Source organism: Peromyscus maniculatus, chromosome 12 (genome assembly GCF_049852395.1).
Source record: "Peromyscus maniculatus bairdii isolate BWxNUB_F1_BW_parent chromosome 12, HU_Pman_BW_mat_3.1, whole genome shotgun sequence".
In the NCBI taxonomy this organism is placed as follows: Eukaryota; Metazoa; Chordata; class Mammalia; order Rodentia; family Cricetidae; genus Peromyscus; species Peromyscus maniculatus.
Window position 1 is genome coordinate 23,443,917 of NC_134863.1, and position 61,337 is coordinate 23,505,253.

The window sequence follows — 61,337 nt, forward strand, 5'->3', positions numbered from 1 at the left end:
AAATATCCTCCCCCTCTCCCTTGTTCCCTTCCCTTCTCTCGCCTCCTGTCCCCTGTCTTTGTCTCTGTTCCCTGACCTCTGTCCCTGTGGGGCAAATAAATCTTTGTGCTGGGAACTTGGTCTTGGGGTGTCCTCATCGATACCATTCTTTTTCAATACACAAGTGCACATACGCTCATGAAGACACACACACACACACACACACACACACACACACCTTGTAGAAGATGTTTTGAAGCACTCCCATATATGTGAGACCCTCTCCCATCCTTACCTTACTCTAGTACCTCAATCACGTGAGGTGGTTGTGAAATGTGTCATTACTACGTGTTCACAGACCAGTCAGCAGGGGATCAGAAAGGACAAGTGACTCGCCTGAAATCCAGCAGGTAAAACTGGGCACGTGACTGACCTAGGCAATCAGTAGAGAGACAACGTTCTCCGCACTGCCTCCACTGTGACATCGCTGTGGAGAGGTTATTTAGGGTGCTGTGCCTGTGGGTTTTGGAGAAGAACCGAAGGGCCCAGGATCAGATTCTCTGGGGGATTTTTATAGAACTCTTCGTCGCCACTCGGTTTGGGCCCCTAATCACGCATGTCCGGTTCCCAGGCACCTTCCCGGTGCCGTCCATGTGTGTGCAAAGCTACATGCATGATTGTAGGCAGAGTCCAGGCCCTGCCCTGTCGACAGAAGAGCCAGCAATTGAGAGAGGAGCACGGACATGAGAAACTGGAGGAGCCCCTGCCTTCTGGATGACTGTAATCTTGGAGGTAAATGTGCTGGGTCAGGGCAAACAGCCTTCCAGTTCATGCTGTGTCTCTGAGTTCCACGGTGATTGCAAGGTCGCATGGATTGACCCACAGTCCTGACAGTGAGAGGAAAACGGGGGAAATGTCAGAAATGAAAGATGTCATGGTTAGTTTTGTCAACTTGACAGAACCCAGAATTCCCCTGGGAAATGGGCCTCTGGGCATGACTTTGGGAATTTATCTTGACTGAGTTAAGGGAAAGGGCATTCCTGCCCACTGTGGGCAGCGTCATTCCCCAGGAAGGGAATCCTGGACTGTATCAGGTGGAGACAGTGAGCGGGTCACCAGCTTGTGTGCATTCCTTGTCTCTGCCTCTTGACTGGGGGTGAATGTGACCGCTGCCCTCAGGCTCCCGAGGTGCTGAAATCCGTGCTGTGAACCCTCTCTCCCTTAGGTTCCTTTCGCCAGGTCATCCTGTAGCAAGAGGAAAAGAAACTACTGCAGAAGGGAAGAGGAGCAGAGAGAGAGAGAGACTAGAACTTTCTGGCTGAAGCAGATGATAGTGTATTAGGTAAAAACCGAAGCACAGAAAGCCAGGTCCTCAAAAGGGTCGAGCCAGTCCTTTCAGAAGAGTCCTCAGCTCTGCCGAAAACATGTGGGCAGAACTCACCACGGGGTGTGGGTCTGACTGGGAAGTGGAACTGAGGAACAATCAGCTTTCTCCAACTCATGGGTTTCCTCCTGCAAGCTCCTCCCTGCGGATTACCCCCTGGCACCCCAACCTACCCCATCCTGAAGTGTGTGGCTGCTGCCCCCTGCTGGACGAACCCTGCCGGACCCCCCCTTTGGAGGGCAGCCACTTTCCACATCCAGGCAGGAGCTGTAGGAGGCAGGCAGTAAAATAGTATTTAAATATAGCCAGAGACCGAAATAAATTTGTTCTGGAAACGTCTAAAACCTCTGGCTAGTGATCAATACAAGCTTGTGAAAAGGGAAGAGCAAGAGGGAATCGAGGGCAGGGAGCCTCCTGAGGTGGAAGGTTTAAAGGCTGTCTGCCTCCTGCCTTGGGTCCGTCCCAAGTATACTCCCCTCCCTGTAAATGCAGTGTTACAGTTCGCCAGGAAGGTTTGCAAGGACTCCATGGCTAAGAGACTGGCGTTCAGGTCCTCGGGAGATCCTTTCTTTTCTCTTATCCCAGAGACTCCAGACTTAGCCCCTCCCCGCCCCGTGTTAGCGTGTGCGGTCCTTGCTTCCCACTCGCCCTCCTGGCTTAGGCTGCGCTTCTAACTGAACTCTTCACAGTGCCCACGCTCTGCCTCCTCTCTTCCCACAGTCGCTCCAGTGTGTGTTCTCTCCTACCCACCCTCCAACACTTACAAATCTATTAATAGCATCATATCACACACACACACACACACACACACACACACACACACACACACACACACACACACACACACAAATGAAACAAAACTGAACAAAAAATGAAAAAAAAAACAGGAAAAAATATAAATATATATAGAGATAGATAGATAGATAGATAGATAGATAGATAGATAGATAGATAGATAGATAGATAGATAGATAGATAGTTTCACTGTGTAGCCCTGGTTGTCTTGGAACTCCCTTTGTAGACCAGGCTGGCCTCAAACTCATAGAGATCCCCCTCCCGAGTGCTGGGATTAAAAAAGCACACACCACTATGCCTGGCCAGAAGAGGTAAATTTTTGTGGTTTGGTTTGGTTTGGTTTTGGTGTGTGTTTTTTGTTTGTTTGTTTGGTTGGTTGGTTGGTTGGTTGGTTGGTTTGGTTTTTCGAGACAGAGTTTCTCTGTGTAGCCCTGGCTGTCCTGGAACTATCTTTGTAGACTAGGCTGGCCTCCATCTCATAGTAATCCACCTGCCTCTGCCTCCCGAGTGCTGGGATTAAAGGTGTGCCCCCCCCCCCCCCCCGCCTGAATTTGTTTTGTTTTTGGTCGTGTTCTTGTTAACTTTTTTCCTGGCTAGTTTTTTCTTTTTTTCCCCCACATATTACATCCCAATTGCAGTTTCCCCTCCCCTTCCCTTCCTCCAGACTCGCCTACCACCCCTCTCCTCAGATCCATCCCCACCTTTGCTTCCCCTCAGAAAAGAGCAGGCCTCCCTGGGACATCAACCAAACACAGCATAACAAGCTACAATAAGACCAGGCACCTACCATCACATCAAGGCTGGACAAGGGAACCCTGCACGAGGAAAAGGGTCCCACAAGCAGACCAGAGTCAGAGACAGCCCCTGCTCCCACTCTTAGGAGTCCCACAAGAACCCCAAGCTACATAACCATAACATATATGCAGAGGACCTAGGTCAGACCCATACAGGCTCCCTGATCTCTGCGAGCCCCCAGGAGTTCTGCTCAGTTGATTCTGTGAGCTGTGTTACCATGTTATCATGATGTCCCTGACCCCTCTGGTTCCTCCGTCCCTCCTCCCCCTCCTCTACAGAACTCCCCAAGCCCTGCCTAATGTGAGATTCCGCATCTGCTCCCACTGGTTGCTGGATGAAATCTCTTGGATAACAATTCTGCTAGGTCCAATCCCAGGACACTCTGCAGGCAGGACACACTGTAGGTCGAAGGTTTTGTGGCTTGATGGTGTCCAAACTCCACTTGAGGCCTTGCCTGGTTACAGAAGATGTCATGTTCAGGCTCCATGTCCCCCATTATTAGGAGTCTTTGCTAGGGTTACTCTTGTAGATTCCACAGGGTTTCCATTGCGCTAGGTTTCTACCTCACCCAGAAAATGCCCCCAATTCCAGTCATTTTTCTCAGTATTCCCCTGCTACACCTGACCCTCCTGTTTCCACTCCCTATCCCCCCCAAGGGAAAGCTATTTTATTTCTCCTTCCCAGGGAGTTTGGGTGCCCCCCCCCATGAACCCTCCTTATTACCTAGTCTCCCTGGGTCTGTGGATTGTAGCATAGTTACCCTTTATTTTACAGCTAATATCCACTTATAAGTGAGTACATACCATGTTTGTCTTTCTGGATCTGGGTTACTTCACTCAGGATGATTTTTTTTTTAAGTTCCATCCATTTGCATGCAAATTTAATGATGCCATTGGTTTTGTTTGTTTGGTTTTTGGTTTTTGGTTTTGTTTGTTTGTTTTTGAGACAGGGTTTCTCTGTGTAGTTTTGGTGCCTGTCCTGGATCTCGCTCTGTAGATTAGGTTGGCCTTGAACTCGCAGAGATCCACCTGGCTCTGCCTCCCAAGTGCTGGGATTAAAGGCACCACCACCCAGCAATGCTGTTGTTTTAACAGCTAAGTAATACTCCATTGTGTAAATAAATGTACCACTTTTTCTTAATCCATTCTTTGATTGAGGGGCATCTAGGTTGTTTTCAGTTTCTGGCTATTATGAATAAAGCTGCTATGAACATAGTTGAGCATGTGTCCTTATAGTATGACTGAGCATCCCTTGGGTATATGCCCAAGAGTGGTATAGCTGGGCCTTGAGGTAGATTGAATCCCAATTTTCTTAGAAACCGCCATACTGATTTCCAAAGTGGCTGTACAAGTTTGCATTCCCATCAGCAGTGGAGGAGTGTTCCCCTTACTCCACATCCTCACCAGCATGAGCTATCACTTGTGTTTTTATCTTAACCATTCTAACAGATGTAAGGTATAATCTCAGAGTCATTTTGATTTGCATTTCCCTGATGGTGAAGGATGTTGAACATGTGTTTTTCAGCCATTTGAGATTCTGCTATTGAGGATTCTCTATTTAGATCTGTACCCCATTTTTATTGGATTATTTAGTTTGTTGATATCTCATTTATCAAGTTCTTTATATATTTTGGATATTAGCCCTCTGTCAGATATGGAATTGGTAAAAACCTTTTCCCATTTGTAGGCTGCCATTTTTGTCTATTGATCATGTCCTTTGCCTTACAGGGGCTTTTCATGAAGTCCCATTTATTATTGGTTTTTTTTTTTTTTTTTTTTTTTTTTTTTTTGGTTTTTTGAGACAGGGTTTCTCTGTGTTGCTTTTGGAGCCTGTCCTGTATTATTGGTCTTAATATCTGCATTATTGGTGTTCTGTTCAGGAAGTTGTCTCCTGTGTCAATGTGTTCAAAGTTATTCCCCACTTTCTCTTTTATCGGGTTCAGTTATCTGGTTTTTTGTTTAAGTCTTTGATCTACTTGGAATTGAGTTTTGTGCAGGGTGATAAATATGGATCTATTTGCCTTCTTCGACATGCAGACATCCAGCTAGACTAGCAACATTTGTTGAAGATACTTGCTTTTTTTTTCTGTTGTGTATTCTGGCTTCTTTATCAAAATTCAGGTGTCCATAGGGGTTTGGATTTATGTCTGGGTCTTTGATTTGATTCCATTGATCAATATGTCTGTTTTTATTCCAATACCACAGGGTTTTTATTACTATAGTTCTGTAGTACAGCTTGAAATCAGGGATGGTGATACATCCAGAAGTTCTTTTACTATTCAGGATTGTTTTTTGTTTTTCCATGTGATGTTGAATATTGGTCTTTCAGGGTCTGTGAAGAATTGTGTTGGAATTTTGAAGGGGACTGCATTGAATCTGTAGATTGCTTTTGGTAAGATTGCCATTTTTACTATATTAATCTTACCAATCCATGAGCATGGGAGATCTTTACATTTTTTGATATCTTCTTCAGTTTCCTTCTTCAAAGACTTGAAGTTATTGCCATACAGGTCTTCCACTTGCTTGGTTAGAGCTACCCCAAGATACTTTATATTATTTATATATTATGTATTGCAGCGAGCCACAAGAATATATTATAGAGATTCAGCTGTATATAATAAGCTATACCTTGATCAACCAAGGTGTCCTTCAAGAGGAAGCCATTTATCAAGGAATATTTGGTGTTATTGAGCTTATTAATATATATCAGCTGTCTTCTGCTATGAAATTCTTGTGCACCCATAAACTACTAGGCCATTTTGCAAATAGTTTAGCTTCTCAGACCTACTGCTGATCCACTAGGTAACTAACACCCCTGCAGGGCCTAGGAGACAGGCGGGCTGTAGATGCACAGCTTTGTTTCTTGTGCAAATGAAGCTCAGACTATCCCTTGCCTTCAGGCCTAGTAGCATTGCAGAGCGATTGACTCGGGACAATAGGGCTTTTTGCATGACCAGGTGCAGTAAGGACTGGAGCAGATTCCATGGGCAGACAGGGAAAAGAGAACAAGGAGAGTTTCTGGTAGATTGTAGACAGAGCTGCGTGGCTGGACAGAAGAGAAGAAGGCAGAGTTTCTCAGGGCCGGGGGCAAGGAGCAAGGAAGGAAAGATGGAGGGTGAATGAACAGAGGACGAAGATGAGGTCAAAAACACAGGAACTTAGTTAGAACTATGAGAAAACAGAAAAAGTAGGTACGGAGAGGAATTGAGTGTCAGGACAGAACTGAAGCTGTATAGATAGAATTTGTCTTAGAGAAATAAACAGACAAAAGAGCATGGTGTACATAGATTCTCTTCCCTCAGATAACCCCATGACAGACATAGGATCTTCCCCAGGACTCTGGGAGGAATCTTCTCAAGGCAGGCCCCTGCGAAAATTCCATTATTATATTATATATTGAACCCAGGTCCTCTGGAACATGAGTCAGTGCTCTTAACCATGGAGCCACCTATCTCTCCCTTATATATTATATTATTGTGAAGACTGTTGTGTCCCTGATTTCTTTCTCAGCCTGCTTGCCGTTTGTATATAGGAAGGCTACTGATTGGTTTTAGTTAATCTTGTATCCAGCCACTTCCCTGAAGGTGCTTATCAGCTGTAGGAGTTCCCTGGTAGAATTTTTGGGGTTGATTATAGATATTATCATGTCATCTGCAAATAGCAATACTTTGACTTCTTCCTTTCCAATTTGTATCTTCTTTTTCTCCTTTAGTTGTCTTATTGCTCTAGTTAAAACTACATTGAGTAGCTATGAAAAGAGTGGACAGCCTTCTCTTGTTCCTAATTTTAGCAGAATTGCTTTGAGTTTCTCTCCATTTAGGTTGATGCTAGCTACAGATTTACTGTAAATTGCCTTTACTATGTTTAGGTATGTCCATTTGTATCCCTGATTTCTCCCAGACTTCTATCATGAAGGGATGTTGGATTTTGTCAAAGGCTTTTTCAGCATCTAATGAGATCATGTGTTTTTTTTCTTTCAGTTTGTTTATATGGTAGATTACATTGACAGATTTTTGCATATTGAACCATCCCTGCATCTCTGAAGCCTACTTTACCATGGTAGATTGGGTGATCTTTTGATGTGTTCTTGGATTCAGTTTGCTAGTATTTTATTGAGTATTTTTACATCAATGTTAATTAGGAAAATTGGTTTGTAATTCATTCTTTGTTGAATCTTTGTGTGGTTTGGGTATCAGAGTGACTATGGCCTGATATGGATTCACAACACACCCCCACGGTTGGGCATGGTTGTGCATGTCCAGCCGAACCTAGTCAATTCTACCTAGTCATTTCCGGGTCAAAATGTCTCGCGTGACTAGGACCCTGTGGCTTTGCGTGGTTGCGTGAAGTGTGCAGTGCAACCATGTGATCTATGCGCATGCGTGGAATAGCCACATGGGCCTGTGTGCGCAGGCACGGCCCAGTCTTTATAAGCCGGCGCCATGATTCCTGGCTCCATCTTTATTCACCTGTCTTTCCACAGGCCTGTGCACATCTGTCTCTCTTCCTTATCTTAATAAAACTCTTGTTAGTGGATTCTGTCGTGTTTTGTGATGTTTCCTCGCAGGGTAAGAGCTCCGCAAATAACCAACATGGCCTCATAAAATCAATTTGATAATGTTCCTTCTGTTTCTATTCTGTGGAAGAATTTGAGGAGTATTGGTATTAGCTCTTCTTTTGACAGTCTGGTAGAATTCTGCAGTAAAACCATTTGGCCCTGGACTTTTTTTGGTTGGGAGATTTGTTTTTGTTTTTGTTTTTTTTTCTCAAGACAAGGTTTCTCTGTGTAGTTTTGGTGTCTGTCCTGGATCTCACTCTGTAGATCAGGCTGGCCTCACCAAGATCTGCCTGCCTCTGCCTCCTGAGTGCTGGGATTAAAGGCGTGTGCCCCGGCCAGTGAGGTGTCAACGGGACGACCCACTTGCGGGAGAGAATGAAAGGGACGGGGAGACACAAGAGAAGACAGCAAGACAGGGTTCTGATCAAACTACAAATTTTATTCTCCTCAGCAAGGCTTATATAGCATGGGAGGGGAAGGGGGCAGGAAGGAGGGAAGGGGTCACGACGTGCCATACATGCAGGTGAAGGGAGATGTGCAAGTCGTGAGGGTGTTGTGCTAGGTGGTAAGGTCACTGGACAGGGCCCATTGTTCTTTGGCTATGCTACCTGACCTACCTGCCCCGTTCTTTATCTTTGGGGGCATCTGGTTTAGGGCAGGGGCTTGTTCTCTGGCCTAGCTAGTACTTTTCCATGGTCCATGTTTGGTCCCTGACAGACAAGTGCCACCACCACCTGGCGCTGGTTGGGAGATTTTAATAACTGCTTCTATTTCTTTGGTGTTATTGGACTATTTAAATTGTTTATCTGATCTTGATTTAACTTTGGTAAGTGGTATCTATTGGGAAGATTGTCCATATCTTTTAGATTTTCCAATTTTGTGGAGTACTGGTTTTTGAAGTATGACCTAGTGATTCTTTGGATTTCCTCAGTGTCTGTTGTCCCCTTTTTCATTTGGGATTTTGTTAATTTGGATGTTCTCTGTCTTTTAGTTTGGATAAGGGTTTGTCTATCTTGCTGCTTTTCTCAAAGAACCAACTCTTTGTTTCATTGATTATTTTTTTGTTTTTTTTTAAAGATTTATTTATTGTGTATACAGTGTTCTGTATGCATCTATGTCTTCAAACCAGAAGAGGGCACCAGATCACATTAGAGATGGTTGTGAGCCACCATGTGGTTGCTGGGGATTGAACTCAGGACCTCTGGAAGAACAGCCAGTGCTCTTAACCTCTGAGCCATCTCTCCAGCCCTCATTGATTCTTTGTATTGTTCTTTTTGTTTTTCTTTTATTGATTTCATCCCTCAGTTTGATTTTTTCCTGCCCATCTACTCCTCTTGGGTGTGTTTGCTTCTTTTTGTTACCGAGCTTTCAGGTGAGCTGTTAAGCTGCTAGTATGAGATCTCTCCAGTGTCTTTATGTAGGCACTTAGTGCTATGAACTTTCCTCTTAGCACCACTTTCATTGAGTCCCATAAATTTGAATATGTTGTGTGTTCATTTTCATTTAATTCTAGGAAGGCTTTTTTTTTTTTTTTTTTCAAGAAAGGGTTTCTTTTTGTAGCCCTGGTTGTTCTGGAATGCTCTTTGTACACCTGGCTGGCCTCAAACTCACAGATCTGCCTGCCTCTGCCTCCAAAGTGCTGGGATCAGAGGCATGCGCCACCACCGCTGGTGAATTCTAGGAAGTTTTTATTTCTCTATTTCTGCCTTGACCCAGAAGTCGTTCATTAGGGAGTTGTTTAGTTTCCATGAGTTTGTAGGCTTTCTGTTGTTTCTGTTAGTGTTGAAATTCCAGCTTTAATCCATGGTGGTCTGATAGGATGCTGAGTGTTATTTCAATTTTCTTTTATCTGTTGAGACTTGCTTTGTGACTGAGTATGTGGTCAGTTTTGAAGAATATTCCATGAGGTGCTGAGAAGAAGATATATTCTTTTGTGTTTCAGTGAAATGTTCTGTAGATATCTGTTAGGTTCATTTGATTCATAACTCCATTATTCATCAGCTTCATTATTTCTCTGTTTAGTTTTTGTCTGGATGACCTGTCCATTGGTGAGAGTGGTGTATTAAAGTTTTCCCCTATTAATGTGTGATTTAAGCTTTAGTAATGTTTCTTTTACAAATGTGGGTGCCCTTGTGTTTGGGGCATGTTAAGAACTGAAATGTGATCTTGCTGGATTTTTCCTTTCATGAGTATGAAATGTCCTTCTCCATCTCTTTTGATTAATTTTGGTTTGAAGTCTATTTTGTTAGATAATAGAATAGCTATACCATCTTGCTTCTTGGGCCCATTTGCTTAGAAAAAAATCTTTTTTTAATCCTTTACTCTGAAGTAATATCTATCTTTGATGCTGAGGTGTGTTTCTTGTATGAAGCAGAAGGATGGATCCTCTTTTCATATCCATTCTCTTAGCCTGTGTCTTTTTACTGGGGAATTGAGACCATTTATATTGTCCTAGAGTATAAAAAAAATGACTCCTCCAAGTAGAGACATACAGGTACAGCAGACTTTGGCATATTGAAGCAAAGTGTGTGACTATAGAATAATAATAATAATAACAATAATAATAATAATAATAATAATAATAATAATAATAAAACTGCCGAGTTCATTGGCTGTGCCTGCTGTAATCCCAGATTGAGACAGAAGGATGTCTATGAGTTCAAGGAGAAAGGAGAGAAGGAGGGAACAATTCATTCCAAGTGTGGGGCAGAAAATGAATGAGATGAATGTTAGGACAACTTGTTTTGTATCTGTAGTAAGAAAAGGCTGGAATAAACTAAATGCCCACAAATAGGAGTGGAGTAATAAAATCAGGCCCTGTTTACCATGGGTATCATGCATTGACTGAAAGAAATCCAAGCTATGTATGGGGCAGTGCCTGGAGCAGAGCAGAGCTCTGCATCTAGACCTGTGACTTTGCCCCCCTGTTGACCCAATTTCCTCATGTAAAATAGGAACAACGAAGGCTGGAGAGATAGCTCAGTGGTGAAGAGCACACACTGCTCTTGCAGAGGACCTGAGTTGAGATCCCACATCAGGCTGCTCATAACCACCTGTAACTCCAGTTCCAGGGGATCAGACACCCTTTTCTGGATTCCGAGGGCAACTGCATTTAATGTGATACACATAAACTCACACAGGCACATGCATATAAACATAAACTTAGAAAAAGAAAAAGAAAATTGAAAAATCTAAAATCGAAACAACAATAATACCCAACTTAACAGGTTGTTCTACAATATCTGAAAATGAGATAGATATGTTAGTAAAATTCCTCACACACCCACAATAACAGATAAGAAAATATAATAAGTATGGTTAACTAGTGGCTAGCTCTGCCCTCTGATCTCCAGGCAAGCTTTATTTGTCAGAACACAAACAAAATATCATACACTTCCCCCTTTTTTTCTACACTAAAAAGCAAAGGTTTTGACTAACAGAAAAACTATATACAATAAGTAAAAAACTATATATAAATATATACAGGCAATAATTACATTAACAATGTCTAGTCCATTAGTATTTGACAGAATCAGGGAAAATACTACATTACCCATTCTATCTTGGTGAGTTCAAAGTGTTATAATTCACTTTCTATCCTAATTTTTATTACCAACCCAAAACTATCTTTTTATGTCTCTCAACCTTATACACTTTACACCTCTTTTATGAATGTCTTTTCTGAATTTGTTAAAAAGGAAAACTATAACTATAAAGTCTTCAACTCTATCAGAGACCCGAGAAGGAAAAAATATTACCGAGTAAACAAAAAGTGTAGAGCAAACAACTTCCAAAAATAAGAAATGACAGAAGCAGCCAGCTTCCTGGACTGTCACCCAAGGTTCCTCTGCAATGTTGGGGCATCCATCTTCAGCCTACAGGTTTAGAATATCTGACAGACTTATCTGTGAAGCAGGATTTTTGAAGGACTGTCCCACCTTGTCTTGACAAAGTTCTGTAGTCATTGTCTTTTCTTTCCTGCTTGTCCATTTCGGACAGCATACTGTCAGTAGTTGAGGCAAGGGCACTTTCTTGCCCAGTGGCTAACTTTTGCCACAAAGAAAGTAAGCTCTATATGGAGTTTCTTTGATGCCCATTATCTTCTCTGACGTAGATCAGTGCTGCCAGGAGTAGACATGTCTCATTGTCATTTAAAAAAAAAAAAAAAGATCTTAAATGCCATATTCTGTAGATCTCTGAAGTGTTTGAAGACCACCTGTCTATCTATAATATATCTCTATTTGACCTTTAAAACATACCTAACATGACTACAAGTTTGATTGTAATAGGTGACTAACTACTAACCCGATTTCTTTATTATTCTAAATAGTTTATATTAATAACTTTCTAGGACTAGAAATTTACATTACATTGTTAAATGAGCTGTATAGGCACAATACCTTGAACAAGCATAGGAACGTATGTACAGTATGTTCAAACCAAAATAACCTTAAATTTGTATCAATATATAAAAATACATATCTATGTAAACTATTTAAAACTAGTAGTTGCAGCCGGGTGGTGGTGGCGGTGGTGGCGGCCCAGCACTCAGGAGGCAGAGCCAGGCGGATCGCTCTGAGTTTGAGGCCAGCCTGGGCTACCAAGTGAGTTCCAGGAAAGATGCAAAGCTACACAGAGAAACCCTGTCTCAAAAAACAAAACAAAATAAAACTAAACAAAAAACAAAAAAGAAAAAGAAAAAACAACCTAGTAGTTGCTTTTTTGTTTGTAAGTAGATTTAATAATCTACCTTTTTATCCTATCTTTTCTATAACATATATACAGTATAACAAAAATAACCTCAAATTTGTATCAATATACAAAAATCCAAGCCAATGTAAAATATTTAAAACTAGTAGTTGCTTTTTGCTTTTTTCGTTTTGTTTTGTTTTTCGAGACAGGGTTTCTCTGTGTAGCTTTGTACCTTTTCCGGGAACTCACTCTGTAGCCCAGGCTGGCCTCGAACTCACAGAGATCCTCCTGCCTCTGCCTCTCGAGTGCTGGAATTAAAGGTGTGTGCCGCCACCAGCCCGGCTAGTAGTTGCTTTTTTGATCTAAAAATAGATTCAATAATATACCTTTTTATCCTATGTGTATATCCCCCTTTTTCCTTTTTAGAACAAGATCCTGAATCTAATCTCCTTTGTTCAGCTTTTTTCCTGGCCATTACCAATAACAACTTGTAACCAACCCTCCTAAACAGAATTCCAGGCCAGTCTGAGATACATAGCAAGACCTTGATCCAAATTTGGCAAGTAGTGAAAGAGCGATTACCCATCAGTGGAGGGAAGCAGGAACTAGTGTATAAATCCGGTTGGGTTCGTGTGGTGGTTTGAAAAAGTCTATCACCACCACCACCACCACCACCACCACCACCAGGCTCATGTATTTGGTCACCAGGCGGTGGTGCTGCGTGGGAGGCTTATGGAATTTTCAGGCTCTGATCCTGGCTGGAGGAAGTGTGTCACTGGTGATGTGAGAGTTTATGGCAGTGGTGGTTTAAATGAGAATTCCGCCCCCAGTAGGCTCAGATGTTTGAGTACTTGGTCCCTGGTTGGGGGCACTGATGTGTAGGGTTAGGTGCAGCCTTACTGGAAGTACTTCACGGGGAGTGATCTTTGATCGCGCCGTTCCTGATGCTCCGTCTCTGTTTGGTATTTGTAGTTCTGGATGGGAGCTCTCTTCAGCCAGTTCCTGATGCCATGCCGGCTGTTTGCTACCATAGTTCTTTGCAACGACAGACTCTTCTCCCTCAGGAACCAATAAAAAGGCAAATAAACCCTTCCTTCTGTAAGTTGGCTTGGTCATGGTGTTGTAAAAACGGCAGGCTTTGGCAAGTTGGAGCCGAGGGCCCCACAGCGGGTGAGAAAGAGACAGCCACGCACACACGGCCAGTGGTGGTCATGGCAAGTGGGAGCCACGGGAAAGACATATCACAGAGGCAGCACTCGAGTGAAAAGTTTTATTATTAAAGGGGGAAGGGAGAGGGGGCTGGAGAGATGGCTCAGAGGTTAAGAGCACTGACTGCTCTTCCAGAGGTCCTGAGTTCAATTCCCAGCAACCACATGGTGGCTCACAACCATCTGTAATAAGGTCTGGTGCCCTCTTCTGGCCTGCAGGGACACGTGCAGGCAGAATACTGTATATGTAATAAATAAATCTTTTTTAAAAAAGGGGGGGGGAGAAGGAGGAAGGGAGACAGAGAGGGGAGGAAGAGATGGCAGAGGAGGGAGAAAGAGAGAGAAGATGAGAGAGAGAGAAGGTGAGCATCTTATGGGAATAAAGCATGGGGGAGGAGGATGCTGGGCAGGCCGGGGGTGGGTCTGAAATGCTAACACATGGTATTTTTTTTTTTTTTTCGAGACAGGGTTTCTCTATGTAGCTTTGCGCCTTTCCTGGAGCTCACTTGGTAACCCAGGCTGGCCTCGAACTCACAGAGATCCGCCTGGCTCTGCCTCCCGAGTGCTGGGATTAAAGGCGTGCGCCACCACCGCCCGGCTTTTTTATTTTTATTTTTTTTATTTTTTTTTATTTTTCGAACACATGGTATTTTTATTGTTGGGTTTTTTTTGTTGTTGTTTTTTGCTTTTTTGAGACAAGGTTTCTCCATAGTCTTGGCTGTCCTGGAACTTACTCTTACAGAGAAACCCTGTTTCAAAAAACCAAACCAAAGAAAAAAGGAAGAAAAAAAAAAGAAGAAAACTAACACAATAGCTTTTTCTCTTCCGGTCTACTCTCTGCTTCCTGCGTATGGTTGACATGTGACCTCTTATCATCTTGATCTGGCTTCCTGATGCCACCCACTCCTTCCTCACCACTGTGGACTCTCCCTCTGGAACCCTAAGCCAAAATGAACTTCCTTCTGTAAGCTGCTTCGGGTCATGGTGTTTCATCACAACAACAAAAAGCAAGTGATAGAGGTAGCAAATTAGAAACCTATATAAAAAAAGTTCAAACACTCTTTTTTCCTTTGTGTGACACGTAGGGACAAGACGCCACCAAGTCTGTTTTATGCATTTGGTGACCTGTGGTGTAAACGTGTCACAGTGCTGTCCACTGAAAACACACCCAGGGCTGGCCTATTTAATACATCCCCGGGCCAGAGGCTGACACGGACCTGTAAACCAGCTGTCAGCTGGGTGACGTTTGGGCGGCTGGCAGAGGGGATGGGGGTGGGGGGTGGGGTTGGCTCTTACCTGGCTGCAAAACTTCAATGTACACAATGCCCTCTGGATCACTGGGTTGTTTCTAGTTCAGAAAGATGGACACTTTCACCACAAAGCCCGGCCGGCGCTCTGATCCCTTCAAACCCTCTATAAATGTGCGGACTGACAGAGTAGCGCCCCCTCTCCTTGTACACAGCATGAGGATGGGCAGCTGTGCCCGGCCTAGGCACCTGTCCCCATAGAGTGCATCCTCCTGTGCATGCCTGTCCAGTGCATGCCTGCACTCCTGCACTGGCGGTGCTGACTTCATCAACTATTTATTGCTGCTGGGGGAGAGGGCACCTGCTCCGAGTACTATGATGAACAACTTTATTTTTATTATTTTTATGTGTGTGTGGGTTGGGATTCCTCCTTGGGATACCAGAAGAGGGTGCTGATGCCCTGGAGCTGGAGTTAGAGGTCATCGTGGGCCACCAGACTCGGGTGCTGGGAACTTATCTTGGGTGGGTCCTCTGTACCAGCCCCAAGTGTGTGTATCTGCTGAGCCATCTCCCCAGCCTTCCCCAGTCTTATTTATAACAGTGGTTCTCTGCCTGTGGGTTGAGACCCCTGAGGGGCGGGTGTCAAACTACCCTTTCACAGGGGTCGCCTAAGACCATCGGAAAACACAGATATTTACATTAAGACTCAAAACAGTAGCCTAATTATAATTATGAAGTAGCAACAAAAATAATTTTATGGTTCAGTCACCACACCCTGAGGAACTGTATTAAAGGGTCGCAGCGTTAGGAAGGTTGAGAAGCACTGGTTTATTATAACAAAACCTTGAGACAACTTCAATGGTGATCAGGGAAGAACAGATGGTAGTGTATTGGTATGACGGAGTAAATGATTTAACAGCTCTATGTGTCCTATGAGTAACTCACAAGACTGTGTATGTTACATAATGGCATCAGCAGCATTATGGCACATGCATACACATAGTCATGTCACTTACTGATGGGGACATGCTGATTTCATCATTGTGTGGCTGTTATAAGGTGTGACTGTACAAACCTAAATAGTATCACCTACTACAAACCATAGCTATATACTGTAGCTCATTACTCCTAAGCTACCAACTTATTCAGCCTGTTACAGTGTGGTACTTACCACTGGAGTACAGTGGTAAACATCCGTGCATCTAAATGTATCTAAACACAGGACAATAAAAATCCTAGTGAAGGGAGTGTCTCAACTCTCCTATAATCTTCGGGGCCACCATTACGTATGCAGTCATTTTGTGGCTCGTGGCTGTGTACACACGTGGCGGTTTGGTAATGCCCAAAACCAAACCCTTCTTTATGGGGTCATGCCTGTGTGGAAAATGCACAAAACCAGACACAATAATGACAAGTGTCACACTCTGGAGCGGGGAGGGAGGGACTGGGATTGCAAGCTGGGGGTAGGGCAGGCTGCAACTGTATCAGCAGTCCTTTGCTTCCGGTGATCACAGCTGAGCAGGGAGCAGACCGATGTGTGCTGTTACTCTTTTTACGCTTCTGCCTGTTTCAACAGTGTCGGGGATTTAAAAGGGCTGGGAGAGTGCTCGTCTGGCGTGTGTGCAGCCCTGGGTTCAGTCCCTGCAACACACACGCTTAAGTATTTACTTAAATTGTGTGTGCGTGTGTGCTTGTGTGTGTGCATCTGTGCAGCTGTAGGAGTGCCACAGCACGTGGCTGGAGGGCGGAGGGCAGCTCTCAGGAGTCACTCCTACTGCCCTGTGGGATCCGGGGATGAATGGAGGGTTGTGGGGTCTGAATGCAAGCTCGTCTCTCCACTCAGCCATCCTGCCAGCCCCTGTGCACTTAAAAGAACAGTCAACGACTAAATGTGACAGAGAAAAAACAAAACAAAAAAACAAGCAAGTATTTGCAGCGTGTGTTGAGGGAGGTGTCCCCGTGGGAACTAAGCCCGGAAGTGGCGGAGTAATCCCAAGGAGGCAACAAAATGGGTTGAAACTTGCCTAGAAGACAGAAAACAACCTGGTGGTATTTTGAACATTTGGGATATGAACATGACCTGCAATTAGAAAAATAGAAACCAGAGCTGGAGAGATGACTCAGTACTTAATAACACTGGTTCCTGCAGAGAAACCATGCTCGATTCTGAGCATACCCATAGTTGGCTCGCAACCACTCCCAGGGGATTTGACTCCCTTGTCTGATCTCCTTGGGAACCAGAAATGCACATAGTATACAAACATACATGCAGGTAAAATGCACACATAACATAAATATATATATATATATATACACATCTATTTATACATGTGTGTATATGTGTAAATATACACACACACACACATCTATTTGGATGCCTAGGTGAGAAATAAATTATTATAAATTTAATAGGTTGTTAAGAAGAATAAAACTTCACTGAGCAAAATTGGTCAATGGCTGTTAATAAATTTGCATTTCCAAATTCACTCTGCATGTTGACCCATATTTAAATCCTATTTTCCCTTGGAGTTTTTTTTTTATGACACCTCCTTCATGAGGTCACTGGGATTGAATCCCAGCCTTACTCCAACATCCCTGTCACACAGCATTCCTCCTGGAGTCCCCTGGGCCCCTCATTTTCTATCTATCCAATGTTACAACTGCTTAGATAGGCCTTGACTTCCTTGGTGGATTGCCAGATCCTGCAGACACTGGTTTCTTTTGCCTTTGCCTGCCTGAAGGTGTGGTGCTTGTGATGCTTGTTAAGAATATGAACGGAGAGACCTTCCTGAGGAGAGAAACAGATAACGAAGTGGATCCCTGGTCCAGCCTGAAGAGTGCAGGATGTTTGTCCTAACCAGCGGTTCCACTGTGCTGTCTGTGGCTGTGATGAACACCCTGAACAAACCCCTCGGGGCAGAAAGAGTTTATTTCAGCTTTCAGGTAAAGTCCATCCCTGGCAGAAGCCAGGGCAAGGAGCTCAAGGCAGGAACCTGGAAGCAGGAACTGAACCAGGGACCTGAGGAATGCTGCTTACTGGCTTGCTCTTTCTGGATTTCTCAGCTTGATTTCATATACCACTGAGGACCACTGGTTCAGGGGTGGCACCACCCAGAGCGAGCTGGGCCCTCCTGCATCAATTAGCAGTGAGGAAAATGCCCTACAGACACACCCATAGGCACATCTGATGGAAGCAACCTGAGGGCCCCTCTTCCCGGCTCTGTCAGGTTGACACCTGAAGCTAATTCTGGCAGCCATGTGCATTGTCTGGGTGTGCTGTGCAAATCTGCCATCTCAGATTCTCTCCTCTCCACTCGTGTGCTCTATCAGTTTCTGTCGCCAGGCTCAGCCACAACTCCAAGATGCCGATGCTGTTCCAAGGAGATGCTTTCAGAAGCATTGTGGGAAAATCATGCCTGCAGTTCCCCCAGCAGCTGGATGCATGCTCAGCTCCAGGTCCAGGGCATATGACTGGGTGGGGATCAGGAGCCCAGAATCAGGATTCCACACAAGAAGGCTAAGGGTACAAAGAGTCAGGCTGCTGAGGGTTGGTCTGGACCAGCAGGAAGTCTGGCTGGAATTTAAGGTAGTTACATCAGTGAGTAAAAATAAAATGAAAATGGAATGCCTTGTCACCCCACTTTCATCGGTGTGGCTGTTACAAACAAAAACAAACCACAGAAAATAGCAAGCGTCCTCCAGGATGCAGAGAAATTTGAATCTCTTGAGCACTGCTGAAGAATTGGGCAGCCACCTTAGAAAACCTTATGGCAGTTCTTCAAAAAGTTAAATATAGATTTCCATACAGTACAGCCACTCCACTTCTGGGAAACATCAGGAAGAGTCAAAAGCAGAGTCTTAAAGTAGCATCTGCACCCCAGCACAGTAGGATCTGCACCTCCCGGCACAGTGGGATCTGCCCCCCAGCACAGTAGCATCTGCACCCCAGCACAGTAGGATCTGCACCCCAGCACAGTGGGATCCGCACCCCGGCACAGTGGGATCTGCACCCCAGTAGTGTTATCTACGATGAGCAAAAGGGGAAGCACCCCATGTCCAACGGGGTGCATGAAGATGAAAACGTGATAAGCATAATGGAGTATTATTCAGTCTTAACGGAAGCAAGGCTGGGGGCCTCTGTCAGTCAAGCGTTGGTCTCCAGAACCCACACAGAAATGCCAGGCATGGTGGCCCGTCTGTAATCCTGGTGCTGGGGTCAGAGACAGCAGGAGCCCTAGGGCTTGCTAGCCGGCTAATTGTAGGTTCCAGGCCAGTGAGAGACCCTGTCTCAGGAGCTGGACAGGCTCCCTCAGAATGATACCTGGGGTGGTCCTCTGGCCAACACACACACAAGCACGCACACACACGTGGTAGTCCTCTGGCCTACACACATACACACATAAACACACACACACCTGGGGTAGTCCTCTGGCCAACACACACACACACCTGGGGTAGTCCTCTGGTCTACACATGCACACACACACACACACACACACACACACACACACACACCTGGGTTAGCCCTTTGGCCTACACACACACACACACACACACACACACACACACACACACACACATTTATTTACAGAGAAGGAAATTCTAACACATCCCACAAGAAGATAAACCTTGGGGGACTTTATGCTATATGGAATAAGCCAGTCACCAAAGGACAGAGGTTTAATGATTCCATTTATATAAAGCATTTTAGATGAATCAAAAATCATAAAGTAGAATGCCAGAGATCATAGGCTGGGAGAAGTGAAGAGTTTCCTTTAATTTCTCTATTTTTTTTTCTTTCAATTCTGCAAGATGAAAGAGTTCAGGAGATGGAGTCAGGGTGGTGGTGACTATACACATTATGAACATACTTAATGTCACTGACCTGTATGGCCAAAAGGGATTAAGACACTAAATCGCATGTTTCATGTACTTTATCACAAGGAGAAAAATGAAAAAAAAATACAGGATAATAAGGCTAGAGAGATGGCTCACTGGTTAAGAGTATTGGCTTCTCTTTCTTAGGACCTGGGTTGGATTCTCAGCAGGACATGGTGGGTCACAATCACCTCTAATTCCAGTTCAGGAGATCCTACGCCCTCTTCTGGCCTCAGAGGGCACTGCACACAAGTGGTGCACAGACACATGGAGACAAAATACCAGTACACATTTTAAAAAGTAATAATCTTCTTTTTGAGACAGGTTATATACATATATATGTTTACATACATATATGTATGTAAAATTTACTTATTTCTTATTTTATGTGCGTTGGTGTTTTGCCTGCATGTATGTGTGTGAGGGTATTAGATCTTAGAGCTACAGACAGTTGTCAGCTGTTATGTGGGTGCTGGGAGTTGAACCCAGATGCTCTTACTGGCTGAGCTACCACTCCAGCCCCTTGAGGCAGGTTTTACAGGTTGTCCTGGAACTCGCTCTGTAGATCAGGCTGGCCTTGTACTCAGAGATCTCTCTGCCCAGAGTGCTGGGATTAAAGGCACCAGGCTAAAAAGTAATGTCTTTTTTAAAAGAAATCATACAAGCGCCGGGCGGTGGTGGCGCACGCCTTTAATCCCAGCACTCGGGAGGCAGAGCCAGGCGGATCTCTGTGAGTTCGAGGCCAGCCTGGGCTACCAAGTGAGTTCCAGGAAAGGCGCAAAGCTACGCAGAGAAACCCTGTCTCAAAAAACCAAAAAAAAAAAAAAGAAAAAGAAATCATACAAGATGACCAATGCAGTTTGAATTTCAGACAAATAACAAAATTCTTCAGCATCATTTTATCTCATGCAACACTGGGGACATACTTGTATTAAAATATTACTCACATATCTGGAATTTCCTTGGGCATTGCCTAATTGTCTGGCAGCCCAGACATAGGTCAAGGATTTTGTTTTGTTTTGTTTTGTTTTGTTTTGTTTTGTTTTTACACAGACCACAGCATGCCTCCTGGGTGGGGGGTATATTCCATTCCCATTTGCTTCTCCAGCCTGGTGTCACCTCCACGTGGGTTGGTCACCTCGCCACCACTGGGTGTTCTAACAGCACTTGCCTCCTAAGACATTCACTGACTGACATGCCTGCCTGTACCTTGGATGGAAAGTGGCTAAGCTTCCAAGTCAGAGAATCTGGTATCAAACACAGCCTGTGGAATTTAAAGCTGGGTGGCTTTAGTAACTCAGCCTCTGTAAGCCTGTTTCCCCCTATAAAATGTGAATGCCACTAAGAGGCTGTGATAAATGAGAACATGTATGTAAAGCACACAGTAGGTGCCCAGAAATATGACGTGCAGTGGCTTTGCAGAGCCAGGATGCAGGGACCTGGTGCAAAAACCAGCCATGCCTTCTGTGCTCCAGGGAGGTGCTATTGGGTGGATGAAGGAGCCAAGTAAGGACATGCACTCTGTAGTGACTCTCTGGCTCCTAGTGGTCCATCCTTGCTGTTAGCCATGGTTCTAGTGGAGACAGAAGACGTTTCCCAGTGCCAGCCTCTGACGGTCTGAAAGAGGAATGTAAGGGAAACAAGGTCTTAAATACTTTTGTGCTTTGCCATAGCCAGTGTATCGGTCCTCACGAGCAGGATGGCACAGAAAAGCCTTTCAACTCATGGGGCTCCCTGAGTCACAGACGTAGCAGTAAGAGTGACAGCCAAGGCTGGCCAGGAAATCAGAGAACACATATAGACTCTTGAGACCCCCCACACCCAGCTCCCTCTCCCCTTAAGAGCATCTTTCGACCTCTAAATTTGTGGCTCAAACTCAAGGCAGCCTTCTTGCCTCAGTGTCCTTTGTGCTGGCATAAGCCACCACACCTAGCCAATTGATGTGTTTCAGATTTTCAAATACACTATTGTTTATATAGCCAGATTTTGAAGGGAGGAGCCTGTTTTAGTGTCTCTCACCTACCAATCCCACCCCCAACCCATCTCCTCCCCAGTCTTAGGTCACAGTGGCCTCCTAGATGCTATGAATCTGCTCCCACTCCCATGACCATAGCTGTTTGGACTAACTGGGGACAGGTTCCCTGTCTTGGACACTGAGCCTATCATACTCCAATCTCACCCTGGGTTGAATTATTTCATAGGGAAATAATTATTTAGTGTGCGTGTGGTGGGGGCTGGATGTAGGGAGAGGGAGAGAGCTCACTCAACATGTTGTATGTTTGGAGATCAGAGGACAGCAAGCGGGAGTTGTTTCTCTCCCTTCCATTGTGAGGATTCTGGGGATTGAACTCGGGTCTTTGAGCTTGGCAGCAAGCACCTTTATTCATGGACCCATCTTGCTTCCTTGGCCTGCTGATTTCTTGAATGGAGGAGAGAGGTCTGTAAGTATTATGTCCATAAGAAAGGGAGCAAGGTATTAACAACAGTTACCCTCAGGGGTAACTGATAGCCCAGTGGTAGCTTCCCATTGCTGCCTTCAAGACTCATAGGAAGTCCAAATGCATTCCTGGCACTGGTTTTGTTTTAAGGCATGTGCCCCAGGCTGGCCCCAAACTTGCTATATAGCTGAGGATAACCCTGAACTCCGGATCCTGCTGCCACCATACCCAGTTTTGTGGTGCTTGGATTGAGCCCAGAATTTCATGTATGCTAGGTAAGCACTCTGCCTGCCCATTGACCTACATTCCTACCTGTCAGGCCTTTAATTTTGAAAGCAGGTTAAAATTAGACCCAATGCAGCCACAGATGAACACTGACCTTGGGCAACGTCATGTTAGCCTCTGGATCCCAGTTTATTCTTCTCCAAAGCAATGGTTTGAGCTCTGACTTCTATGGTCCTAATGAGTAAAATGTATGACTTTTCCTGTTCTATCTCTGTAATTTTTTAAATTACTTCCAATTCAATTGCTTAAATTTGCTTAAATTACTTCCAATTCAATTGTTCTTTAAAAATATTTTTAAGCCGGGCGGTGGTGGTGCATGCCTTTAATCCCAGCACTTGGGAGGCAGAGGCAGGTGGATCTTCTGTGAGTTTGAGGCCAGCCTGAGAAAGGCACAAAGTTACAACAGAGAAATCCTGTCTTGAAAAACCAAAAAGAAAAAAGAAAAAAGAAAAACCAAACCAAAGCAACCACCACCACCACCACCAATAAAAATTCCTATTCTTAACTATTCTTAATTTTAGAAACAAATAAGCTGCATTTTGTATTTAAAAACAACTACAATTTGCTCACTTCATTCCCATGGTTGGCTTCTAGTATTGACTACTTAGAATAGGTCAGAATCACTAAGGAGAAGTTCAGTAAATGCTCTCTCTGCCTGACACTATCCTAAACAGATCAGTGTCCATGAACCCGAACACCGTCTTTTAAAGTGCTCAGCTTGAGCTGGCAGGATGGCTCAACCTGTCAAGTCATGTGCCACCAAGCCTGATGACCTGAGCTTGATCCCCAGAAGCCACCTAGAGGAAAAGACACAATGGACTCCTAAAAGTTGTCTCCTGACCTCCACATGTGTGTGTGGCACTTGCATGTATGTACTCGCACACATAATAAATAAACGTAAAAGAACCCAGCACTCTCTCCCATCTCACTGTGTCCATCAGGGGAATGGGCACAGAGCCATCAAATACCCTGTCCAAGTAGTAACTAGTTTGCTCCGGGGTTTGGATACTAACGGCCTTCATTTCAGAACCCACACCCTTAACCACTACACCATGTATTTTTCAAACACTGGGCTACAGTACTGCAACCCAGCAAGAGACCTCCCACCAACTCTATGTCACCCCTAAAACCATCGGTGGTCTTTGTTTTAGTAAATCTCCAAATCTGGCATCAAAGTTCCCTCCAGAGAACAAGCAAAATTGATTTAAAACAAAACAAAACAAAAACTTACCTCTGGGCTGTCACAGCAAAGTGTCACAAACTGGATAACAACAATGCCATTGCCTCACTATTCTGAAAGATAAAATCCCAGATCAGGTGCCAGCTGGGCTGACACCTCCTGAGGGCTAGGAAAAGGAGCCTGTTCTAGGTTCTCCCCCTAGTTTCTGGGGGTGTCTTGGTTTGTCGGGTGTCACCCAGCCCATGTCTTCATCTTCCTAAGGCATTCATCTGTGCTCACGTCTTGCCTAAGTGTCTCCATTTCTAAGGACATTAGCTGTGAGCTCCTCGAGGCACATGGGTGGCCAGCGCCTCTCCCCACCCCCTCCGTCCCCCCCACCCCCTCCACCCCTCCCCACCCCTGTGCCAGGACCTCCAACTGCCAAGTTCCACCCACAGAACACTAACTGCCCTAATGGCTGACCATGCCCCCCACCCTTCAGAGTAAAAAGCCCACACTCTGGACTTGAAATCCCACCAATCCCCATCCTGGGAAGCTTCACCCTGAAAAGGTCCACCCCCACCCCCAAGACACTCTATACAAACCTGCCCCTTCTGCTCAGTTCCCTGCTGTTTCTCGCTTGAGCAAAAAACCTTCTTGGTTTTTTCCCTCCCAATAAATGTGTGAGGTTTGTTGTGTGGTGTGACTTTGTGGTAGTCCTTGGCTCCCGACTGCCAGGATACCTTTCCATCTGAGCTGTAATGCTTACATCAGCCATTGTGGATTAGGGACCTCTTCTAACCCGGGATTGCCTCATCTAAATTAATTGCATCAGAAATGACCCTGTTTTCGAAAGGATACACTCAGAAGTACCTGAGAGTTAAGAATTTAACATATGATCTTTGAGTTTGAGGCCAGCCTGGTCTACAGAGTGAGTTCCAGGACAGCCAGGGCTACACAGAGAAACATTGTCTCGAAAAACAAAACCAAAATAAACAACAAAAGCAAAAAGAATTTAGCAGGTGAGCTGGAGAGAGAGCTCAGCAGTTAAGAGTACTTGCTGCTCTTACAGAGGCTTCCTAGTACCACATGGCCATTCACAGAAACCTGTGATAAGATCCAGTGCTCTCTACTGACATCTGTGGGCTCCTGCACACATGTGGTACACACACATACATACACACACACAAAATGAAATATTTTAAAATTTTAACATATGACATAATTCAATCTATACCATTAGGTTTATTGCTTTCCTATAGCAATTTTCTTTCTTTCCTTTTTTTTTTTTTCCTTTGAGACAGGGTTTCTCTGTGTAGCTTTGGTGCCTGTCCTGGATCTCACTCTGTAGACCAGGCTGGCCTCGAACTCACAGAGATCAGCCTGGCTCTGCCTCCCGAGCCCTGGGATTAAAGGCGTGCGCCACCACTGCCAAACTCCAATAGCAATTTTCAATAAGTAATTCCTCTTCCATCAAACAAGTGGAATCTTGCTTCTAAGATAGACCAACAACAGCCACAGCTGTTTAGCACCCAAATTTTATTGCCACCACTTCAAGAAGGACCAACTACAAGGTCTCTGGAAAAAAAAAAAAATCAGATCAGGGCCGGGTGGTGGTGGTGGTGGTGGTGGTGGTGGTGGTGGTGGTGGTGGTGGTGCACACCTTTAATCCCAGCGCTCAGGAGGCAGAGCCAGGCAGATCTCTGTGAGTTCGAGACCATCCTGGTCTACAGAGTGAGTTCCGGGACAGGAACCAAAACTACCTGTCTTGAAAAAAAATCAGAATACTGACATCTAGGCTAGTCAAGGTGGCACATGACTTTAACCCCACAGTTGAGAGGCAGAGGCAAGCAGACCTCCGTAAGTTCCAGGACAGCCAGGGCTATGTAGAGAAAATATTGACATCTAAATGATACATGAGATGCAGTGGTGGTTACTCATGTGGACTCTGCCAGCCACTTGCTCTCAGGAAGGCAAGGCCTTTTCTTTTTCTGCTTTCTCTTTTTGGTTTCTGAGTGTCCTGGGACTCACTCTGTTGACTGGGTTGGCCTTGAACTCAGAGATCCACCTGCTATCTGAGTGCTGGGATAAAGGGTGTATGACACCACAGCCAAGCAAGGCTTTTTCTTTTTTAAATTATTTATTTATTTTTATTTTATGTACACTGGTGTTTTGCCTGCATGTATGTCTGTGTGAGGGTGTCAGAAGTCCTGGAACAGGAGGTAAAGACAGTTGTGAACAACCATGTGGATGCTGGGAATTTAACCCAGATCCTCTGGAAGAGCAGCCAGTGCTCTCTCTCTCTTTTTTTTTTTTTTTTTTGGTTTTTCGAGACAGGGTTTCTCTGTGTAGCTTTGCTCCTTTCCTGGAACTCACTTGGTAGCCCAGGCTGGCCTACCCAGTGCTCTTAATCACTGAGCCATCAATCCATCCCCAGCTTTTTTTTTTTTAATTTTTCTGCATTTATGTGTCTGTGTGTATGTGACTGAGCCGTGGGGATCCTGCGGAGGTCAGAGGACAACTTGTATGACTGGTTCTCTCTCCTTACCGTGCGGGCCCCAAGGTTCACACTCAGGTAGTCAGGCTTGCCAGTAAGTACCTTCACCCCTGAGCCATCTCAACAACCTCTTTTTTATTTATTTTAAAGGTTGAACAAGAAATGTTTAAATGGCCAGGCAGTGGTGGTGCACACCTTTAATCCCAGCACTTGGGAGGCAGAGGCAGGTGGATGTCTGTGAGTTCCAAGGCCAGCCTGGTCTACAGAGTGAGTTCCAGGACAGGCACCAAAACTACACAGAGAAACCCTGTCTTCGAAACCACCCCTATATAGTGATATTTTATTTGTACTGAAATGTGATTTGTATGTTAATAAATAAAGTTGCCTGGGGGTCAGAGCTATTAACTTACTTGAATCAGTCTGACTGTCTGTCTAGTCCAGGACGACCTCACATGTGTTATGCAGCTGAAGATGACCATGAATCTGGTCCTCCTGGGTCCCGCTCTAAGTGCTGGCTCACAGGTCTACTAGATTGTAGATCTGGTAAAGTCAACGAGGAGAGCAAGACCAACAGCTCTTTTTTTAAAACTTTCTCTTTTGAATCAGGGTCTCACAATGTAGCCGGTGGCCAGCCCGGACTCAGAGATCCTCCTGCCTCTGCCTCTTGAGTTCTGCCATTAAAGGCTTGTGCCACCAGAGCCGGCCCTTTTACATTTATTGAGTGTGTATGTGCGTGCATGTTCATGCCACGGTGCACATGTGGAGGTCAGAGAATAACGTGTAGGAGTCAGTTCTCTCCTTCCATCATATGGATTCTGGGCATCTCACTCAAGTCCTCAGGCTTGATGCCAAGAGCTCTTAGCCACTGAGCCACCTCACTGACCCCATCAGCAGCTCTTTTAATGGACCACCATTCACTGTCTACCTCAGCTACAAATTAGTTCCAACTGACTTTGAACATTTTCACTTCAGACATGTTTGAAACTGAGATCACTACCACCCAGCCAGTTCCTCCTTTTCAGCTCCCTGTTTTAATGAAGAGCGGGCCCTATTATCAGCTGATCACAGCAAGAATGTTTTGCTCTTCATGTACAAATAGTGTCCACTGACCTTCCTATTCTTTTTTCTGGCGGGGGGTGGAGGGTAAGGTGTATAGGTGGATGTTCATGTGTGCATGCATGTATGTTTGTCTTGGCTAGATTTTGTCAACGTGACATAAGCTAGTCGCCTGGGGAAACGGATTCAGAGTTGAGCAAATGCCTCCATTAGATTTGCCTAGAGATGCTTGTGATGGATTTTATTGACTAGTGATTGACATGGTGGTGCCATCCCTTGGTCCTGGATGATATAAATAAGCAAGCTAAGCAGCCTATAATGGGGCAAGGCAGCCAGCAGAGTTCCTCCAAGGCCTCTGCTTCACTTCCTGCCCCCAGGTTGCTGCCCTGGCTTCTCCTCAGCTGGGACTATATACTTTTAGTGGAAATAAAGCCTTTCCTCTCCAAGTTGTTTTTGGTCACGGTGCTTACCACAGCAACAGAAAGAGTAAGACAGTGTAGGCCAGAGGTCAGTGTTGGGTGTTGTCTTGTGTTGTTTTCCACCTTCTTTTCTGAGACAGGGACTCCCACTGGACCTGGACCCCAAAGATTCAGCTAAACTGGCTGGCCAGTAAGCCAAGGGATTCCCCCCTCCCCCCCTGCCCGGCAGCACTGGGGTAACAGGTATGTGCCGCCGAGCCCAGCTTGTGGTGCTCAGGACTGCGTCCACAGCAAACTACAACGGAGCCATCTCCCCATCCCCTCAGAAATCTCAACACATCTCTCCTTCACATCCTTAGTTGCCTTGGTTAGGTCCGTCATTTCCCGTTCGGATCGCCGGTTACTTTTTGCAGATGGAACTCACAGGTCATGGGTCATGTCCGGACCCTGTGCAAACCTTTGAATGAGACAAGATAAACCCAAAGCTCTCTTGGTTTGGGAGCTGTGACCTGGCCTCAATATCCTGGACCTAAACTGCCTGACCACTTGTCCAGCATGCAGTTCCCAGATACTACTCACCTCCCCTCACAGCAGACTGCCATCTGCCTAGAACAGTGGGCTACACTTTCATCTCCTGAGACTACTACACCACTCCAGGGTTGGAGCATTGATTCTCCTCCGCCACACGGGACCCATGCTTCTGTCCATCAAGGCCATGATTCTTTTGGTATTGCGGCCACCTTCACACCTACCATCGGGAGCAAGGGCGGACCAGCGTTGCTGCTGCTAGTTCTGTTCTTCTCCTCTTTCTATTTATATCCACAGCAGCTGGCGAGAGCCCGGCGTGTGGTGGCTGCTACAAAATATTTAATCAATTCTGAGTTGACTTTTCTGATTTTTCCATTCTTTCTAAGTTTGAGGAGGTGGCTAACAGCAGGGTGGTTGGGGAGACCTTTCACGACACCAGAAGCCACAGCTCAACTACAGCCACGTAAAACACGCAAAAAGTGTGGCCTAGGGAATCACCAACACTTCCATCTGGTGAATGCACAGTGCCGAAGCTCGCTGGAGTCTGTGCTTGAATGGGTGGGCGGGCAGCACTCAGCTGCCTCTGAACATCCTGTGCAGCCAGCCTGTCGCCTTTCAGTGAGTGATCATGAGTGCACACCACTCAGGTTTCCTTGGCTAGAAAGGATTATCACCTTTGGCTTCTGAAGAGAACTGTCACTAACAATTTTCATTCCCATCTTTTTTGTTTGCTTTTTGAGACAGGGTTTCCTCTGTGTAACAGCTCTGGCAGCCCTGGCTGTCCTGGAACTCGCTCTGTAGACCAGGCTGGCCTTGAACTCACAGAGATCCGCCTGCCTCTGCCTCCCGAGTGCTGGGATTAAAGGTGTGCGCCACCACCGCCCGGCTTTCATTCCAATCTTAAAGCCTTCTTTCCTTCAAAAGTGAAGATGTGCCACAACTATAGTTTTTATAGTAATTAATAAGTAATTATAGGCACATCTGTAATCCCATTACTCTGGAGACACAGGCAGAAGGATACAATTCCCAGACCAGCCTGCTCCATTCCCTAGTGAATCCCTATCTCGAAAACAGAAACAGTGACTCAGACAAATGCTGCATCTCCATCATGTGCTGAGTCCAGACTTCAATGCACACACAGGACATCAAAGCGGAAGGGCTGGAGGGAGCATGGAGGTAATGGGAAGGATGTGACCACAGTGCATGGTATACAGATGAAAGCAGCGTAACAACCCAGCATGCTTACAATGAACACATGCCAACAGAGGAGCACAGAAAACAATCTCCTTAAATACAGATTGGGGAAGGAAGCGAGTCAGCCACGTTAAAATGAAGATGTCTAGCCTACTCCCATTATAACAGGCTTAGAATTAAACTTTGGACATTGGCATTTTGTTATTTGTGGTAGTAGGGATTGAACCCAGGGCCTTCTGCATACTAGACATGCACTCTACCACTGAGCTATATCCCTAGGCAGACATTAGCTTTTTTAAAAAAAATATTTACTTTTACATTTTGTCTGCAATACGCATGCCCTTGTGTGCCACAGCCTGTATGTGAAGGGTAATTTTTGGGAGTCGGCTCTCTCCTTCCAGTTACGTGGGCCCCAGAGATCACACACAGGCCACAGGGTTTGGTGGCCAGTGCCTTTACCTGCTGAGCCATCTTGACCGCCCAAGTTTAAACACTTTATTAGGAAGCTAAGGCAAAGCAGCCATCCCAGCCGGGCGGTGGTGGCACATTCCTCTAATCCCAGCACTCGGGAGGCAGAGCCGGGTGGATCTCTGTGAGTTCGAGGCCAGCCTGGTCTACAGAGTGAGTTCCAGGACAGACACCAAAACTACACAGAGAAACCCTGTCTCGGGGGGGGGGGGGGGGACCTGCAAAACAGCCATCCCTGTACCCCAAATGAGAACACAATATTCTATTTTCTATTCTAAACAAGTCTGAAATCTACACCAAGAACTAGAAAGTCATTTTATCAGTTTCTGAATAAGGGGGAGTGGCCCAAAAGCCCTGGCAAAAACTGCTTCATTTGCTCAGACTTGCATCCTGCGCCTCCCTGCTCCACCTGGATTACACACAGAATTTCTCTCATCTGTTATTCTTGTACTTTGGTCTGCGTATTTAGAAGTGCTTTAGTTTTTCTTCCAAATTCTTCTTTCTCACAGGAAATACATGAGCCCCTGTTTACCAGGCTTAGAGACTGGACACAAAGACAATGAGCTCATTTGAGATGCTGTATTAGTGCAGGGAGCTAACACAGTAAATGAGCAAGCTGTAAAGCCACAAAGCTTGAGTCAAGTATGCATTAAAAACAAAACCAGGGAGACTGCAAGGAAGGAGAGACGCCTTGAGGGAGGAGAGGAAAATGTTATAAGGGCAGCATCTGGGTTGGGCAGCTCTAACAGTCGTCAGAGCGACTGTTCATGCCTTAAAATGATTAAAAGGCACAGAAGTGATGAGGTCAGCTGTAATTTCTGTGCCGCTTATCAAACTTCCCAATCAGATCAGACCCAAGAGGCAGGAGATACCTGAGCCCCGAGCCGTTCAGATGCTCAGCTGCACCCAGCAGGCTTGCTTCAGACGCACTGTCAAATCTGTATTTAAGCTCATTTGAGTAAAAATGAGAGATGAAATAAATGGCTTGACATTCAAAAGTCAACAATGAAAAAATAATGCAACTATGAAATGACATCTACTACCACAGAATTCCTTGTATGAATTTTTAATGAATTATGAGCCAATGAACATTACAGAATTAAGTCTTAATATTTCTTCTTTCCTATGAAAAACCAGACAATTGTAACAGCCTATCTCAAGTAGGACAGGAGACCATAGTGAATCCGAGGAGGAGTAATTAACTTCAGTTCCACCCATGCATGCTTCCTCAAAGAACGACACGAGAGCTCCCGCGGCAGCAACAAATTCAATTACACGTTTTCCTGGTCGCAGCTGCAGTGGAAACAGAACAGCGGCTCGCCTCTCAGCAGCCTTCCACCCACACCACCAGGACTCAGTGTTTTCTCTTGGACCCTCTGTATCCCTGTGAGGTAGTGAGGGGAGCAAGGACTTCCTACTTTGTAGATGAGAAAAGTCTAGGTGAAGTTCGGCACAACTGCTCTCAACCCTTGGCAGCATTCTGAAACCAGCAGGACACTGTTAAATCCTTATGGTCAGAACATATCCCAACAACACCAGCATCAGGGTTATGGGCCCCAAGCTTAAATATTTTTTTAAGCTACTCCAAAATCCAGCCAAGCTGGAGCAGCACTGATTTAGGTGATATGCTCAGTCTTCAGGTGCAAATGTTTCTTCTACATGCTTTCTAAGCACCAATGGAAACAGGACCTCCTTCAACATGGAGCAGTTTGCCCTAAAGATCTCGACAGCCACTACAGGGCTCTAGTAACAAACAGACCCAGCTATAAATGAAGGCTCTCCATTCTCCTGACGCTCATCCTTACTAGGAACACTTGATCTTTGACCTAAGAATGGCGGCATACACCTGTATTCCCAGTATTGGGAAGGCTGAGGCAGGGAGATCACTGTGAGTTCAAGGAGGCTTGAGCTACATATCGAGAATCAGTCTTAAAAAATCAAAAACAAAACACAGAAATAGCTTGGCGTTCAACAGTTAGGCAATTATCTGATTTTAGGTTCAATAAGGAACGAATAACCATGGGATTCTGTTTTCCAGTGAGCACCGTCAGAATGTTGTTACAAATTAACATTTATGACAAGACAGAAACAAAGTTATAAGCCAAACTCATGGGCAGCTCAACAACTGTCACAACCTGTAGATGCAGCAAGTACTTAAGGACCGCCACCACCTCTCCACTAGTCCTCTCCATCCTTAACCAGGTCTTTAACCAAACTTCACTACCACCAAACTGAGTTGTTCTAGACCAGAAAACAAAACAAAAACAAAACAAAACAAAAACCAAAAGCCACAACATTCCCTGGGCCACTATCTTCCCCAATACGTTTAACATTTAATTCCACTTTGTACAAAGTTTCTTCTCGATACAGATTATAAAAAAAGAATCTTTAACAAATTTCTCTTTTTCAAGCAACACAGCAAATACACAATAAATACCTGTAACCCTTTCAAGAGGCGACTACAGGCCTGTCTATGGCTGAAGCCTCCTGCTTCCTAGCAATATTGATAAGTTTAATTCTCAAGGACTCCAAGAACCCCAGCAAGCTGCTCGCTGTCCCTAATTTTATTAGATTTAAAACAAAATATACATACAGCAGTCATGTAAAAAGTACAAAGATTTTACTTGCCTTCATCAATTCTTATGTATCTGAGCCATATTAATTATACTTTCATACAGAAAGGTGTTTCTGTTGTAACAAAAGAAAAAAACAAACCCTCAGCTCATGTGTGTCGAATTATTATTCCAGAGTATCAGTGAGAAGGTTTAAGGGTCAAAAGAGGAAATAATGTCCAACTCTTTCCAATGACTTTCTAATTGTTGCCAACCTAGGTTTCCAGCATTCAGTCCCAGGGGGCAATACCTAGGTGATTAAGAACACTCTTAACCAGGGTTTGGGATGGCACTGTTTCAGATGGGTGAGTAAACATTTTGTTGACAGCCCCAGTGGAGACTTTGAGGCTCCAATTGTTGTATAATGTAAACAATATGAAATTAAAAATTATTCATAACATCTACAGCATTATAAAGTTAGGAAATAAAAGAACCGTTGACTATGTGTTCCCCTGGGGTTTATACTAACAGCGCTCATACTGAGTACTGTAAGAGCAGCTGGGACTGTTCGGTGTGGAGACCAGTTTTCCCAGAAGACCAAAAACTAAAGCCAGATGCCAAGAGACGCACATTCCTATTACGTCTGCAACAGCCCTTGCTGGCAATGCATAATTATAAGTAGATCTACTTCCCCAGTCTTTAGCCAACCGAGGAACCTTTGCCATAATCCTGTTACAGCCATGGACTATAAGCCCCAAACACAAATGAGCTAGTACAACGTGTCTCCTCTTTCTGTTTGTGTTACCCTACTGTCCCCAAATGTCACTCTAATTTTGTACCATGTAGTGATATTTAACAAACTGAATTAGAACAAAGCAATCCCTTTGTCCTTTTTTTTTCAACAGTTTTTACACACATTATATATACAACTTTTAAAATAGCTGCACAATTTTATTTCTCATTGCTAGAGAAGTGCAGTCCAGGCAGACCATGCTTCTCAATATATTAAAAATATTAAATAAAACCCAGCCAGTTTCATACTTTCTAAGTCAAGCTGGCTAGAAGTAAAGGGACTGGAGGAAGAACAGGCAGTTGTAAGATGGGATTGAACCTTCTTCATAAAAGCACATCCGATCCTGCGGTTCCCTTCTACGGCATCTCTGAACCTCACCTTTAAGCTGGAAGTAACTCACTGCTAACTTAGAGAAGAGTCTGTGGCAACATGCATGTGTCAACTACCCACTCAACCAACTGCAACCCTGAGGATTTTTCTGGCCCAGTGGAAAGAGGAAACACTAAGATCATCTCTGTTGTACAGCTGCTTCTCCGGTTCTGGACTTCATGTGTTTTCAGGATGTTTCTTGGGCATGCACACATGACACTATCACTTCATGGTTCTACTTTCCACAAGTAGATCTCTTCTCCACTGTCCTTCTTCCCAGAAAGCCACTGTCATCCATCCAAAGGTTTCCCAAGGTAAACCAAAGTCACTTCTGTGTTGCCATATACAGCAGACACTGCTGGGTATAAGCAGGCCTTCGGAAGTCCTCGGAAGGCAACTCCCAGGAACTCATACCCACGCTCAAAAGCTAAAGTCTTATCTTCCATGTCCAAGATGACCCGGATTCTCTCTCCTATCTGCAAACAGACATCACAAGGTTAGCAGGGTATCCACAGAAGCACGGCCAGAAGAAAGAGGATACAGATGACAAAGTGGAAAAAGCACAAAGGCTCTGTATCTTCTAACTTATCTCTGCAAATGACAGGGGACTTTCTGGTGGCAGGTAAGCACCAGAAGAAGGAACACACATCATTTTCAACACAAGTGCTTATTTAGATCATTTTTTAAAAAGATTCACATGGGATCTACACTAATTACTTTAAATTACTCTTTGCTCAAAGCCTTTTCTTAAGGAAGTTAACACTACTATATAACTTGGCACATTTTACCCAAAGGATCTATCTAAATAACCTCTTCATATTGCTACAACATATACTAAATAAAACATTAAATAGCCAGAAAAATAAATGATATTTTTGTTTGATTGTTTTGGTTTTTCAGGACAGGGTTTCTCTTTGTAATAGCCCTGGCCATCTTGGAATTTGCTCTGTAAACCAGGCTGGCCTCGAACTCAGAGATGTGCCTGCCTCTGCCTCCCGAGTGCTGGGATTAAAGGTGTGCATCATCACTGCCTGACAAGAAATGAAATTTTGATACATGCTACAAGCTTGAATGAAACATGACCAACATTAAGTAGAACAAGGCAGCCAGAGAAAGCTAAGTTTGTGACTCCATTAAGTATCTAGAATGATTCCAGAGACAGGTAGATCAGAGGTTAATGGGGCTGGGGAGCAGGGGTGTGGAGGCTGTTTAGGGACGAGAGCTTATGTTCAGGACCAAGAAAAACTTCTGGGGGCTACAGAAATGGCCCAGCAGTTCAGAGCACAGGCTGCTCTTGCAAAAATCCCAGATTTGGTTCCCAGCACCCACTCCGGTAGCTCACTACCCTCTGTTATGCCAGTTTCAGAGATCTAACACGCTCTTCTGAACTCTGCAGCACCGGTTACACACAGGATGAACTTCCATATATTCAGGCAAAACACTCATATGAAATACAGTTGTGAAAATCTAACCCCTCCCCAGACAGGGTTTCTCCGTGTAACAGCCCTGACTGTCCTGGAACTCAGAGATCCCCCGGCTTCTCCCTCTGGAGTGCTGGGACTAAAGGTGTGCACCTGCGCCACCATGCCTGGCTTTAAGAAGGAACAGCAACACTGACTGTTTAAAGTGCAAACTCAATACATTCAGCTCTTCACTCATTCTGAAAAGTAAAACAGTAAGACTGTGTCATCTTTATAGCTTGCATCCATGAAAGAATGCTGCACTTGTGTGCTGAAAGCGGAGAGGACTGGCCACAGAGCTCCCGACAGAATGCTTGCCTAGCACACAGGAACCCCTGGGTCGATCCCCAGCACTACATACCTGCCAGCACCTGGGAGGTGGAAGTCACCATTGGCTACACAGTGAGACCACAGCCAGCCTAGTTATATCAGCTCCTGTCTCCAAAGTGGGTAAAGGTGTATAAAGTCCTGAGATTCATAACCGAGACTCAATCCTCCCTGAGTATGGTAACTCTGCTGTTGTTACTGACTTTCCATCATTTTTCTCCTGTCATGAGGGACTGTCACCATCTGCTATGACCCACTCTTTGCTCAATTCAACCACTGGCATGCCCTGTGCTGCAGTCCTCTAGATCTTCTTCACAAGCCTGCCAACCAAGTACCAACGGCCACTCCTGTTCTGTCGAGCGACACCGTCTGCTGTCCTGGGCGTCCTCCCGTCACCCTCAGGAATTAACCCTGTTTTGCAGCAGATGAAGAAGACACAACTCATCCTGCTGAAATTCACAAGTCTGCTTCACCTTGAAACATGCCACAGGTGTGTTCACAGTCAAGGGACTGAAAAGCGCACGCCTCGCTAGTGCTGGTGTCAGTGGGTAAAACGTGGGTGCAGGCCAGGTGGTACTGGCATGCACCTTTGATCCCAGCACTTGGGAGGCCGAGGCAGGTGGATCTCTGAGTTCAAAGCCAACCTGGTCTACAGGGTGAGTTCTAGCACAGCCAGAACAAAACTGTGCTGTGGGATGTTCTGTATGTTAAATGTGTTGCTCTGATTGGTTAATAAATAAAAGACTGATTGGCCAGTAGACGGGCAGGAAGTATAGGCAGGACAAGGAGAGAGGAGAATTCTGGGAAGTGGAAGGCTGAGGCAGGGAGATGCTGACAGCTGCCGCCGTGATGAGAAGCAACATGTGAAGATACTGGTAAGCCATGAGCCACGTGGCAACTTACAGATTTATAGAAATGGGTTGATTTAAGATAAAAGAACAGTTAGCAAGAAGCCTGCCATGGCCATACAGTTTATAAGCAATATTAAGTCTCTGTGTGTTTACTTGGTTGGGTCTGAGTGGCTGTGGGACTGGCGGGTGAGAGAGATTTGTCCTGACTGTGGGCAAGGCAGGACCAGAAAAACTCCAGCTACAACACTGTCTCTAAAAACAAACAAAAATGTGGATGGCAGAACAACCAGACACCATGGAAAGGAGCAAAAGACGGGAGCATCCAGATCTGAACATGAGTTCCACCACGTGAGCTCCACATGCGGTCCATGTGAGACCACAGAGACAACATGGGCACAAAAAGCTCTCAGTGAAGTGGACTGAGAAAGCAGAGAGGCCGAGAAGACCAGAGCCAAAAACTGCTGCTACATATCACAGGGGCATGAAGTTTGCAGACCTGAGTTCTGGCAAATTAACTGTCTGCCATTTCGAGAAAACCTATGCACACCAAAGAATAAAGCAGTTTCTACAAAAAGACAACATTCTAGGGTTGATAGTCCATCTTACCCACACGTGCAAGTTTCAATTAAAAAAAAAATCACTAGGATAAAATAGGAAAAGTATGATGCTCGAAGTGATGGGAAATCAAAAGAAACTGACTTGCTGGGCGGTGGAGGCGCATGCCTTTAATCCCAGCACTCAAGAGGCAGAGCCAGGTGGATCTCTGTGAGTTTGAGGCCAGCCTGGTCTACAAAGTGAGTTCCAGGACAGCCAGGGCTATACAGAAAAATCCTGTCTTGAAAAATCAAACAAACAAACAAACAAAATTGACTCTTACCTAGACATAGATTTTCTAATTCGACAAAGAATTCAAAGTATTTACAGTTATTATGTGTGTATACATATATGTATATGTAACTGTGAAATGCAATTAAATAATATATATGCACTAAAATATTACAGCCATTCTAAATATGTCCAAAGAATGAACGAAACAGGAAATCCCAATACAGAAATGGATACAGAAAAAGCAACCAAATGAAATCTAAATCTAAAGCATACAATAACCAGAACTCATTAGCCTGGTTCAACAAGTTGAGATGGTAGAATAAATTGGCAGTGGACACGAAGCTAGAGCAAGAGAAATTATGCAATCAAAGAAGACAGGGTGCCAAGCATGGTGACGTACACCTTTAATTCCAGCAACACGGAGGCAGAGGCTGGTGGCTATCTGTGAGTTCCAGGCCAGCTAGGGATATATAGTGAGATCCTGTCTCAAAAACAATAAAAAAAGAGAAACAAAGGTTGTGGATGAAGAATAAAAGGATCATAAATTAAGGGACAAAAAGACACTACTAAGCAGTCAAACAACTATAATGTGTGTAAACAGACTAAACTCTTAAAAGACAGACTGTAAAAATGCTTTTAAATAAAGACGACTCGCCGGGCGTTGGTGGCGCACGCCTTTAATCCCAGCACTCGGGAGGCAGAGGCAGGCGGATCTCTGTGAGTTCGAGGCCAGCCTGGGCTACCAAGTGAGTTCCAGGAAAGGCGCAAAGCTACATAGAGAAACCCTGTCTCGAAAAACAAAAAAAAAAAAAAAAAAAAAAAAAAAGACGACTCAACCACATACTATTTAGGGATCCCTCTTTAATAACAAGATGAATCAAAAGCAAAAGGCAGGACGATGCTTTGTAATAGTGCTCCACACAAACCTGGAGTGGCTATGTTAACATCAGATAATGCAGACTCAAACACAGGAATATTGGTAGAGTCAAAGGTCACTTGTAATGATAAACAGGGAAATTTAATAATTAGAGCCCTTAAGTGTCCGAAGCAAAAACTGATAGACCCAAAAGAAAAATAGACAAGCTAGAGAGCACAGCTGGAGACTTCAGTAGTCTTCTCAGTAAAAGAACAAAAAGAAGAACCAGTAACAATATAGACGACTTAAATCCTATCCGTCCATTTGACCTATGATTTCCAGAAGAGTCCATCTAAGAACTGGCTAAACTAGTAAAAGCCAGGCAGTGGTGGTGCACACCTTTAATCTCAGAAGTGCACGGGAGGCAGAGGCAGGTGGATCTCTGAGTTCAGGGCCAGCCTGGTCTACAGAGCAAGTTCCAGGACAGTTAGAGCTATGTAGAAAAACTGTCTCAAAAACCAAAAAAAACAACAACAAAACAGACAAGGAAATGATGTTATGAAGGTAAATCCTTCCAGCTTTTGCATTTCAAGAAATGGATATATATTTTACCTTTTACATTAGTGTGCCATAGCTGATAGTTTTATTATCATATTTTTTATGTGTATAGTTCTTTTACCTGAACGTGTGTACGTCTGGGCATCATTTGCATGGCAGTGCCTGTGGAGGCCAGAAGAGGGCATCAGATCCTTGGGAACTGGAGTTCTATAGAGTTGTGAGCAGCCATGGATGCTGGGAATTGGACCTGGGTCCTCTGGAAGAGCAGCTAGTGCTCTTAATCGCTGAAGCATCTTGCCAGCCTCTGAAAGCATTACTGAAGCTAGAGATTTCAAACTACATGTGGCTCCAAAATATGAAATCTACAATCCATCAAGACTTCTGCTTTGGAAATTTTTTAAAATGCTATTTTTTAAAATTGTGTGGTTATGTGTGTGCACAAATGTTTGCAGTTCTGACAGAGATCAGATAAGGGAATTGAAGCCCTTGGAGCTGGAGTTACCAGCAGTTGTGAGCTGCCCAAGGTAGGTGATGGAAACTGAACTCTGGAAAAACAGCAGATACTCTTAAATACTAAGACAACTCTCCAGTACAATTTTTGGAATCTTGTAGTTGTTTTATCCTCGGTGGAATCTATAATAATATGGCTTTAAGACACAAGCATTTTAATTTTAATTCTAGAATCAATGAATGCAATACATTAAGATGGAAGGATATGGGTGGAGAGGTGGCTCAATAGTTAAGAACACTGCCTACTCTTCCAGAGGACCCAGCTTCAATTCCTAGCACCCACATGGTGGCTTACAATGTCTGTAACTAAATTCTAGGGGATCTGACATCCTCTTCTGGCTTCTGGGGCACCAGGTACACACATGTACACAGACACAGATGTAGACAAAACACTCACACCCATAAAATAATGTTTAAAAACAAATTTAAGATATGAAAAATAAAAAAGTGGAGCAGTTTGCCTGAACTTGTCTGTCTCTACAGAAAAAACCAGTAACTCTAAGGGCTTTCAATCCATGTATCAGTTAGAAGCAGAGGGTAAATATGCATGCATATGCACATGCATTTGTTGTGATGAGGTAACAAGAAAAAACAACTGGATGTTTCACGACACAGGGAAGATGACGATCTTGAACATGAACCAACACACTGTAGCCCCTGAGTCAAACTGGTCCTGTAGCTCATAAATGAGGTCTTCTGAAGCACAGCTATGCTTCCTTATTCACATTATGTATGTGAGGTGATGCTTTACCAATAGAGCTGAAGGTGTTCCTGAGACAACATGGACAGCAAAGCCTAAAATGTTTACTCTTTGGCCCTGTACAGAAAAAGTTTGGCAACCTCTGACCCAGGACAAAGATGGATTGCTCAAATATGTATTAGGAAACACTGACATATAACCTTCTACCATCTATTTTAAAAATTACTAAAACAAAGACGGAATCCTCTAGTGGCTATATAAAAATGTCTGTTTTGAACAAATTACGGTGTGATTTGAAGTGGCCCACACGGAGAAGCATCATTCCTCACCTGATACTTTGGTGCATTGTTGCACTGTGGAAAACTGCCATTGACTTCCCCATTATGTAGTAGATTATTGTCCACCAGATTCCAGCCCCAGCTCTGGTCGTCACTCCCCAGCAATGCCACGTAGCCTTGGCACTGCATAGGGGCCCGCTTCGTAGCGATTCCTATCACTGCTACAGTGCCCAAAGGGCCCTCCCACCACACTTCCCAGGCGTGGCGGCCCTCACTGAACCCAATCTTGGTCCTTGCACCATCGGTGCTCTGGGCGATGGGGTTCCGATGTAATGTAAAGCCATTCTTCTTGATATAGACGTTCCTGGAGCAGTCATTTGTGCTGAAGGCATGTTGGAAAGCACGTACCTAAAAACGTGAAAAAACAAACCGAAAGAATACACTTGATTTCTTTCTTAAATATTAAAATTAAAATGTAGCAAGCTAAATGCAGTGGCTCACACCTGTGATCTCAGCTCTCTGGGATGCTAAAGCAGGACTGAAAGTTCAAGGCCAGCCTGGACTACTTAGCAAAACCCCATCTCCCTCCCCTCCCCCCAAAACCAAAAAAACCAAAAAATTTGAGGCTTTGTGTTTACAAATAATAAGATTATAAACTTTTAAATAACACACTATTTCCAAATAATGAATAAAGCTTCTGGATGGGAAACCAACATTAAATATTGTATCTCATTAAAAACAACTCCCAGCTAGAGTTAGGCTGGTAACACACGCCTACAGTCCTAGCTACTCTAGATCCCTTGACCAGTTTAAGATGAATACAGGAAACAGAGAAACCCTATCTAAAGAAAGGGAGGGAGCAATCCAACTGTCTTACTGACCAAACTCCAAACTGTAGTATAATTTCCACAAGTAAATTTGAAACATCAAAACACACACACAACTATCCTTGTACTTTTTTTAGAGATAGTACTGAAATGTTTATGCATAAAATAATGATGCATGGTAATTGCTCTGAAACAGCCAGAGGCAGAGTAAACATGAAACTAGACGTCATGAGTCACTGGTAAAGCTTGGTGTAGATGGCATATGGAAATTCAGCAAACCACGTTCTTTACTTTTATTTACACTTGATTAAGTGATGCAGTTTCCATGTTATCAATGCTGTGATCAAAAAGAATTACAGCCTAGTTTGACTCTTGCTGTGATCACTGCTAGGAAAGAGGAGGCAAAAGGATCCAAAGTTCAAGGTTATCCACAGCTACATATTAAATATGAGGCCAACCTAGTCTGCATCAGGGCCAACTCATTGGCAGAGTGCTGGCCCAACATATATAAGGGGAAGTGTGTGTGTGTGTGTGTGTGTGTGTGTGTGTGTGTGTGTGCGCGCGCGCGCGCACTACATGTATTACATAAAATATCTTAGTCATAGCAGCTCTTAAGCTTATGGAAGATTTTAGTGGCCACAAACAACTTTAGATCCTCAGTTTACCTGCTAGGTATTACACACTGACACATCACCACTCTCATACACATCTCCTAGATAGTACACAAATTCAACTGGAAGGACTTAGCAAAGTCAGCCACCAATGGGATAGGTTAGTTGGCCTTTTATAAGTTTTTTAATGCTCCTAACATGAAAAGAGTATAAAAATAGCTCCTTTGTACAAATAATGACAAATTCTCAGGTTTTAAAAAGATAAAACTTTCTGGGCATGTTGGCGCATACTTTTAATCCCAGCACTCAGGAGGCAGAGGCAGGCGGATCTCTGTGTTGGAGACCAGCCTGGTTTACAGAGTTCCAGAACAGCCAGGGCTGTTACACAGAGAAACCCTGTCATGGAAAAAACAAACAAACTTGGAGCTAGGTGTGGTGGTGCACCCCTTTAATCCCTGCACTTGGGTGTTAGAGACAGACAGATCTCAGTTCTAGGCCAGCCAGGTCTACAGAGCAAGTTCCAGGACAACCATGGCTTCAGAGAGAAATCTTGTCTGAAAAAACCAACATACATACGCACACACGCAATGTTTTTGTTTCTATTTTACTTTAAAAATCCCTTCTTCGTGGCTGGAGAGATGGCTCAGCAGGCAAGAACACTTGCTGCTCCTGCAGAAGATCTAAGACCAACTCCTAGCACCCACATGCTCTAGTTCCAGAGAACCTAACACACCCTTCTGGTCTCTGTGGGCACTGAACGCATGTGGTGCATAGACACACATGCAGGCAAAACACCCAGACACATAAAATAAAAACACATACATCTTTTTTTCTTGGTCTTTCTGTGAAAACAAACAGATCTGAGACAAAGAATGAGGTGACAGACCTAAAGGACAACAGCCAGTTCGTGTAGGAGACCCAGAAAAGAGCCAGGGCCCCAGGCCCCAGGCCCCAGGCTCCTCTGCCTGTAGATGTAACCAACCGTCTTATTAAATAAGAAACACAGAAACAATGTAAAAGAGAAAGCCGAGAAGTCAGAGCTCAGAGCTAAAATCTCACCCTTCTTCCTGCTGTCCCAGCTTCGCGAAAAGAGACCTACTTCCTGTCGGTTCGTTTTTTTATAGTATGTTGTTCTGCCTTCTCATTGGTTGTAAACCCAAACACATGACTGCCTCGTCACTGTCTGAATGTACAGCCCCCTAGGTCTTAAAGGCATATGTCTCCAATGCTGACTGTATCCCTGAACACACAGAGATCTTATGGGATTAAAGGCGTGTGCCACCACCGCCACACTCTTGCTATGGCTCTAATAGCTCTGACCCCCAGACAACTTTATTTATTAACATACAATCAAAATAATATTTCAGTACAATTAGATTACCACCACATCTGCCAACACCGCCATTCTCCTGTTTCACTGCTGCCCTGCACACTCACAGTAACTGTTTACCTATCCTGGCTCCATAGGGAAAATGGACAAATGAATTTTTTCCACCTGTTTCTGTATCACTTTAGTTGTGGTGTGCTGTGGTGTGGTGTGTGTATGTGGTGTATGTGACTGCACACACATGAGATCAGTGCCTGTGGAGGCCAGATGAGCGAATCAGATTCTATGAAACCAGCATTCAAGGAGTTAGTTGCTAGCCGTCTGACAAGGAGGCAGTATGTGTGTGCCCTTAAGCGGAGCTTTTTCTCTAACCCTTCGATACATGCTTTTATCCACCTAAAGAATCAGAACTTAAGAGTAAACAAGGGAGAAAAATATGCACAAGCAAATTTTCTAAATCAAAAGAAGAATAACACGGAAAGAATTAAGTCCCCATGATAATGTTAAATTACTATTTCCTCACAGCTTATTCCACAATTCTTACAAACTCTAGTTGCTTTTTCTCTAAGTTTTCCCTCTGTCACAGTGATATTGACAGCCTCTTCCTCAGCCTATCACAGCTTCCCATTTTGCTGACCTGATTCTACTGCATTCATTTTTAATGACTCCCTTCCTCTGCCCCATAGAAGCCTACAAACTCAGTCCTTAACCTTCAATTCTTTCCAGAGCTCTTTCTCAAACAGTGTCTTCTCTGACCCTCACGCCAGCTAATAACTTCGGAGAGCCCCCCACATAGCAGCACATCAACTATAAATTCTTTCTGGCTTCAGTGCCTTCCAGAGCAGGCTGATGCACTGCCTACCCCACCTGCCTCGCCCGGCTCCTAGTGCCCTCCATGCTGTCCTCTAACATCACCTCCATGAAGGTATTCTTAGCCAGGGCCACCAATCCCATCATCCCCCTCTCCCGAATTCCCATTCACTATCGTCTGTACCACACAACACTTAATTATAAGGATCTTGCTTTCTAACATACCTCTGAGCACATGATTCTACTAAATAGTATTTTGCAGAAACAAAAAACAAAAACTAATGTCACCTATATTGGTCAGTGCTCTACATTGTAGAGCATGCAAGAAATGAGAAAGATAGAAGAGCACATTGAGTAACACCATGAGAATGAAATCAGAAACCTAGGACAGTAACAATTACAGGGCAAGAGGTGCAGATGGAATCAATCTGCAGACCCGGATAGCTTAAAAAGACAGCAACTTCTTATCATGAGAACGTATACAGATACTGATTAAATAAACTATAAATTAAACTACAATATTTCACATTTGAGGCAAAACTGCAATGTTGTATTAAATTACTGTCAGTTTCTTTTTAGAGATGACAGTAGTATCATGATTATGTGTCTTTTTTTTAAGAATACTGAAAAATTCGTATGAAATGGAAAAATACCCAATTAATAAAGTTTAAGGCCGGATGTGCCTTTAAACCCAGCACTAGGGAGGCAGAGGCAGGCTGATCTCTGAGTTTGAGGCAAGCATGGTCTACAGAGTGAGTTCCAGGATAGCCTGGGCTACACATAGAAACAAATCCTATCTTGAAAAACAAAAATAAAACAAAATCAAAGTCAAGTTTCTGTCTCAGTTTCTGACCAACCTAGATTTTCTATTTCAACAGCATTAGTAGAGACCTAGCTTTGGGCTTTTGAGCACAGTTTCCCCTCAGCTCACCAGCGCACCCTCACTCTTCAGAGTGCTCTCCATTTCTCAACAAACTGTCTCTAATTCTGTTTCTAAAATAAAAACAAAGATAAAGACCTCGCTTAGGATATAAGTCTGAAATTTAGAGAAGTACAGCTGGACAAAGTATTTGGGATAACCAGTGCTACTTGGAGACATGTAAAACATGAGCTATAAAAAAGAACGTGTCTGGAAATGGGGTGCAGCTCAGTGGCAGGTGAGTGCTGACCATGCATCCCATGAGGTCCCGGGTTTGAGGCACAGCATGGAAGGAGAGATGAAAGGTAGGGAAGGGAGGGAGGAAGAAAAGGAGGAACCAACTACAGGCTTTTGGTGCCACGCTATCCTCACCCCGTCCTTCTGTTGCCCAGGTCCCTGTCAGCGGTCACCTGTGTGGAGCTGCTCTCCGTGACAGCTTTCCCAGCGTGTCCTCCTCTCCTCTCCGTGCCCTCTGCATCTCACACCTGGTCCTCCTAAAGCACAGCTTTCACTTCATCATCCTCCTGTCAGTCTTGTGTGGTTTTTCCAATTGCAGAATAAAGGCCAAACAATATCTCAAACCCCGTGTCTCAAAAGGCCTTCCAGGATATATCCAGTTCCAGGTACCTTTACAATCGTATTTCCCTATCTTTAGCCTAGAGCTTTCCTCTGATCCTGGGCCACCAAGAGCTGCCTATCTGAAATCTGCTGACTATCTCACAGACAATGAACTTGCTGTCACTCCTCTCCACTCTAGCTCAGTGATAGATTATGTAAGCCCAATACCTAGGAGTCATTCTTTGCTCCTCCTCCTTCCTCGTTTCTATTTCAAAACTACTGCCAAATTCTGTAGATTCTTTTTAAGAAATTGTTTGATCCCGCAAATTTCAGAGAATACACAGATAATCCCAATATCTTAATATTCTCTGAGTGAAAAAAATCAATTTTAATGTCTGATGACCTAAAATCCTAGTGCCATACCTAAGGCAATAGGAGGAACAGTCATCAAATTCTGTGGCTTCTATTTCCTGTCCATTCTTTCCATCTCCTTCACTACCTTCTTTCTGATAGAACTAAAGGATGTCTCAAGTCCTCTTCCAACCTGTTCTCCTCCATCCTGAAGTCAAAAATAACCTCTTTAAAATACAAACCAGTCAAATCACCACCCCCATGTCCATTTTCCCTGCTTACAACTGGAAGCGGCTTCACTATAGTGTGCCCCAGTCCTTTTCATCTTAGTCAAAGCAGCATCACCTGCCCTACGAGCAAGCACGGACATTCTTTTTGCTTCTCGTACCAGTCAGATTCCCTGTAGGCTCTCTGTGCTTCTCTCGGCCTTCTATCCTCACCCTTTAGGTCTCACTGAGTTCATGCACCATGTCTTTTAAGAAAGCCTTCCTGACCTTCCGTACCTAATTAAATCCTCTGTTACTGACACTCAGAACACCATGTAACCCTCATTCACGGTACTTACCAGATGAAGTTTTACAACTGCAATGATCAGATTAACACCTATTCCCCCAGGCTGGAGATGTAGCTAGCATGTCTTCAATCCCCAGTACTGAAAGAGAAACACAGGCAGGCACGCAACATGCATATGCACATGCCTTCCATAGACTAGAATCACCATAAGGCGAAGTGTTGGTAAGACTGCATTGTTGCTTTTCCTTTATGTTCTTCATAAACTTTTCAAATCCACCTCATCCTAAAGTTCAGCTTAGTATCATCTGAAAGTCAAACCTTTTCTAGTTCTCCACTCAACTCTTAAGTTTTCCCTTTCAGTGAACTTCTAGTATTCCCACACTAAACTAAGGAGCAAGGTGTGCCGTGTGTTAGTTACTTCTATACATTTCCCTCCTTGACCACTCTAAGGACTTCTAGACTCTGAGTCTTCCCTCCTAAATTAACCTTCCATCTTCAAAAGATTCACCTAAAACCAGGATAAGTACAAGTCCACCTTGTAGCTGAAGTACAGACAGCAGAAAGAAAGTATTAGAAACTTAAGAAAACTAAAATCTCTCTGGGAAGATACAAAACTAATATCAATTTAGGTTGCTTCCAAGAGTGAGAAATGGGTAACAGGGGGACAGCAGGCAAAGGACGAGCATTACTTCTACTGATGCTCAGCTCACATGGAGACACTGTTTACTGCACGCTATGTGAATCTCTGTGTATGTGTGTGGTGTATGAGTGTGTGTGTAGTGTACTTACCCATGTGTATCAGCCAGATGTGAACATTGGATGGCTTCCTCTTTCACTCACCACCTTATTTTTTGAGATAGAGTCTCTCACTAACCCTGAAGCTTGCAATTTTGGCTAATCTAGCCTGTCAGGGGCAACCCAAGATCCACTTGTCTCTGGCCTCCAGTGCTGGGTTGCAGATGCGTGCCAGCCTGGCTTTTACAGCCAACTCGGGAATCTGAACTCAGTTGGTACTCATGCTTACCCAGCAAGCCATTTACCTACTAAGTCGTTTTCCCAGTCCTTTTATCTAAATCTTGACTCAAGTAAATGTAACTATCACAAGTAAATACAAAAAAGTATTAATTTATTTTGTTTTGTTTTTTGAAACAAGGTTTCACTTTGTAGTTCAGGCTAGCCTGGAACTCGCCAAGCTGGCTTCACAATCATTTTGATTCTCCTGCCTCAGCCTCCCAGTGCACCATTATATCAGGTTTAGAAACCTTAAGCTAGACAAAAATAATATATCTTAAGGGAAATATTTTAGATTTTTTTTTTTGAGGAAGGGTCTTACTATGTAGCTTTGGCTAGCTTTGAACTCACAGAGGCCCAATTTTTTAATTTTAAAGTTAAAAACACTGAATATAAAAGCAAAGGATATAGTGCAGTAGGAAGTCTTCTGCACTCTCCTATAAATTACTGTGCAATTAGTATCCACTGGCCATCTACGCTACACAAATACAATCCCGGCAAATGATGTTTTTACTTAACAAGAAAAACAAGGACCTAATACTCTCTAGCTAGTGGCACATGGCTTTAATCCCAGCACTTGGGAGGTAGAGGCTGGCTGATCTCTGAGTTCAAGGCCAGCTTGGTCTACAAAACAAGTTCCAGGACAGCTGGGACTACACAGAGAAACCCTGTCTTGAAAAACCAAACCAAACCAAACCTCCCTGATCTTCCAGAGTTCCAAAGTTCAGTTCCCAGTGTATGTGTGTGTGTGTGTGTGTGTGTGTGTGTGTGTGTTTGGGGGAGCTCATATCTGCCTGTAACTCCAGTTCCAGGGGATAACACTTTCTTCTGGACTCTGTGGGTACCAGTATTCATATGTTCATGAGTGCATAAGTGTGCATGCACTAGCGTGCACAAATACAAAAAATATTTTGCCAAGAGTGGTCACACTTTCGTCTCAGGAATTGGAGGACAGAGTCAGGTGGGTTTCTGTTAAGTTCCAGGCCAGCCTGGGCTGCTAGTGAGACTCTGTCTCAGGAAAAAAAGAAAGACTATTTGATAATTGACATATTCAACAGCAGTGTTCCTTCTCTTATCACATCAAAACTTGTTTTAATATAGAAGAATAAACCAGTAGCAGTGAGTGGCCCATACTATAACCACAGCACTCTCAAAGAGACAGAAAGATGCCAAGTTGGAGACCACCCTGAACTACACAGTGAGGTCTTGTCTCCAAAAAGGGAAACATAATATATGTGTACATAATATTTATAATACATGTATATTAAAAGAAATAGTGTATCTATTTCACATGAAAAATTACTTTGATGATTACTAGCAATATAGCATTAAAAAGGGATATGTTTACCATATTCCAGATTAAATTTTATCATTTCTCATATATGTTCCTTGTTTTGAGACAGAGTTTCTTATTTTGTGTAGCTCTGACTGTCCTAGAACTCGATCTGTAGACCAGGCTAGCCTCAAACTCACAGAGATGCACCTGCCTCTGCCTCTGCCTCTGTAGTGCTGGGATTAAAGGTATGCAGCACTACACCCAAATTCATATATGCTCTTGATGACTGCTATTCTAAAGAGCTATTATTATCTGTCTAATGAACCTTAACCCAAGGCCCTTTGTCTGGGCTGGAGAATCCTTGGTCCTGCCACAACCTGTTACTTAGCATTTTAATTTTGTTATGAAAACACAAGAATCAAGAAAAAAAATACCAAAGCAAAACAGGAACCAACATATTAGGTGATAAATACGACAGAAGAGACATCAACTGGGTAGAACTATTAAAAAGATATTAAGGAAGTAATCAATAATAGTAGCACAAGGCAGCTTTATGAGTTATATGGCACCAATGGGAAGATGTTCTATTAAAGTCTCTTTCTTGCAAATTAGTTAGCAGGATGCGTAACCCCAAACTTACAAGGAAGCGTTAAATATTGTAGCCGTATGAGAACGTGGGCGAAAATAATGAAAACGTGCTTATTAATCAGAGCTTGGAAAAGATGAGGTGAAGGCAAAGATCCCAGAACTAAACCCATTTTAAACCAACCAGGATGAACTGATGTCATAAGTCTACTTGGAGGCCAGGGAAAACATAAAACCAAGGGTATTGGCTGGTGGTAAGAGCAAAGACTGTCCAAAGTAGAACGAGTGATGAAAATCAGTGACGGGAAACCACCTAATAATTTCAAAAGTGAGGTGGGTTACGAGGCAGAACTTCAATCCAAAGAAAAGATCTTTGCGGAGAGGAGGTGTGAGAGAGGTACTGACTGGCTGAAGCCGTGGAAAGGCGGGATGATGAGGTGAAAACATGACTCAAGCTTAGAAGGTAAACCCCGAGAGCGGCGGGCAGGATGGGAGCCGGGCTTCGACGTGGCCCGGGATCCCCTCACCTTGGCCTTGTAGCTGGGCAGGTTGCAGAGGATGTCCGTGCGCAGAGCCTCTTCTGCCAGGCTGCGGGCGCACAGGCTCCGCCACACCTCGCTGTTCTCGTCGCCGTGAAGGCAGCGGTACCAATGCTTGCACACCAGGGCGCAGCTCCGCAGCTCGGACAGCTCCAGGTAAGAGAACACCAACTCCAGCACCCGGCTGGGCAGTCGGCCGCCGGCCCCGGAGGACCCCGCGCCCGCGCCCGCGCCACCGCAGCCAGCGCCGCCCGAGGCTGCCCCAGCCCCCGGGCCCGGCGCCGCCATCGCCTCACCAGCCGGCCCGGGGGCCGCTGCTGCCGCCGCCGCTTCGCCCCGTCTCGGCACCGGAGGCCAAGCCTCGCCTAAGAGATCCGAGCAGGCTCGCTCACCACCCCTTTCAGCTCCAGCCACCAGCGCCTCCACCGCTCCCGCCCCTGCCCGGGGGCGTCCGCCGCGTGCCCCGCCTCACTGAGGGCAGACGCGCGGGCCACCCGGGTCCCCGCCCCTCGTAGCCGCTCAGCGCGGGCGCCGGAACCACCCGCCTCGCCCGGCCTCCTCGCGACGCACCCCGGGATCCGCCATGCGGGTTGAGGGCAAGAAGCGAGGGCGCACGCCCAGCTCGCTCGCCGCGCCGCTCAGTCCGGAAGTGACTGCGCCGCGAAGGCGCCTCGCTCCCTAAGCTTGATGGGATTGGAGGCTGCGGGTGAGGTCATCACTAGGCGCCGACCGGGGACGGGGAGCCCAGGTATGAGGCTGTTGCTAGTGGGTACGGTCTACTCTCTAGTGTTTTTCTTTTTCTCTTTTTCAACTAATGGCCTTCAGTCGGCTGTCCTTGGCCTCTCTTCCTACGGAGTTTCCTGTTTCATTTGCTTCCTGCTCAATCGACAGCTTGCGTATGACACTTCCCCTTTTTTGCTCCATAATTAGTTCCTGCACCTTTACTTCGATTGGACCCATTTTCTTTACCTTTGGGCAGTTGAGGACCTCTTGTCTTGGTCAGGTTAGATACACTTTCTTTGTTTCTTTATTTATTTCTAGTTTTTCGACACAAGATTTCTCAGTGTAGCCTTGGCTGTCCTGAACTAGCTCTGTAGCCTCGAACTCACAGAGCTCCGCCTGCCTCTGCCTCCCGAGTGCTTAGGACTAAAGGCGTGCGACACCATCGCCCGACTCAAGTTTTATTTTTTTACTCTGGGCAGTTGACATAGTCTTTTCCTGGACAGGACCGTAGGGACTCATCAGAACATCTGTACCAGTACTCCACTTACTTAAAAGTAAGGTGACAAAATTTGAACAACTCTGGTAAATATGCAACCAAAAACAAGATAACCTCAAAGTGTCATTTGAATACTAAGTGTCACAATCTTTTTGGACAAAATGTAGTGCGCTCAGATCCATCTCTTAGTAAAAAGAGTAAGGAAATGTGGTGTGTGTGTGTGTGTGTGTGTGTGTGTGTGTGTTTAATTTCTTAATCCCAATAAAATAAAGGCATAATGATAGTTTCCAGGGAGGAAAAGAAATCCTGCATTATTTAGTCATACTACGTTTCCAAAATTTAAAGTGCATTTAAAAAAAGAATAATAGAGGGATGGAGTGGTGGCTGAGTGGTTAAGAGCACTTGCTGCCCTTGCAGAGACCTGGGTTCATTCCCAGCACCCATGTGGAGCCTCAAGGCCATCTGTACCTTCAGTGTGAGGTGAGCCAAGCCCTCTTTTGGTTTCATGCATTCCTGGGGTGTACATGCCATACACATAAAGTAAAATAAAAGAAGAACTGCAGTGTGAGCATGCATTATGTGAGGTATTTTAACCTGGTATTTATATACTTCTCAAGACAGCTCTACTAAGTGATTATTATAATAATAGGGCTCACAGACTCAGTAGTCAATCCCAGTGTCATGCAATCTTATGTAGTAAGAAATCGACCTGAGATCCACCTATGTGTATTCACTTCCTGTTTTTTAGTCAAAAACAATGGGCAGTAACTACTTCCCTACTCTGCTATAATTACATGCTTATTACTTAACAATCCCTTCCTCAGAATGTCTTTCACTAAATTAAGTAACCCAAATTCTTGTCTGTTTTGTCAATGCTGATGCCACAGTCTTTTAGTTGTTTTGGTTGTTACCAGTTTCTCCACGTCAGGACTAACTTTAGAAAACCCAAATCTATGAGAAAGTGTTGACCCACACATTATAGTAATGACCATCTCTCTCCGTGGTAACTGAATGTTGAACCAAATTGTGTCTGAATGACAACTACATTTCCTTTAAATCTGGTAGGTCTCAAAAGGAGGTAAAGAACTATACAGAATGATTAGATTGAGAGGCATGGACAGGGCACCCTGGTACAAAGAGACTATAGTTCTAGCTACTTGGGAACCTCAGGTGAGAGATCACATGAGCCAGGAATTTGGGACCAAACTGGATAAGACAGAGTCAGTCAGTTTCTGCTTCTCCCTCTCTCCGAGGCTTGTGCACTCGAATAGCAGAAATTCATAAATAAAGGTATGACTGAAGAAAAACACTGATAATAGAGATCATTCATTTATCACATACTTTGAAAGCCTTTATCTTGTCTTCCTTAAGACAAATCGTTGAAGGATCTAATGATATCATTCTGTTCTCCTTCCCTCCCCCTAACCCCAGAATGAGTTTCTCTGTGTAGCCCTGGCTGTCCTGGAACTCACTCTAGACCAGGCTGGCCTCTAACTCACAGAGATCCACCTGCCTCTGTCTGCCAAGTGCTGGGATTAAAGGTGTGCGCCACCACCGCCCGGCTGTTGTCCCTTTACCCATTATTCAGATCACTTTTAGTGGCATATTATCACTCAACTAACATTAGGGTAATATCAAAGTAGAAAAGGTTGTCTTTATCACTCTCTTGTTTTCTAGTTACAAGTCTTTCACCTACTTTTCATGAACCACACCTTGTCCCCTTTCCCCCTGTCATTATGTAGTCCACCTGCTTGGAACGGCTCCTTGTGGCATTGCACCCTTTAATAGAATGCTCTTAACATACCCTCCTTTGTTCTTCTGCACTCATTAGGAGTTAGAGGAAATGATCTATTATCTAATTAAAGTAATCCATAACTGGATATGAGGAAATTCTGTGCTTTACCCTTTAAGCAACTACACAGGAAAAGACAAACGTATAACTTGATAAACGAGTGAGAGTATATTGACATTAACCTAGTTCTACTAGGTTGTCCAGTCCAAGTGTGCAAACTCAAGAACAGTGGCTTGCAGACAACTCACTTCTAGATTGTTTTGACGTAGCTCTTAAGTACGTTTTCCCCCTAGTCATTCTGCCCTAACATTCTGAGTGGTTGACCTTTTTTTTCCCTCGAGGGTCTCAATATGTAACCCAGAGTGGCCCAGAACTCAAAACCTTCCTGCCTCAGCCTCCAAGTGCAGGATTACAGGTATGTGCCACCATTCCTAGCTGGTTTAACACTTTTAATAATGGTCTTTGGGTATGTTTTGTAGACCAAGTAAATAAATGATTTTGAAGGCCCTAGTTGTATCACAAATGAATATTATACATGATAATTGTTGACTGGCTACAGTAAAAAGCCTCACTGAATATTTATTTATTCTAACAAAAAATTTTGGCTTTATTTATTTGATATGAATGAGTAAATAAGCATAAGTATGCAAGTATTTGTGTGTACCGTGTGCATTTCTGGTGCCCTCAGAGATCCAAAGAAAGCACTGGATCCCTGGAATTAGAGTTACTGATTGAGAGCCAGGGTGCTGGTAAACGAAGCCAGTCATCTGGAAAAGCAACAAATCCAGCTCTAACCACTGAGCCACCTCTGTGGCCCCAAATGAATATACACATTTTTGAGGCTTTCCTAACCTTTTTTAAACAGTCCCATTAATAGCCCTTTATTATTTTTCTGATTATGTAAGTGATCAGTGAATAGCCATGTGATTTAGTCTGGAAATTTAGTATCATTGTGCGCCCCCACCCCCACCCCCTCAGTTCTTGGATCTTGTGGGATTAAATAAAAGATTTACTACTAGATCCATTATGGAAAAAAATGATCAGAACTGTATTGCTTATAATAGTCCTTTTAACTATAAAATCTGTTCATTGACTAACTTCTCATGCTTTGGAGTAGAAATTAGCCAAAAGTACCTTTAAAATTGCATCAAACTCTTCCCCCACCCCTCCCCCCAAAAAAACCAAAACCCAAAAAGAATAAGATGAGGAAACTTGCAAAAGCTTGCACCTGCTAGTATTTATTTATAATATATATTATTTATATTTATTTATTATAATTAAATATATTTATTTATAACGTGTGTGTGTGTGTGTGTGTGTGTGTGTGTGTATTTCTAGCAGAAATACTAGACACAGCTTATGTTTAAATCTGTAGATTTGGTCTTTAAATGTCTTTTGAGAGGAGAGGGCTGTTGTGGGAATTCGATCCATTCAGCCAATGGTGTTGGGATTACTAGCCCTATGGGGCATGGTCTTCTTGGAGTATGTGACCAAATAAGAATGGAGGAGAGGGGTCTCACGCTCTCTCCTGGGTGGTCGGAGCAGGAGCAAGCAGCGGAGAAGTGTGGCTTGCAGCTGGTTCCCATCACCCTTGGACAGGAGAGCAGGACGACAGCTGGATTAGCAGTGGCATCTGCTTTGTTCTGTGTCGTGAGTGTATCTTACTGATTTCATTTCCCTAATAAAGTTTACCTGGCCCACTGCATCAGTGTCCCACCTCAGAGGGCAAGGGGATAATTGTGTTTTTAGGCTATCTTTAAAAACTGTTGAAATGTCGTTTATTTGTCTCAGAGCATCAAGCTGTTGTATAAAAATCTGACACAGGTTTTCTCCCTCTTCACAGAGTTTCGCAGGCCATCATGGCAGTCAAGTGGACTGGTGGACATTCTTCTTCTATCCTCTGTCTGAACGCAAGTAAAGATGGGCTGGTGGCTTCAGGAGCAGAGGGTGGAGATCTTGTGGCTTGGGGTGAAGATGGGACTCCATTAGGCCACGTGCGGTTGGAAGGGGCCAATGACGTCACCAGCGTCTTGTTTTCTCACTCCTGCCCCACCACGCTCTATGCCTCCCACGGAGAAATCATCAGTGTACTAGATGTCAGGTCTCTTAAAGGGTTGGTGGACCATTTTCATGTGAATGAGGAAGAAATCAATTGTCTTTCACTAAATGAACCTGAAAGCCTGTTGGCTTCTGCTGATGACTCTGGGGCGATCAAAATCCTGGACTTGGAAAAGAAGAAAGTTACCAGATCCCTGAAGAGACATTCTAACATCTGCTCCGCTGTGGCTTTCCGACCTCAGAGGCCTCAGAGTCTGGTGTCGTGCGGCCTGGATATGCAGGTGATGCTTTTGCAAAGAACACTTGAGTAATTTCTGAGCAGGATTTGCTAACAAAATCAAGTATGTATTTAGTTGGTTTCCTTGGCAGTTCTGGGACTTGAACTCAGGACTGGTACATGATCAATATGTACTCCACCACTGAGCTGTATCCCCAGCCCCTAGAATCGAATTATTGAGCAAGTATTTTCTTTTCTCTACTAACATTTCTTACCCCATTATGAACCATAGCCTTACGTCTTCCATGCTAGCCTGACAGAACCTACTGTATTTTATTCATAAGTCCTTTGTCTTCCTTTGTCCATTTAAAGACATCCTGACCTTAGGATTCAAGTACCTGATTCTAAAAATTGCCTTAAACAAACAAGGGGTAGCTTTATGTCAACTTAACAAAACAAACAAAAGGGAGCTGAATGTAGAGTTGATCCACACTCTAGAAACCCTTTTTGTTGCTGTTGTTGTTGTTTTTCGAGACAGGGTTTCTCTGAGTAACAGCCCTGGCTGTCCTGGAACTCACTCTGTAGACCAGGCTGGCCTTGAACTCACAGAGATCCACCTGCCTCTGCCCGAGTGCTGGGATTAAAGGCGTTTGCTACCACACCCAGCTTCTAGACACTCTGAGTGGCTTAAGTGTGTACGTGTGGTGGTGGGAGGGGGAGTAAGAAGGTCTCTTCTTACTTTAACATTTGAGATATGTTGATTGAAATGCGTGTGAGTGACCAGAAGCAGAGCCCTCTCTGCAGTGCTGGGCTTTGAAAGCAACATCACAAATTAGCCGGAGTTCAGAGGAGACCACTAGGAAAGAGATGGAGGTATAGGGAAAGCTGGTGGGGGTTCATTTTTTCTTCTCACGGGAGCAGATCTTGGATGAATGTGAGAGTTTTTAGATAGCTTGCACTTTCCATAGCAACTGTCCTTCCTCCTGCACGAGAAAAATCTCATCACCAGGGTTGAGTGCTCAGGACTTGAAGTGCTCTGCACATATTAGTCTTCATTGTACTCATGCCTCCTAATTACTGTCCCTTCTAAATGTAATTTCATTTTCTGTGTATGGATGGTTTGCTGCATGATGTCTGTACTTCTCATGTGCCTGGTATCTGTGCAGGCCAGAGTTGGGCACTGGATGCCCTGGAGCTACAGTTACAGACAGTTGTGAGCTACCACATGGATGCTGAGACTTAAACCAGAGTCCTCTTGAAGAGCAAACACTTGGCTTAACTGCTAAGCCCTATCTCTAGCTCCCTGTTGTTCCTTTCATAAAATTATTATTGTAAATGAACCATCTAGCTAGAAACAGACTTCAGTCGCTGCCTCCAAAGTCCGTGCTTTTTCTCTGTTATAAGAGGTATTTAAAGTATCCTTTGTGTTTGACATGGTGGTTCCCCCTTTAATCTCAGCTCCTGTGAAGCAGAAGCAGGCAGATCTCTGTGAATCGGGGCCAGACAGAGCTATGTAATAGAGAGATCCTGTCTCAAGAACAACTAGATACAACAACAACAACAACAACAAATTAGTATTGCTGGGCAGTGGTGGCATACATCTTTAATCCCAGCACCCTTGGGAGGCAGAGGCAGGCTAGAGTCTGAGTTCAAGGCCAGTCTGGTCTACAGAGAAAGTTCCAGGACAGCCTAGCCTACACAGAGAAACCCTGTCTCAAAAGACCAAAGCAGGGAAAAATCAGTATCATCCATAAGGTTGTAGGGCATGGCATTGGAATCAGTTGTTGCCTTGTGTGCTGGGACACTCCCCAAACAATAAAGAACTCCCCCTCAAAAATATCTGTAGTACCTCTGTAGAAATTCTATACAGAATTATTCAATACAGAATTATTCCAGGAGTTTTTGCTTTTCAAGACAAGGTTTCTCTGTGTTGTCCTGGCTGTCATGGAACTGGCTTTGTAGACCAGGCTGGCCTTGAACTCAGAAATCCACTTGCCTCTGCCTCCAAGCGCTGGGATTAAAGGCATGCACCACACCAGGGTCCTTCTGTATTTATAGGGCAGTTTCCCTCTAGCCTACAACTAGGTTTTTTGGCCATATCCTTCCTAAATCTGCATTCTTTACCCTCAGGTTGGATCTTCCTCTGATTTTCAAGAGTATCTGTGTAGCCAGATGGCTGTTGGTTATAAATGATCAGATACAGTAGTCATTCTTTCATCCTTTGGCTGTACCAGTTTTCATCACTGGCTCATTAGCCAATAGGTGTGGCATTTAGATATGCAGAAGTGGCCTGTGCTCTTTAGGTTAGATTGGAAATGGACAGACTGAAGAGAGGCTCAGTGGTAAGAGTTCACTCTGCTCTTGAAGAGGACCTGAGTTAGCTTCCCAGCATCCATATCAAGTGGCTCACAACTGCCTGTAACTCCAGCTGCAGGGGACCCGATGCCCTTTTCTGGGTTCCCAAGGCATTGGCATTCACACATACATACACATGCACATTCACACATACTCACACATGCATACACACAAATAAAAGTGAAATAAATGTTTCTGGGCTGGACATGGTTGCACATGCCATCTCAGCATTTGGAGGCAGAGGCAGACAAATATCCATGAGTTCAAGCCCAGCCTGATCTATGTAGTGAGATCTTGTCTCAAAAAAAAATTTTTTTTTTAAATGGACATCAAGAATTTGGCAGTTTGCCTGCAAGTCTATGTGAGACATTTTAGGGTCATGTTGCTGCTAGAGAACTTACGTTCTAAAATATTCTATGAAAGGGGGGCCAGATAACTGCTATTTTAATTCACCTGGTAAAGTTTCACTATATAGCAGAGGGGGTCCCCACCTCTACCTTCCAAATGCTAGGTTTGCTGGCTTTACAGTAATGCTTATCCCCAAAAAGAGTCTTCACTAAAGTAAAAGAGCCTGGGCTAGGCGTGGGGATGCATGTCTATGACCCTAGCACTGGGCGAACAGGCGGAAGGGGCACCATTAGTTCAAAGCCCGCTCGTTCTACATAGTGACACCTGGTTTGAAACAAACCAAGGATTTGTTTGGAAATCAAATATGAAATATACAGAAAAGGGGTTTTGTTGTTATTTTGTTTGTTTTTTGAGACAAGGTCTCACTGGATAGCATTGGCTGGTCTGGAACTGGCTGTGTAGACTAAGCTGGCCTTGAACCCATAGAAACCCGCCTGCCTCTGCCTCCTGAATGCCCCCGTGCTGGCTGGCTTGTTCATTTTTGTTTTAATTGTTCTTCTTTTTTTTAATTTGGGGAGCGATGCTGGGGTTGAATCCAGGGTTTTGCAGGTGGCAAGTAAGTCTTCTGCCACTAAGCTCTGTCCTCAGCTCAACAATTGTACTTTTTGAGGTCTGGCTTTGTGAGTCCTACCTCTGCCTCTGCGTTCTAGTCTGGTCTAGTGTCAAGTAGCATTACCCTGGCAGGTTGTAGTAGCTTCTGACCATTGAAAGTGGTAGAGGAACCATGTCATATTTTATTAGAAGCTCAGTAAGCACTGTAGTTGAGAAATGTGACTAGAACACTGTGTGACTGTGTAACTTCACCTTGTTTAAAGGTGATGCTGTGGAGTCTTCAAAAAGCCCGTCCCGTCTGGATTACGAACTTACAAGAGGATGAAACAGAGGAGATGGAAGGTCCCCAGTCCCCCGGCCGGCTCCTAAACCCCGCACTAGCCCACTCTGTCTCTGTAGCAACATGTGGCAATGTTTTCAGCTGTGGTGCAGAGGATGGTAAGGTGCGCATCTTCAGGGTGATGGGAGTCAAATGTGATCGAGAATTGGGATTTAAGGGTCACACTTTGGGGGTATCCCAGGTGTGCTTTGTGCCCGAGTCCTATCTGCTGCTTACTGGAGGGAATGATGGGAAGATAAGGTTATGGGATGTGAGCAGTGAAATAGAGAAGAAACAGAAGAGTCCTGCAAAGCACGCCCACAGGAAAAAAGCAAAAAGAGCAGCGTGCCCCAAGCAGGGTGAGAACTCCAGTGCCACAGCCGCGGATGAGGAGGGGCCTGCGAGGATTGTGCCAAAGCTCGACATTGAACATGGAGAAAAAGTGAACTGGCTCTTGAGTACAAAGATAAAAGGGCACCAAAGCCTCTTAGTGGCTGACCAGACGAGCTGTGTGTCTGTGTACCCCTTAAACGAACTTTAGGCCCAATAAAAAGCACTGTAGGAACGCTGATAAAGTCTTTTTGGTTTTTTGTCTCTTTCTTGCTTATTAAGACAGCCTCACATTTGTAGCCCAGGCTAGTCTGGAACTCACTACATATCACAGGATGACCTTATATTTGTAGCAATCCTCTTGTCTGAGTCTCTAGATTCTGAGATTACAAGCATGAGCCACCTCTCTGCTCTGCTGACAGAACTGTATTTTGTAATTTTTTAGGTTAAAAAAAATCTTGCTTTAAACTATTTGTCATATGTAGAATCATATCAGTTTGAACAAAAGAAGATCACTGGATAACATTTCATATAGTAAGTGACATTAGCGTTTGGTGAAGAGATTGAGTATTGACTGTCTACCAACTATTCACTGACTGCTAATTGTGTATGAGATGTTTTACAGTGTTTCATTTTTCCCGCATACACAGTTTGGAACTTTTGACTGTGTTCTTGTCTGATTTTGATATCTTGTCATTTTCCAATGAAAGTAAGAATTTTTGTTAGATTTTACAACTTAGCATTTTTCCATATTTTTCTTGTTTAAGATTATGATCTTAGGGGCTGAAGAGATGGCTCAGAGGTTAAGAGTACCGGCTGTCTTCCAGAGGTCCTGAGTTCCCAGCAACCACAAGGTGGCTCACAGCCCTCTGTAATGAGATCTGATGCACTCTTCTGGCCTGCAGGCATGCATGCAGACAGAGCTCTGTATTCATAGTAAATAAATAAATAAATCTTTTTTTTAATTATGACCTTAGAAATAATAATGTATCCAGGTAGATGGTGCATGCTTGTAATCCCAGCATTCAGGAACTTGAGCCAATGACCCTGTCCCAGAAAGAGAAAGGTAAACGAAGGAAGGGAAGAGGGAAAGAAAGAAAGGAGAGATGGAGAAAGAAAGGTAGGATAGGGAAGGAAGGGAAAGATGTTTTGGTTTGGCTTTTCTTTTTTTTTTTTTTTTTTTTTCTTTTTTTTTTTTTTTTGAGGCAGGTCTTTCTGGATGTCCTATTGCTCACTGTGTAGACCAAGCTGGCCTTGAGCTCACAGAGATCCTCCTGCTTCCACCCCTCCCCAGCCCTAGTGTTGGGATTAAAGGGCTACTCCACCACACCTAGCCAGAGAGATTTTTAAAGATTTATTTATTTATTATGTATACAGTGTTTTGCCTGCATGTATGCTTGCACGCCAGAAGAGGACACTAGATCTCATTACAGATGGTTGTGAGCCACCATGTGGTTGCTGGGAATTGAACTCGGGACCTCTGGAAGAGCAGCCAGTGCTCTTAACCTCTGAGCCACAGAGATATTTTTCTAATGTTTAATAAAAGGTAGACCATTGATGAGGATTCAGTTATTGGCTGTTTGACTGAATGAGCCATGCCTAGGATATTTCTTAGTAGTCATACACTCAAAAAATACTTCTGTTGTTTGGTAGACATAATGCATAGACCCCAGAATTAACAGGCACTCTACACAAGAGTAAATACGCTCCCTCTTTGATAATCCATCATCTAGTCTCCATTCAACAGTAGCAGTGGGAGTAGCAAGAAATAATGGGAAAATTTTTACCTTTCATGTCAAAGTGTCTTTCATTTAAAAAAAAGTTTTAAATTTTTGTTGTTGTTTTGGTTTGGTTTTTTTCAAGGCAGGGTTTCTCTGTGTAGATTTGGAGTCTGTTCTGGATCTCATTTCATAGACCAGGCTGGCCTCGAACTCACAGAGATCTGCCTGGCTCTACCTCCCAAGTGCTGGGATTAAAATTGCCACCACCTGGCAATTTTTTTTAAAAAAATAAAGGATGGGTAGTAATGGTGCATGATGCCTTTAATCCCAGCACTCGGGAGGTAGAGCCAGATAGATCTCTGTGAATTCAAGGCCAGCCTGGGCTAATGAGTGAATTCCAGGAAAGGTGCAAAGCTACACAGAGAAACCCTTTCTTTGAAAAACCAAAAAGAAAAAAAAAAAGGTAAAATATTCAAAACTTTAAAAAAAAAATCTAGAGAATGCATAAAGCAAGTGATATACTAATTCAGCAAGAAGATCTATTTATTTTTTAATTTTACTTTATGTGTATGAGTGTTTGCCTGGATGTTGGTCTGTGGAGCCTGGGGAAGTTGATGGATCCTCTGGGATGCCCTGGGACTAGAGTTTAGATAGTTGTGAGCCACCGTGTGGGCTGGAGTCAAGCCAGCGTCCTCTTGAACTGCTAGCAGCCAGTGCTCTTAACTAACTCCTGGAGTCATCTCTCCAGGCCCAAAAGGTTTGTTGTTGTTTCTGTTTCTTTTTCTAACGTGTGTAGCCAAGGCTATCTTTGAACTTGGAATCCTCATACCTCAGTCTTCTGAATGCTGGGGTTGTGGGTATGTGCTTTGTACCATGGCCTCGAGGAGTTGGTTCTTTTTGTTTGTTTGTTTGTTTGTTTGTTTGTTTGTTTGTTTTGAGACAGGGTTTCTCTGTGTAGCTTTGTGCCTGTCTTGGAATTCACTCTGTAGCCCAGGTTAGCCTCCAACTCAGAGATCCACCTGCTCTGCCTCCTGAGTGCTGGGATTAAAGCCGCCGCCGCCGCCGCCACCACCACCCGGCTTGGTTCTTTTTGAAACAAGAGTCTTACACAGTGCAGGCAGATCTTGAAGTCACTATATAAAGGAGGATGACCCTGAACTCCTGATTTTCCTGCCTTCACTTCCTAAGTGCTGAGTTACAGGCATGTGCACATGCCTGGCTCTAGAGAAGTTTATGATTGAGTCATTTCTCTGCCTGCTTGTCCAGTGTGAAAGAACCTGCTGTAAGGCAGCCAGCTCCAGACACATGATTCAGCAGGTGATTTGGTTTTAGTGAAACAGCCTCAGCTCATAGTAAATTAATGCTGTCATTTAAATAG

The 61,337-nt window shown here is 44.2% G+C and overlaps 2 protein-coding genes, 1 long non-coding RNA gene and 1 other non-coding gene across 11 annotated transcripts; 1 reads left to right on the top strand and 3 right to left on the bottom strand.

Annotated features, from left to right (window-relative positions):
* Nucleotides 1-19,332: 19,332 nt before the first annotated feature.
* LOC121821702 (uncharacterized) lies at nt 19,333-23,823 on the bottom strand. Of its 2 annotated transcripts, none has more exons than XR_013043712.1 (3): nt 23,490-23,823; nt 22,353-22,432; nt 19,333-21,954 (listed from the first exon to the last, which is right to left on the bottom strand). It is a non-coding gene; the product is annotated as an uncharacterized LOC121821702 (long non-coding RNA). The 2 variants fall into 2 exon arrangements; XR_013043713.1 differs by having other exon boundaries at nt 19,333-21,152; nt 23,490-23,805.
* A 6,806-nt stretch (nt 23,824-30,629) lies between these two features.
* On the bottom strand, nt 30,630-49,513 carry Fbxo45 (F-box protein 45). Its single transcript, XM_006974574.4, has 3 exons — nt 48,977-49,513; nt 39,713-40,069; nt 30,630-33,769 (listed from the first exon to the last, which is right to left on the bottom strand). Exons 1-3 carry the CDS (start codon nt 49,274-49,276, stop codon nt 33,584-33,586), a joined length of 843 nt encoding a protein of 280 aa, XP_006974636.2. The 5' UTR covers nt 49,277-49,513; the 3' UTR covers nt 30,630-33,583.
* LOC121821821 (small nucleolar RNA SNORA79) lies at nt 45,022-45,163 on the bottom strand. The gene has a single exon (XR_006062709.2). It is a non-coding gene; the product is annotated as a small nucleolar RNA SNORA79 (small nucleolar RNA).
* On the top strand, nt 49,121-58,483 carry Wdr53 (WD repeat domain 53). 7 transcript variants are annotated; one of them, XM_076548712.1, is made up of 4 exons: nt 50,328-50,687; nt 53,843-54,338; nt 57,853-58,032; nt 58,111-58,483. In XM_076548712.1, the coding sequence occupies exons 1-4, from the start codon at nt 50,650-50,652 to the stop codon at nt 58,447-58,449; spliced, it is 1,053 nt and encodes a 350-aa protein (XP_076404827.1). In that variant the 5' UTR covers nt 50,328-50,649; the 3' UTR covers nt 58,450-58,483. The 7 variants fall into 7 exon arrangements, with proteins under 7 accessions (XP_042115109.2, XP_006974567.2, XP_015848833.3 ...); XM_042259175.2 differs by lacking the exon at nt 50,328-50,687 and adding an exon at nt 49,121-49,144 and having other exon boundaries at nt 57,853-58,483; XM_006974505.4 differs by lacking the exon at nt 50,328-50,687 and adding an exon at nt 49,605-49,736 and having other exon boundaries at nt 57,853-58,483.
* The last annotated feature ends 2,854 nt before the right edge of the window (nt 58,484-61,337 follow it).

What these genes read in the sequence shown, in the direction of transcription:
- Wdr53 (XM_015993347.3), top strand. Translation starts at nt 50,650, where the DNA reads ATGTGGAGCCTCAAGGCCATCTGTACCTTCAGTGTGAG. An exon ending in ATCTGTACCTTCAGTGTGAG is followed by an intron (nt 50,688 to 53,842) that starts GTGAGCCAAGCC and finishes CCCTCTTCACAG; the next exon opens with AGTTTCGCAGGCCATCATGG. An exon ending in CGTGCGGCCTGGATATGCAG is followed by an intron (nt 54,339 to 57,852) that starts GTGATGCTTTTG and finishes CCTTGTTTAAAG; the next exon opens with GTGATGCTGTGGAGTCTTCA.
- Fbxo45 (XM_006974574.4), bottom strand. Translation starts at nt 49,276, where the DNA reads ATGGCGGCGCCGGGCCCGGGGGCTGGGGCAGCCTCGGGCGGCGCTGGC. An exon ending in TGCCCAGCTACAAGGCCAAG is followed by an intron (nt 40,070 to 48,976) that starts GTGAGGGGATCC and finishes TCACGTTTTTAG; the next exon opens with GTACGTGCTTTCCAACATGC. An exon ending in ACAATGCACCAAAGTATCAG is followed by an intron (nt 33,770 to 39,712) that starts GTGAGGAATGAT and finishes GTCTGTTTGCAG; the next exon opens with ATAGGAGAGAGAATCCGGGT.